This window comes from Thalassophryne amazonica, chromosome 13 (genome assembly GCF_902500255.1).
Source record: "Thalassophryne amazonica chromosome 13, fThaAma1.1, whole genome shotgun sequence".
NCBI lineage: Eukaryota > Metazoa > Chordata > Actinopteri > Batrachoidiformes > Batrachoididae > Thalassophryne > Thalassophryne amazonica.
Genome location: NC_047115.1, coordinates 31,427,419 through 31,499,507, shown reverse-complemented (window position 1 = coordinate 31,499,507; position 72,089 = coordinate 31,427,419). Strand labels below are relative to the sequence as shown.

The 72,089-nt window shown below is 40.1% G+C and overlaps 1 protein-coding gene across 3 annotated transcripts; it reads left to right on the top strand.

The window, feature by feature from the left end:
* The first annotated feature begins 12,193 nt into the window (after positions 1 to 12,193).
* On the top strand, positions 12,194 to 56,297 carry ptena (phosphatase and tensin homolog A). 3 transcript variants are annotated; one of them, XM_034184566.1, is made up of 11 exons: positions 26,068 to 26,095; positions 27,376 to 27,380; positions 46,595 to 46,684; positions 46,897 to 46,941; positions 47,034 to 47,077; positions 47,468 to 47,706; positions 47,863 to 48,004; positions 52,373 to 52,441; positions 52,920 to 53,086; positions 53,288 to 53,614; positions 55,315 to 56,297. In XM_034184566.1, the coding sequence occupies exons 3-11, from the start codon at positions 46,623 to 46,625 to the stop codon at positions 55,498 to 55,500; spliced, it is 1,281 nt and encodes a 426-aa protein (XP_034040457.1). In that variant the 5' UTR covers positions 26,068 to 26,095; positions 27,376 to 27,380; positions 46,595 to 46,622; the 3' UTR covers positions 55,501 to 56,297. The 3 variants fall into 3 exon arrangements, with proteins under 3 accessions (XP_034040456.1, XP_034040455.1, XP_034040457.1); XM_034184564.1 differs by lacking the exons at positions 26,068 to 26,095; positions 27,376 to 27,380 and adding an exon at positions 12,195 to 12,952 and having other exon boundaries at positions 46,600 to 46,684; XM_034184565.1 differs by lacking the exons at positions 26,068 to 26,095; positions 27,376 to 27,380; positions 52,373 to 52,441 and adding an exon at positions 12,194 to 12,952 and having other exon boundaries at positions 46,600 to 46,684.
* The last annotated feature ends 15,792 nt before the right edge of the window (positions 56,298 to 72,089 follow it).

The window sequence follows — 72,089 nt, the reverse complement described above, 5'->3', positions numbered from 1 at the left end:
GCCCCTGAGCACTTCATAATTGTGATGCTGGAAATTATAAGCAGTCAGAGAAGACATATAGCTAATGTGAAAAAATGAAGCATAGCATCAATTCTACCAGAAGACTTACTATCCAGCATGTCTCACAATCAGCTAAATGTCTTCAGCCATGCACATAATCCCAAATTAATCATCACCACAAATCAATAAGACACAGGCACGTGCTTCACTTCTTACTGTTTTTCAGTTTTCTGCCCGATGCTCCTTCCACTGCCCCACCACCACCAGCTGGTCCTTGTCTGATGTGGGAGATGGGGTCCGCACCCTGCCTCTTCTTCGCAGCAGGATTTGAGATCCTTTTGGCTCATCCCAGTACCATGACCAGGAATGAGGCCAAACCAAATTTTCTACTTTGTATTCAATTCGAGAATAAATTATTGTGTTTAACTTGTTGAGTCTTCTGGTAGAAATGGTGTGGTCGACAGTATAGATTTCTAAATATAAATTTGGAAAATCTATTGCCATATTTACAATTATGTAAGAAGGTTATATAAATGTTTCAAGCCCTGCAACTGTTGTTTTTACCTCTTTTTATGGGTGTGGGGTGGGCCATGTCTTAACAGAGCAGACCCCTCCAGTACCCACTGTAATTCCCTCCATGTCTTAAACTACTCAGGGGCTGTTTGAACCAGTTAAACAAAAATTAAAACCTTCCTGAAAATGACCGGAAATGCCTGTTTCGACCTTTGGCACTGATAAAATGCCTCCATGATCTCAGTAATCGCTAAGGCTAGGGAGCAGATTTTGCTTTTAAATTGTTCAAACACTCCAAATTTGTATTTGTTCCAGTTTACAAACTTTGCAGTTTCTATAAACACCCGCTTCAACTTTTGACCTTGATGAAAGCGTCTCTTGATGCATTTCAGCAAAGCGTGGGGAAAACTGTTCCGCTGAAGACACAAAATTAATATAAAATGTTAAGAATCAGAGAAATGAGTGTGCACGCTGGGAAAAATTTGACGCCAAAATCAACACACACACACACAAAGTGATCAAACTTTGCAGGTCATGCACTGCGGGTAAAATATTCCTGGTTGTGAATTGTGTGTGCCAGGAGGAGAACCAGAACACATTTGTGTTGCAAATGAATGTTTTCTGTCTCTGTTATCTCCGTTCCCATCTTATCTATCTGGCACTGGTTATGTAACATAATTTACAATCTCACTTCTGTCTGTACAAAGTGCATTCTAAACAAATAAAGGTTTTTAGGTCCAGGCCAAGGTTTGTGTTTTTTTAAACACTGGGTTCCAAAGCCAAAAAGTACAATGCTGTCACCTGCTGGCAAAAATGGAACAATTCACACTGGTAGTTGAAGATTGTTGGTATTGTAATTACACATATATTAAATGCTTCTCTAATCTTTCCAGAATGACAATTGCACTAATTATTATGACACCCCCCCCCCCAATTAAAAAGCTTTAACAAAAAACTTGTTCTTCTTCTTGTGCCATGGCAACATCAGTTAGATTTATTATTCTCGAATTGATTATCTGCAAATGAAAGACAGCAGTACATATATGCATTCTTATTTTTACCCAAGGCCATATTTTGACCTTGAGTATTTCGAAGACTTTGCATCGGTCCGCCCATCCATCTGTCCATCTGTCCATCTGTCTGTACTCAGCATAAGTCCAGTCCTATTACTGCCAGGGTCTTCAAATTCTCAGGGAACATTCTTGGGACAGAGACTTTGGACAAGTTCAAAGATGGCTAACCTTGACAGATTCTAAGTGGTCAAAAGGGCACATTCTTTCTACACACTCTTTCATTGATTACATACTCATACAGCGAAAGCATTTTAGCATTGCGTTATATCAGAACATCTATATTATAATAGCCAGGTGGCCTCTGTGTGTGTGTGTGGGTGCATGTGTGTGTGTGTGTGTGTGTGTGTGTGTGTGTGTGTGTGTGTGTGTGTGTGTGTGTGTGTGTGTGTGTGTGTGTGTGTGTGTGTGTGTGGGTTCGATCATGCAAAAACAGCTGACATTTGCTGTTTGGTATGCTTATGTATTTTGGGTCAAGGATGAACAATGGACGTTGTGCTGCAATGCACCATGGGAGTTTGGGGTTTAAATGTTGATATTGTGGTTCATGTTATTTTGACAGTGTTGTTAGTGTTACTGAGTTATTGGGTTTTTATAGTTCAATTGGTTTAGTAAGTTTAGTTAAGTGTCAGGTTACTGTTACCGTGAGTGAGTTAAATGTCACGTTGCGGTTACCATGAGTGAGAAGTGTACTGTGCATGCGCATGTTTGTGTGTACAACTTCGGTTATGGACAAACTGGGGAGAGCTGACATTTGCTGTTTGGTATGCTTATGTGTTTTGGGTCAAGGATAAACACTGCCAAAATGGAATGTTGATGTCAGGAGGTGTTATTTAATCTGCTTTTATTTCTTTGCTTTGATCTGTTTTTGTCTGGTTGCTTTCCCGTTTGTTTATTTTCTTGTTGGACTTTTTCCTGCTTGGGTTTTTCTGTCTCTCTTGGTGGTGGGCATTTCTCTCTCTCTCTCCCTGGTCACGCCCTCTTTCTGGTGCTATCCACGCTCACCTGCTCTCAATTTGCAGCTCATTACTTGGGTGTATATATATACTGCTCATTTTGCTCTGTTTCTTCGCCAGATTGATGCGCCCTGTGCCTTCTTTCCAGCTCTCAGTTTTGTATTCCATAGTCCTGCCTGCCTCATCATGTTCTCAACATCCTGCCCATTTGTTCCGACCTTGCTCAGGCCCGATGATTGTTGTACTGCTGCTGTGTTTTTGGACTGCCTTCCCTTTTACCGACCATTGCTATCCTCACCACTAACGTCTTTCAACAACCAGAGCTGTTTGTGTGAGCCTTACATTTGTGACCTAACCAAGCTGCCAGTCAGTTGATAGCATTAATATTTTTGGAGGAACTGTGGATATTAATCAACAATACTGAACAATAGACATTGATAATTACATTCTGGACTCACACGCCGTTCCAGCAAGGGGGAGTGTGTGTGTGTGTGTGTGTGTGTGTGTGTGTGTGTGTGTGTGTGTGTGTGTGCGCGCAGGCGTGCGTGCAAGCGTGCGTGTGTGTGTTTGTGGGCGGGGGGGGGGCAGTAATTCATCTATATATTAAAAATGTGCATGCGTGGTGATTTTATTTTGTAACTTCAATGTAAGGACATAATATAATTGTAAATACATTAAAACAACATGGATGACACAAGAAAGTGATAACACTTATTTCCATTGTGGTCCATTTAAAAATCAACTGAAAAAATAGAAGTAATAATAAAATAATAATAATAATAATAATAATAATAATAATCATGTGTATATGACAGCAACAACCTAAACAATTTATAAATACATTAACACAGTAAATTAACATTAAAAAATTACATAATAACAGGAAATAAATGGGTTGAGTTCTTCTAAAAAATGTTGAGGTCTAAGGTCCTGTAAACATTCTGGACTCACATGCCATTCCAACTCATTATAGAAACTTTACATAATTTATTACCACCGTTGAAAAATGTCAGCTACATATTTTATAAACACTACCCAATCTCGAGCCTGTGGATCCCCACGAGCAACGCACTATTTTGCTTTACTTGTGGATTTCTTCTACCAGTTGGGCAATGCATAAGAAGATCTCGAGATTATCATATTACAATCAGGTGATGGCTCTGTGAAGTGATTAATTTAGCCAGTCATTAAGTAGTAAGGGCTTACATTTCTATGAGACAAGTGTTCTTGCATGAGGAGAACTTGTCTCTCTTGCAAGAAGGGAGATTTCTAATTAGCCTTACATGGGATCAGATCATTTAATCTGTGATGTTCTCTGTAACCTCATTTAAATCTGCTGAACTGCACCCTCAGTCCTTTGTAAAACCTCCAACTGCCACACACCCAACAAAGAAATGGCTTGTGGTTCAAACATCTTCAGAATATAGGGCCAGAATGTCCACATTTTAAAGTCTTCACTACAAATGTCAAAATGTGATGCTAAGGATACATTTGCAGTCTGAGGTGGGGTGATAATGTGCACAGTTATTTACTTCAAACTGGAAATGTGGCCTGAGATGTATGTACAGTATACATACATACATACATACATATGCTACAATAATTATAATCTTTTACTAGTTTTCTCATTTTGGTCAGGACTTAAAATAAAATATAACACTGCATATGCAAAACGGGGGAAGAATAGATGGAACAATATTATTTTAAAGTACAAACACATTGTGCGAGAGTATTATTACCATTATTGTTATTACTACTACTTTCCATACCACTTTGCCCATACAATAACCACTATGGGTGCTCTTGTCCAATACAGTTCTGACAGACGCGGTGCTACAGTTGGGTGAAAAAGAGGAAGAAAAAGAAGAGTGGAGAACATGTCCCAAGGCAGTGAAAGTGTGGAAGTGAGAGTTGAGAATTTGAATGCTGGCAGTATAACTGGTAAAGCGAGAGAGTTAGCTGATATGATAAAGATAAGAAAGGTAGACATAGTGTTTGTATAAGAGACCAACTGGAAGGGAAGTTAAGGCCACGAGCATCAGAGTTTGGTCCAAACTGTTGTGTTATGGCATGGATGAGCAACCTGATCTCACGCCAGTTTGTGATGGCATCATGAAAAGTGATTTTTACCTGAGGCCAAAATATGGCCATCGGGTATTTGCGAAGGCCTCGCATCCGTCTGTCCATCCATCCGTCTGTCTGTGCTCAGCATAGGTCCAGTCCTATTACTGCCAGGGTCTTCAAATTCACAGGGAACATTCTTGGTACAGAGACCTTGGACAAGTTCATAGATGGCTAACCTTGAACTATTTTAAGAGGTCAAAAGGTCACATTCCATTTCTGATTTTTATGCTCATACGGCCGAGGTTATTTCAGCATTGCGTTATATTATTTATTAGGGATACCATCACAAAATATGTTACATTTTCATGACGCTATCACAAAATTATTTTGTGATGGTATCAAGAAAGTTGGGCTGATGTGGGTAAAGGTTATGGTTTAAGTTATGGTTATAAGGTTAGAGTTACGGTTATGTTTAGGTGAAAGGTTAAAAATAATGAAGTGAACTTGGTTGTGTCAAGAAAATGTGATGCATTTTGTGACACTATCATAAAAAAGCATGAGACTAGGCCAGGATGGGAAAGAAAGTGTTTTGGAATCATTCTAAAGGAAGATTATATTAAGGATGTGTTGGAGATTAAGCGTCTGACAGAGTGATGAGTGTAAAGCTGGAAATTGAAGGGGTGATGATGAATGTCATCAGTGCATATGTCCCAAAGATTGTGAGATAAAGGAGAAAGACTTCAGGAGTGAGTTAGATGAGATAGTTGAGAGTATACTCAAGCATGAAAGAACAGTGACTGGGCGTGGACTTCAAGGGAACAGAGGTGATGTGGAAGTAATAGTAGATATGGTATCAAGAAGAGGAATATGGAGGGGCCGATGACAGTAGATTTTGAAAAAAGGATGGAAATGGCTGTTGTGAATACACATACAGTTATATGCAAACGTTCAGGCACCCCTAATGATTTCAATGAGTTTCCTTTATAAATCATTGGTTGTTTCAATCAGCAATTTCAGTTAAATATATCATATAGCAGACAAACATGGTGATGTTTGAGAAGTGAAATGAAGTTTATAAGATTCACAGAAAGTGTGCAATAATTCTTTAAACAAAATTAGGCAGGTGCATAAATTTTGGCACCCCAACAGAAAAAATACATCAGTATTTAGCAGATCTTCCTTTTGAAGAAATAACAGCCTCTAAATGTTTCCTATAGCTTCCAATGAGAGTCTGGATTCTGGTTGAAGGTATTTTGGACCATTCTTCTTTACAAAACATCTCCAGTTCAGTCTGGTTTGTTGGTTTCCAAGCATGGACAGCCCACTTAAAATCACACCACAGATTTTCAATAATATTTAGGTCTGGGGACTGAGATGGTCATTCCAGAACATTGTACTTGTTCCTCTGCATGAATGCCTCAGTAGATTTGGAGCAGTGTTTAGGGCCATTGTCTTGTTGAAAGATCCAGCCCCGACGCAACTTCAACTTTGTCACTGATTTATGAACATTGTTCTCAAGAATCTGCTGATATTGACTGGAATCCATGTGACCCTTGACTTTAACAAGATTCCCAGGACCTGCACTGGTCACACAGCCCCAAAGATTGATGGAACCGCCTCTAAATTTTACTGTAGGTAGCAAGTGTTTTTCTTGGAATGCTGTGTTCTTTTTCAGCCATGCATACCACCAAATAACTCAATTTTAGTTTCATCAGTCCACAGCACCTTATTCCAAAATGAAGCTGGTTTGTCCAAATGTGCTTTAGCATACCTCAAGCGACTCTGTTTGTGGCATGTATGCAGAAAAGGCTTCCTCTACATTACAACATCACTTTGTAAAAAGTGCGCTGTATAGCTGAACAATGCACAGAGACACTATCTGCAGCAAGATCATGCTGTAGGTCTTTGGAGCAGGACTGTGGGTTGACTATGACTGTTCTCAAAATCCTTCGCTTTAGCTTATCTGAGATTTTTCTTGGCCTGCCACTTTGGGCCTTAACTAGTACTGTGCCTGCGGTCTTCCATTTCCTCACTATGTTCCTCACAGTGGAAACTGACAGCTGAAATCTCTGAGATAACTTTTTGTATCCTTCCTCTAAACCATGATGTTGAGCAGTCTTTGTTTTCAGGTCATTTGAGAGTTGTTTAGAGGCTCCCACGTTGTCACTCATTAGAATAAATGCAAAGAGGGGAAACATTTGCAAATGGCCACCTTAAATACCCTTTCTCATGATTGGATTCACTTGTGTAAGGAAGTCAAGGGTCAATGAGCTTACCAAACCAATTTTGTGTTCCAACAATTAGTGCTAAATATATTCAAATCAATAAAATGACAAGGGTGCCCAAATTTATGCACCTGCCTAATTTTGTTTAAATAATTATTGCACACTTTCTGTAAATACTAGAAACTTCATTTCATTTCTAAAATATCAGTGTGTTCATCTGCAATATGATATATTTAACTGAAATTTCTGATCCAGACAACCAATGATTTATAAAGGAAAATCGTGAAAATGATCAGGGGTGCCCAAACTTTTGCATACAACTGTATTTATGAAAAAAAGGAGCACAGGATGACACAAGAGTGGGGGAATTTGCATACAAGCGGACTACATTCTGTGCAGCAGATGCAACCTACAGGAAATTGGAGACTGTAAGGTGCTAGCAGGGGAGAGTGTAGCATTGGGTAGTGGTTTATCAGATGACTGGTGGTAAACAAAGCTGAACCAAGGATCAGATGATGGAAGATGAAGAAGGAAGACTGTCACATGAAATTCAGGGAGGAAGTGAGACAGGCACTCGATGGAGGTGAAGTGATTTTGGACAACTGGAAGACTACTGCAGATGTGATGAAGAAGACAACTAGGAAAACACTGGGTGTGACATTTGGACAGGGGGAGGAAGACAATGAGTCTCTGTGGTAGAATGAAGATGTTAAGAAAAGACTAAGGAGAAAGAAAGATGTAGGCAAAAAGTAATCAGTGAGATGTTGGAAGTAGACAGGAGTACAAGGGGATGTGGCAAACGCTAAGGAAAGTACATATAGCAGTATAATATATAACATAGTAGCAAGCCATACATGAAGTGAAAAATAAAAGGAAGGCAAGACAGAGGGACTGAGTTGGAAAGGATGTGCAGCAAGTTAGGATGATAAAACATGCAGATGGAAATGTGCTGATAAGCAAGGACAGTTTGTTAAGAAGGTGGGGGGAATATTTTGAGGAGCTGATAAATGAAGAAAAAAGAAAAGGTTGAATGATGTACATGCATAATGTTTCAGAGAGATGGCAGTAGAGCTTTTAACCAGATTTTTTACTAAAATTTTGTAAAGTGAGAGGATGCCTGAGTGTAAAAGGTTTTAGAACAAGCGTGATGTGTAGAGCTGTAGTAATTATACAGGCAGAAAGTTGATCAACCATAGCATGACGTTATGGGGAAAAGAAGTGAAAGCTAGGCTTAGAACAGAGTTGAAGTTCTGTGAGCATGATGATTTCATGCCAAGAAAGTGCACAACATATGCAATGTTTGCACTGAGAGTGCTAGAGAAGTATTGAGAAGGCCAGAAGGTGCTGGAGTGTGTGTTTGTGGATTTGGAGAAAATTTGTGACAGGGTGCCAAGAAAAGAGTTGTGGTATGGTATGAAGAAGTCTGGAGTGGCAAAGAAATATGTGAGGGTGGTGCAGGATATGTACAACAACAGTGTGACAGTGGTGAGATGCATAGTTGGAATGATGGATGCATTCGAGGTAAGATTACTTTAATGATCAGCTCTGACCCATTTCTTGTTTGCAATGGAATGGACAGGTTGATGGACAAAATTAGGTAGGACTCTCCATGGACTTTGATGTTTGCAGATGACATTGTGATCTGTAGTAAAAGAAGAGAGTAGGTTGAGACTAGTCTGAAGGTGTGGAGATGTGCTCTGGAGAGAAGGGGAATGAAAGTCAGTAGGAGCAAGACAGAGTACGTATGTGAATGAGAGGGAGTATGGTGGAATGAAATTGGGGTCAACTATCCAACTGGAGAATGTGGAAGAAAGGTGAAGAGGAGAGTGCAGGCAGGCAGGCAGGGTGGAGTGGCTGGAGAAAGGTGGTAGGAGTGATTAGTGACAAGTGAGTAGCTGGTAGAGTGAAAGGGAAAGTTTACAAGACTACAGTGAGACCAGCCATGTTGTACGATTTTTTTCCTTCTGCATGCCTACGATGGACAGGATTAGGAATGAATATATCAGACAGCACAGAAAGGACAGTTGGGAGACTAATATCTCATTTCCACCATGCGGTCCAGGTCTGTATGGTATGGTGTGGTAAGGTTCTGCACAAATAAGTATGGCTACCTCCGCCAGCAGTACTATTTGTTTGGTAGGTGAAGCATGGTAGATGTCAAACTCCACGTCATTGAGATGGGCAGAGTGACGTCATAATGTTGTTCCTCCGCAATGATCGCTGGAAAAGTTTGCACCTCCTCATTTGACCAAGCTTGGCTGCTTTTGGCAGACATTCTTCATTGTGGAGATATTTAAAATGCTGCAGGATTCTGTATAGCACGTAAGTCATAGCACAGTGATGACATATTCCTATGCTATGAGCCAATCAATAAACAGCAGTGGGTGAGCCATTGCCTTTTGTTACCATTCCATTATTTTTGGTAACCACAAGCAAAGGGTGCCAAAAAGTGGTAGGGTAATGTTATGTTATTTTGGTACCTGTCCCTAAATCTGAGTGTGGAAAAGCACAAAATAGCTTTCCGTACCTACCCTGCCGTACCGACCTGGACCACCTGGTGGAAATTAGGCAAAAGTCAGTTAGAGAGGTAAAATTTAGATGGTTGTGGAGAGGAGGGAACCAGGGTTTATAGGGAGAAGGATGCTGAGTATGGAGCCATCAGTCAGGAGGAGAAGATGGAGACCAAGGAGGTGTGTGGTTATGGTGAGGGAGGACATGCAGGTGGTTGGTGTGACGTGTGACCGAGGAAGATGCAGAGGACAGGGTGATGAGCTGCTGTGGTGACCCCTAACAGGAGTAGCCAAAAGAATAATAATAATAACAAGAATGTTATTACAGTGGTCCGCCCCTAAAAATTGGTCTGCCCTGCCTACACTGCGCATACGTCATTTCAGAGTTTAACTGCTTGTCTAGAGTCTCTTCACCCAAAGCGATCAAATGGATTAATGGGATTATTAACCATCAGATGACAAGGTAAAACCTCTTAAATCATTCTAAAGTCCGTTTTATGCAGAAATGAGGCCATTGTATAAGCAGAAACAAGGCGATAATCTGTGACGCTTTGAAATGGCCGACGCAGCTTGTGTAGCTGCCGCGCTCTGATCACTTCTTCCGTCTTTTATGATGAAATAATGCTGAATTTATGTGGAGATGATTGTTGTACAAAAGCTTCAGATATCTGTAAGAGATGATGACTGGAGTGCAGTTTTAAGCAGAAACGAGGTGATAATCTGTGAACCGAGGCTAATGATACATGCGCAGTGGAGGCAGGGCGGACCGATTTTTAGGGGGGAAGGACCGTTTGGTCGGTGACACTGGTACTAGTGTTGTGTACCTAATGAAGTGGCGTGTAAGTGTGAGTGTACATACATATGCATTCATATATACATATGCTACGATCAACAGTTTTTTTTTTTATTTAGCCTTTATTTAACCAAGTTACTCCCATTGAGATTACAAATCTCTTTTGCAAGGGAGACCTGGCCAAGAGGGCAGCAGCATAATTACAACAAACAAAATGTACAACATCTCAGCATTAAAACAATGTCACATAAAACATTTACATACAGACAAAGTAGACTGCAGTGATTTCACTAGAGCTTTAAACTCATTTAGTGTCACAAGAGCTTGAAGGTGAAGTTCAGACTGTAATTTGTTCCAGGTATTAGGTGCTGAAAACCTAAAACCTTTCTTGCCCTGTTCAGTTCTTACTTTTGGGACAGCAAATTGTAGAACACCCATTGAATGAAAATTATAGCTTTCATGCTTTCTTATTAAAAGACTAGACAAATATGACGGGATACTGCCCCAAATGGCTTTGTAATGAGTGAGGCAGATAAAGGAGGTGGATAAAGAAGCCCAGTTAACTTTAGCATAGAGAATGCAATGGTGAGTAATTAGTGGGTGAGTGCATCTTAGCGCCCCATGGTACACACTATCAAGCCTTGAAAGACAGTGATCAGAAGCATTCATGTACAACACATCTCCATAATCAACAACAGGCAAGAAGGTTGTTTCCACCAATCTTCTTTTTACACTAAAAGAAAAACAGCACTTATTTCTATAATAAAATACTAATAAAAGTTTCAGGTTTTTTTTGGCATGAAACAAAATATGGTCCTTAAAAGACAATTGATCATCAATTAAAAATCCTAAATATTTACAATGTGACACCAACTCAATTTGTTCACCTTTTCTTGTTAAAATTCTTTCAGACAGAGCAGATCTCATGTTTATTGAGGTAGCAAAGAACAGGGATTTTGTTTTATCTGCATTTAGTGCAAGTTGCAGACGGCACAGTTGTTCCTGCACTATGTCAAATGGGCGCTGTAAATACTGAAAGGCTTTAGCAGGAGTAGGTCTTGTACAGCATATGACACTGTCATCAGCATAAAAATGAAAAGCTGAATTTGGAATATTTTGTCCTAGATTGTTTAGCTAAAGGGTGAATAGTAGGGGGCCTAATACAGATCCTTGAGGCACACTCTTTTTCACATGTAATACTTCTGATGATAGATTCTCAACTTGAACAGCCTGGGTTCTGCATGTAAGATAGTTTGCAAACCATCCAACTGCTTGCTAGGAAAAACCAATAGCTGAAAGACGACTGATTAAAATATTATGGCCGACAGTGTCAAAGGCTTTAAAAAAAAAATCATTAAACGAAGACATACAGCGTTGTTTCTTGTCAAGAGCATCAGTTATATCATATATTACCTTCATGGCAGCAGTTGTAGTACAGTCATTTTTGAGGAAACCTGACTGAAATTGTGACAGAATTGAATTGGGAGCCAAAAATTCTTTAACCTGATCACCGACTAGTGATTCAAGCACAGTAACATTATTATTATGATTCTTGTCTTTTATTATACCGTTATTATCATTAGTATTACATTGTTACAGTACTAATTCGACGTTCAAGCAATGCTATGTGCACAATAGAGATTTAAGATTTTGTATAAGCGCAAGTGTTTCATAGAATTTATCAATTTCGCACGCACTGGATTTGCAGCGTGCACTGGAGGGTGCTTTTGCACCAGCCTGTGAGATGACAGTTTAAAACCGCTGAAAGTGACATTACGTTAGAAACTTCCCTAATTACTGGCACACGTGATCACTTTAAGAGAAGGAGCGTCACGCGCAGCGCCTCACTTTATCCTTCCGCCAAAACCAAGTGATAAACGTTTCGTTTCACTTTATAACGTCAGAACGGTCACAGACTCACTGAGCATTTCATCAGCGTTTAAGGTGAATTTCTGACACAAAGTAATATGCCGCTGCTGCTGTTTGCTTTGTTTCAGCCGGGAGACTATATGGTGAAAGCGGAGTGATATTTATTGTAAAATCCCAGCCTGCTCTAGCTTCTTTTTTTTCCTTGGGTACAGGCCGTGATGGGAGCCTGAGAGTTCAGCTGGAGAGAGAGGAGCGAGAAAAGAAGATGATTCCCTGGGACGGAGCTGTCAAACCAAATTGGGGCGCATTTAGAGCCATTGTATAGTCAATATACAGTTAAGGTGGAGCCTGTCACTTTTTTCCCTAGATGTGCTTTTAGCAAACAGTCGATGACAATGTTGATTCGTTAGCAGCCTTTTGGATCGAAAAAGGAGGTAGCGTTAGCTGTTGTTGCTAGCTAGCTAGCTGGCTGGCTGGCTAGCTCGCTAGTTAGCTTACGTTTGAGTGACTGGATGCTGGTTTTAGGAACCGGTGACATCGCTGTCAATCACGGCAACCGCGATTGCGCAAGTCGCAGGATCGTGTCTGGCCTCTGAGGACATCTGCATGCATTTTATTCGGGACCTTTTGCAGGACGACTCGAAGGATCGGGGGACAGTCTGGCCTGCACGGGGGAGCGGAGCGGGGCCCGTCTTTATGATCCAGAGGAAACCTTTCTAATCCTAGCCCTGCAGGCTAGCTCCTCTCTGCAAGGACCTGCAAAAATCCAGGCAGCGGCAAGCAAAGCGGACACACGATCGGACAGCCAGTACTGTAAAAAGAAAAATTAGCTTTCATCATTTACATCCTAGCAGACTTCTGTAACCCGCTACAATGACTTCGTATATAAAAGAATTTGTCAGCAGGAACAAAAGGAGATATCAGGAGGATGGCTTCGACTTGGATTTAACATGTATCCTTTCCTGTGTTATTATCCCCAACGCACATCGACGACTAAGGTTCAGTATTTGCATTCATTTGCACAAGTGGAAATTAAAAGGGGAAAAAAGATTAACATGAGGCAGTTAGCTTCCCAGCTGCTGGGCTAACTGGGTAGATGGGCAGACAGCGCAGGTTTGCTGTCATCTAGCATGTTTGAAAGATGGAGGGGGGATCTGTCAAACGAGCACGCTTAAATGTCATTGTGATGCTGTAGCTGTAAATCGACGTTCAGAGTGACATCGATGTTCGAATATGACCTGGTATTTATGTTACATACCAGGGAAGCTAGTCTGGGGTTTGACATTTGAACAGGTCTTAGGAGATAATCAAAACTATGTTTTTTCCTACTGATACACTATAATTCAAGAAGGTCTAAAACGGTAATGTAGGCAATGGCTAAAAGTTACAATACGAAGGATTTTTGAGTTCTATGGCATGACAGATTCATGACTTGGCCTAATTTTGCCAGTTTGTCAGTGCCTGACAGCTTTTGCTGACAACTATGTGATTTTTAGTTTATTTGGAATCTACAAGGTTAGACTGAGGAACAATGACTTGACACTGTAACTGAATGTGATATTAAATCCCTCTATTCAGAAGATCACTTTGTATTTCTGTTACCATTATGTCATTACCATGCACTGTCTCCAGAAAATGTCAATTTCTCTCGGGCGTATAGTGATTTGGCAAAGATTTTTATCTGAATTAAGAGCGAGTAATCTAAGGGGCAAGGTGACTATTGTGCAGTTTGTCATTCCATTACTGACCAACTTGAGCAGTACTGCACTTCTCACTTGAATTGTAGACTGAGGATGAACCTAACAAAGTGTTTTGGGCTGATTCTCCCAGGATTTGACAGACTTCTTTCTTGTCTTTTTAGTTAGATATGGGTGGGAGCTGAAAATGCTACCAAGTTTTGCTCTGAATGGAATAGCTTTAACACTGAAATTGACATTTGTCCATCACTAGTTGTGATGAATTTGTTTGTGAGGGCAGGTTGATGTCTTCCTCATGCACATCTGAAAATTGCCATCAAAATGCTGTTAAATTTTTATTTTGCTGTCGAGCATTCTAACGTGTATCTTTAGTGTCAAACATGTCTTATTGGGTCTATGTGCACATATCTGCAAAACGAAATTCTCATTGTGATGTCACAAAAGAAGTGACTAATGTGAAGAGAACAATTTAATTTAACAATGCAGAATTCATAGATACCCAATTTTCAATGGGATAGAAGGGAAGAGCAGCAGATGTTCATAATTGAGAAGCTAGAAACAGTAAGTGATTTGAATTTTTGCTTGCTATATTATCTGTCATCAAAATAGTTGTTTAGTGTGTTGCTCGAATAACAATTTTGGCTGTAGTAACAGTGGCGTGGTGCAGTTCCCTCTCAATAAGAAAGGGTGTTGTTTGAGGCCACCTGTGCTATACTCTCCTTGTGTATTTGAAATTGTTTAAGTAAGGGGATGTGTTGTAAAACTTGTGTTAAATCACCCTGCAAATCTGTACTGAATCCACTGTAGTGATACAGAGCAAAACGGGAAAATCCAAAAGAAATTACTGACATACTAATTGTATCAATGAAAATTCTCCTAAAGCAAATGCGTCTGTCCAGTCGAGTACATATTGATAGCTTAATCTGTAAAAAATGTGGAGATATGGTCATATTTTTACACATTTAAGTGTCATTTCTGCAGAGTTCTTAATTACTAAGCCAGTGGCATCCATTTAGGGCTGCAGATATTGAATATTTTTGAATCGAGTATTCGATCGCATATACTGTTTAAAAATGCAAAAGTACTTTTTAACAATATCAATAGTGCCAGGGCTCTCCCTAAGCAATGGCACTTCGCCATCATGCAGATTTTCAAACATAGGGTGTACCCGCTCTGTTTTCCTGGGTATTTATTTATTTATTTTTGACGTTACAAGTTTCTGTGCTTTCCCGGGCCGTAAGAGTAGATGGTTGGCAAAATCCTCAGTCAGCGGACAGGTTGTGTCAACGTGAACACACCCTGTGAAAAACTGAGCTCTGGAATGCAGCTTCTACACAAAAGCCGCATTGATAAATCTGCTGTGCACGCTGTTGATAAAAATTGTGAGCGAATATGAATAAAGGCATTTTTTTTTGAATAGTTAAAACTTGGAATGGGGCCGATCCGATCCAATATCGGTATCTTGAGTCCGATACCAATGTAATTCGCGGGTCGGACAATTCCGATCCAACCTGAGGACATCTCAGATCAGGAGCGTGTCTGTCTGTGTGTGTGTTTTCTGCTGAAAAGTCTCCAAAAGAGATTCCCTGCTGGCTGCTGTGCTTGCTGGCTGCAAAATGCGAAAGAGATTTTCCAAACGGAAATCCTTCTCAGATACTCCTGCATCGTCGTCGTACTGCCGTGGAAGGCAAGTTCTGCCTTGCAGATCTTGCATTGCACGTTTTTCTCTTTTAATTTGGTTAAGATGTTCCCAACTTTTGAGTTTCATTGTCAGCTAGCCATGATATCGTTTGGGCATAACTTTTCCAGTGACATCACAGATTAGCACTACTGCACATGTGTGTCAAGGACAGAAAGGCAGCGGAAGGTACAGCGGCAGCTTTGAGAGGAAAAACAAAGCTTAAAATATAAGCGACAATGTCTGTTATTACATTAGACACAGACGATTTGATAGTCGACATAATCGTGACTAGTTGACTAATCATGGCAGCCCTAGTAGAGATGTACATTTATCAGATGCGAGACAGAAATCTCAGATGTGACTTAAGTGTGACTGCAGATGCTAAAGTGTCATTATCACAAAACAATTGGATGTTTCTCATTTGGTTTTGATGTGATCTAAAGCTTGTGGCAGAACTCTGGTGTGCCTCTTGATGTGTAGGCATCATCTTTGGTTTGAAATTGACTCCTTATTTCACGTGGGCCCTTTCCTTTATCATTTTTGGCATTGTGTCAAAAAACACTACAGGCTCTCTGCAGTTATGTAACACAGTATCACAGTTCTGGGAATTGCCCTTAAAAATAGAGTTGCCAGTGATCTTGTATCAACACTGCAGTCTGATTGCTCTCCCTGTCTCACCCTCTCACCCACCACTTCTTTGCTTTTTCTTTATTACTTCCATGCTAATCTCCCTCTCCTCTCTCCCTTGTGCCTCCCCCTTTCTTTTGCTTTCCTCCTTTCCTGTTCTACCTTCCCCCTCCTTGCACGGTCCTCGCTCTCCTTTTCTCCCCCTTCCTCACTTTTAAGTTTTGGATTTGTCACATAGGGTTGGACTTGGGTTCGTTTTAAAGAAAAAGTCCCCCCCCCCCCCCCCCCCCCGGAGCTTCTGTCGGGTGTGCTGTGCGAGTTTCCTCCCAGCTGCAGACCAAACCCTGGGCTGAAGCTCTCTCCTGGGAGCTCTTGAGTCTGACTGGGATCACTTTGCCAGTTGTCTAAGGGCTGCAGTAGCCTATTAAAAGTTATAGAAAATCTGTAGTTGGTCCCTAATTAAATCTGTTACATTATTGGAAGGTGGTATGGTATAGTATTTTCAGATGGGCTCTTGTGTTGTGAGGTTTTGGGAAGTTGCTCAGCAATCTATAAAGAATACTGTTCATTTCCCTCTGTGCTCTTTGAATTTTGGTGGATTATGATCCCTATTAGGGATGTAATTGAATATAAAACAAACGGTTTAGTACTTGTGCTTTTAATGTTGTGGTCAGGCATTTTTTTTAAATTATTATTAATTCATTTAATAAATTATTTAATTTGGAGAGGGGGGGCTTTGTAATGGTACTCAGTTACTTTCATCATGTTTAAAACCCAGAGTTCTCAACACGGTATGACTGCATAACCATTGCTAACAAAACATCTATAGCATTTGTTATGGCTTTTGACCCATTTGAATTGGGCACCACAGTCTCGTTTGAGGGCAGGCGCTAAAGTGGTAAAATATGATGTAATTTCTCTACTTCCGGGGGAAAAAACATGACATTTTCTCTGAGTTTATGAACAAATTTCACACAAACAAAGTGAAAATGCAAAGAAAAAGTGACTGTGGTGGGTAAGTGGACATGTATTGCGGTTTGTTTATGACCGGGAGCACAAACATGTCAAGGCGGTTTTGCAGGTGAGAGAACATAGCTACTGTGGTTAGCTGTGTAGGCTAACATTTACCGACTGTCTCCCACTCGCCTTGTCTTCCCTTCTCCACTGGGAACCGAAAAAAAAAAATGCAGCTGAAAACAAAATAGTACACCATTTTTCCACGTGAAGTTATGCTGTGTATATATTGCACAATGGGACCGGCTGTTCCCGTAAGTGGTCAAATCCCGAGATATCACACAGGGTTCAAACAAGACTGCAATGCCCCATCGTTGGAAAGAGACTGATTAAATGTCATGAGGAGCTAAGTTTGCATGACAGTCACCTATTTGTTATACTACTGCCGTTCACGTTTGAGTGACAGCGTTTGAAATGAATGAGCAAGTTTGATGTACAAACAGCTGAATACTTGACTGTAGGTGAACAATGCCAGCTTACCTTTCATCCGATCCACCTATCTCTAGCCATCTTTGCCATTCATAATTATTAAATGATTCCAAAACAGTAGTACAGTAATGCTAGTGGAAAATCCAGGCATGTCAACCTGCCCCAAAAAAGCTAAAGTATATGGCTCCTGAGAAATAAGGTTTCAACCAATCACAGCACCATATTCTGTCCTCACAGCTTTAAGCCATGTAGAGCTTCATAGAGACGGTGAGCAGTAGCTGCTTCCTATGGGTCTATACCAGGATCATGGTATGGAAGTACAAGTATAAGATATTTGATACACATACTGATAATCCCGTCCCCATGTTTTCTGTATATGCGTGCTGGATGTAGCAAGCTGTTAGTCCGCTGGTTGTGCAGCAGCTCAGAGTTGTAAAAGAACCAAGATGAAGGAATGGCCCCCCACGACCCTTGGAGGAAACCATATCTATGAAAATGATTAAGTAGTAATCCTGTCAAACATGTAGGTTGCGATATCAGTTTGGGATTGGGTAAAGGCAAAGAAAAGGTGAAAATGTGCAAAAGAAAATACTAATACAAGGCACATTAAGCAGTATAACAAAAGTATTAAAAAGCTTGGTATACGCTAACACCATACACTATAATTTATGACTACATTTAAATAAAATTTGCATAAGCTGTACTAAGCACATAAAAGTATCTGTTGTGATGCATATTGAGTGTTGGACGTCCAGTGTATTGAGTTTTGAGAAACAATATAGATGCTTACTGCTAGCTGATGTGGACTGACTGCTCCTGTCCTTAGAATGTTATTATATATATGAGATATGACTTGCTGTGCAGTTAGCTGTAGTAATGGACCACTTGAGAAATCTGTGCTCCAGTATTTTCTTTGTGTCCAGTTTTCATGTTGTTTAATTTGTTAGCACTCTTGGCAGGTATCTGTAGCTTGGTGATGTTAGCTTCGCTGTTACGCCATGGTGTCAAGAAATTGCTCATAATTTTAATACATACACATAAGCCACACGTTATGAAAACTACCACGCAGTCCATAAAAATATATTACTAAAACACCCGAACTGAGCTTAGCCCATTTGTTTCAGCTTGTTTGGTAACTGAGATGGCACGAAGAAGGGCAACATCTGTCATTTGTTTGCCTAAGCTTCAGAATGCAACAAACACCTGAACTCTTTTAGTGTTAATCAAGTAAAACTTAAACTGAAACTCCTGGAAGTGGGATGGAGGGTGTAAAAAGTGTGAAATATTTTTCAGAAAACCCTGTTTAAGTTATTTTGTTGCCATTTGTGTGTTTATTCATGGAATGTTTTACTTCTATAATTGTAAAAATTGTAAAAAAGGTATTCACCTCCGTTGGACTTGTACATATTGTAATTTGTAATACCATTTCAGAAAAAAAATAGAATTAATGGTTCTCCATATTAAAATGTCTAAAAATGTATCCTCTTTAAATAAACCAAAAATATGATGCAAATAAAAAATATCAAAGCCAAAATGATTGGTTGCTTAAGTCAGTGAGTATGTATTGGGCTGTCATTGACAGTACATCAATCATTAAGAAATACAAACATTACTAGCATCTTGTCTGTGTGGATGCACGGGTCTAGATTGGGTAGTGTTTATAAAATAGGTAGCTGACATTTTTTCAAGGGTGGTAATAAATTATGCAAAGTTTCTGTGATGACTTGGAAAGGAGTGTGAGTCCAGAATGTTTTTAGAACCCAAAACCTCAACAGTTTATAGAAGAACTCAACCCTTTTGTTTCCTGTTAATTGCATAATTTTTAATGTTAATTTACTGTCTTAATGTATTTGTAATTTGTTTAGGTTCTTGTTATCATATACAGTGGCTTGCAGAAGTATTCAGTCCCTTGGCATTTCACACATTTTAATTTGTTTATGCCAATTCAAATACAAATAGTAAATCAAGCTTCTCAATATAAAAAAAAAATCTAAAATTTTCTTCGTCATACTCAAAGCAAATCTCTGCATCTTAATAAAAAATAGAAAAGCCAGGATGATTGTTGCATAAGTAATAGGCCCCTTTGGTATAATACCTGTAAATAATAGACAAGTCAGGGGATGGATACATGAAAATTGAAAGTCACTGAATGTCTTAAAATGTATTTACATAAATTATGAAGAAATACAAACAGTATGGCACTCTATGGTAAATCTGTATGGAGCAGACCGTTCTCAAAAATTGAGTGACTGTACAAGAAGAACAGTGAGGAAAGCCACCAAGACACTCAGACCAACCCAGAAGAAGTTATAGACTTCTCTGGCTGTGATTGGAGAATAGTGCAAGTTTTGCATTTTGTATCCCCAGTTAAACAACTTCATGATGAAGTGGTATGGAGGATTTTTCTTTCACCAAAACATCAAATCTAGGCTTGCATCTCAGATGTACATTCTGCCAAATTGTAGCTTAACTTTCAGGTCTTTCTTTTTAAAAGAATATCCTCCTCTATACCACCTGTAGAGATCTGTTTTCAATTAGAGTTTAAAGTGTCCCTGCTACACTATGACGTTTTTACATATTCTTGAAGAATAAAAAAAGCTTTTTCACTTGTTGTCTTTGTTTTTTTTTTTTACCATAAAATTACACTGAACAAGGATTTAGACGTTTTGTTACTCATCTGAGAATTTGAATTTACCGCCTCTGAGTTGACCTACTTTTTCACGACGGATGTGACGTCATTCGAGTAGATGTGTGGCAGCGCCGCTCTGTTTACCAATACGGCAGACACGGACAGCGAAGGCATAGTACGCGATTATAGCGAAGATTTAAGTGACATATCGATTGTTTTTGAAGATGATGACGTTTCTGATGAAGATATTAACAGTGTAAATAATGAGCGGCTCCAAACCATGTATGTTCCAACCGAACGCGACAGAGGATGAAGCTGCACCTTCATCTGCACCTGTGAGCTGACAGCAGCAGCGTTGTGGAGGACGACACAGAATGGTTTGTTCACTCACCACTTTCTTATAAATGATCATTTATTCTTGGCATGGTGTGTTTGTGTGTGAAAAAAATTAGAGTAGCACAGCGTGCTTAAATTCAGGAGTTTGTTCTAAAATCACTGAAAATAAAGTTTCTGTACATTCTGTATATATTTAATCATTTATAAGTCAGTTTCTTATGATTGCTAATTCCTCACTTTTTCAAAAAAAACACAAAAATGTTTTTTTTTTTTTTCTCTTTCCAGGTGTTCATGTGAACACAGTCAGCCAATGCCACTTGTGATCAAGTCTCAGTGTTGCAGGGAAATTTCTGCAGTCTTGGTGGAGATGCAACATGGTGGTGAAAATCCTCAATGTGTCACACAGCTGGCTAGTTTCTCGATTGTGTGTTAAGATGCAGATGTCCTCAGAGTGGCACACTATGCCTACATGATGCTCCACAGTACGAGTCAGCACATGAAATAGTAGAAAGTTTCATTTACATGGTTTATAGAAAAAAGTAAAAAATATTCAAATACAAAAAGAATGAACTGTTGTTTTGAACATAAATCCATGCAATTTTTTGTTGCAGAACGTATCTTATCGCATATTGGCAATTTGTGCGGTTGTGCTGGGGACACTTGGGAAGGCACAGAAGGTTGCCACTACCATCTTGTGTTGTATTCAAAATAAGGAGTACTTTTCCATCACCATCATCTGACTACACTGGCTTTCAGTTTCCTCCTCTGGAGTGAGGGGTCGGGTTCATCGGTGGTACCTGGTCCGCTTGGCAGCATCAGCCTCAGCTTTGTCCGTTCACATTGGGTGCTCATTGGAGGAGGATCATTGGTGGGTTTGGTGTTTTGCAGATCTGAAGAACCTCTTTTGCTAAGTCACTCACATAGACTGAATAAAATGTTTTTTTAACAAATTGTAAAGCACTTCTCATTTGAATGAAACAATGTGAAACTTACGTGAAATTGTATTTTTTATTCATTTTATCATGCTATATAAAAATATACAAAACAATTTTTTTTTTTTTTTCCCATTTTCCACATATCACATGTTGGATATGTGGCTAACTTTCTCACTGTGAATCCTCCTCCTTTTCCACTAAGGAAAGTATATTCTGAACCTTGGTCTCTCTTGCTTTGTCTGCTTTTGTTGTCTCCCTGCATTTTCATTCAAATGAAGGGTTGCCACCAAAGTCCTAAAAGAGAAGTTAAAACAACATTAATAAAAACATTGCTTATATACATTAAAAAATGCTGTTTGAAAGTTAGGGTGTTATTGAGATAACATAGACAACTTACCTGCAAAGCTGACCCTGATATGAGAAGGAGACTCGATCACGAGTGGCATCGGCTCACTGTGTTCACATGAACACCTGAAGAAAAAAAAAAAACATTGACATTTTTGTGTTTTCCAAATATATGATTGCAGATGTTCTGTATGTGTATTTTAGACAGGTAAGTCTCCATTTTGCATAAACATTTTTCTACAATATTATGCCTGATAAAATTTGACAACAGATATAGAAGTAAAATTTTCTTTTATTTAGAAATCTTTTCCCCCCATCCCATTTGGGTCTACAGCTTTTCAGATAAAGATTTGCAATCATTTGCTTTGAATAAAAAGTGAAGAATTAGCAATCACAAGAAACTGACTTATAAATGATTAAATATATACAGAATGTACAGAAACTTTATTTTCAGTGATTTTAGAGCAAACTCCTGAATTTAAGCACGTTGTGCTACTCAATTTTTTTCATACACAAACACACCGTGCCAGGAATAAATGATCATTTACAAGAAAGTGGTGAGTGAACAAACCATTCTGTGTCGTCTTCCACAACGCTGCTGACAGCTGCAGCTTCATCCTCTTTCTGTCGCATTCGGTTGGAACATACATGGTTTGGAGCCGCTCATTATTTACACCGTTAATATCTTCATCAGAAACGTCCTCATCTTCTTCAACAACAATCGATATGTCACTTAAATCTTCGCTATAATCGCGCACTATGCCTTCGCTGTCCGTGTCTGCCGTATTGGTAAACAGAGCGGCGCTGCCACACATCTACTCGAATGACGTCACATCCGTTGCAGCGAAAAAGTAGGTCAACTCAGGCGGTAAATTCAAATTCTCAGAGTTGTAACAAAATGTCTAAATCCTTGTTCAGTGTAATTTTATGGTAAAAAAAAAACCAAAGACGTGGAAAAAGCTGCTTTTTTTATTCTTCAAGAATATGTAAAAACGTCATGGCGTGACAGGGACACTTTAAGGAACATCATTTTCCAAATTTTTGTACTGAGAAACCTGATTTACTTTTTGTATTTGAAATGGCATTAATAAATTTAAATGCATTAAATACCAAGGGGCCAAATACTTATGCAAGCCACTGTACACAATTATTATTGTCAGTATTATTTTGTTATTACTGTTTTGCCATTTGATTTCTAAATAGACCACAATGGAAATAAGTATTTACATTTTTTTCTGCATCTATATATTTTTTTAATGTATTTGCAGTTATATTATGTACTTATATTGAACTTACTAAATAAAATGCACACACGCTTTTAATCTTACACACACGCATTACTATTATGATTTACCACCCCCTGCTGGAATGGTGTGTGAGTCCAGAGTGTAATTATTAGCATCCATTGTTCAGTGTTTGCTAATATCCATAGTTTCTCCAAAAATGTTAGTCCTATCAATGTTCTGTTTTGCATTCCTCTTTGATTCAAAATACATAAACATACCAATTGTCAAATGTCAGCTCTCCCCAGTTTGTCCATAAAGTTACTTGACTGTTTTTTATCGTTTGCTTAGTTTTTGTACTGTTAGCGTTTAGTTTAACTTTGTTCGGCCAGCTGAATGTTTTCATACAGTGCAGAAGCCGGTTTGTGAGCGCTGCCGCTGCTGCGTTCATGTATCATCGGAAATTACAAGACAAACTCAGCCTGTTTGCTTGTATATATTTATTTTTTTTCTGGGGGGGGGGTCAGCTTTGCTGGGCTCAGGCACATTATATAGGCCAAAATTAATCTTTTGTGTGGATACTATTAATTATTTTACAAAAAATATATTTAAAACCACGCTCCTGCCACAAGCAACTGCTGAATTTGAAACAATAAAAAAGTTGCGTAATTTCCGACGATATGAATGCAGCAACGGCTGCCTTCTGCATGCGCTTATTTTTTATTAAATATAACAATATGAGTGTAGGAATGACAATCCAGCCCTTCTGTACATGTGGGAACAGGTAGATGATTCAGATGATTATATAAGAGCTGTTCTGGAAGGCAGAATTCACGTTGTGGATCTGCTGCACCTGGTGGAAATAACCGCACATGTGGAGTCTGTGTGACGTTCACATGCACTGATCAGTTTACTGCTCTGATATATTCAATCATCTTTAGACTTATATTTATTCCCACGTTTGACAGTTTTGTTATAAATCAATATATATGGCCTAGTAATGTGATACAGCAGCCACCACGGCACACCAGCGTTTTTTTTTTTTTTTTTTTTTTTTTAAATGGGAGCAAGACGGAGCGTGCAGTGTCGTCAGACAGTGAGGATTCTGATGATTGAGTGATCCCTCTTTTGTTCTGAACGAGGAACCAGAGCAGGTGGATCCACTGACGTGCGCACTGATCTCCACAGTGGGTAGGATCACGCGCTTCTGTTTTCAGCTGAGCTCCGTCCCAGTGCAGAGTCCTGGAACGCACAGATGCAGATACAACCTGCTCCAGCAGTGGCTCCAGGTGTGTTTCGTTTAAAGCGTCGCGATCAGTGTTAGCTTCGGTTTCATTTTGTTCATCTTTCGTCCCTTTTGCACTCTTGATTTGCAGGCTGTTCGGTGATAAAGCTTGTTCGTCCACCTTTTCTCAATGATTTGTGACTTCTTTTTTTTTTTTTTTTTTTTTTTTTTTTTTTTTTTTTTTTTTACATTTTTCCCTTTGTTCAGGAATCATCCTATGCCGTGTGACCGGGCCTTTAAGAATCATTCTGTGCTCACCTCCACCATGATGATGTGTAACTGGTGAGACAAAATAGAAAAATTGCATTCTTCCGAGTTTCTTCATTTTCACGCAGAGAAGAAATGAATTCCTTCATAGCATGGGTGTGTTGATGGCTTTCCTCACTAGTCTCCCTCCAGCATGGTCAATCAACTTTTGAGAACTGCCTGCTTGTCTTGACACTGATTTACTATACCATATGTTTGTATTTATTAATGACTGAAGGAAATTAAGTCTGTGACATATTCAGTCACTTGGAGATGTTCATGTATCCATCCTTGTCTCAAGAAAACTTGTTGTGAAAGTGATGAGGTACTTGTTATCCTAAAGCAGGGCTGCCCAGATTTGTTTCCAGAGGGCAAAAATTCACAACTCTGTCAACAAAGATCAAATTTCTTTCATATTTGAGAGCGTTATGTAGGATGGTATCCTGTATCGACTAACAGTTTGATCCAGATTACAGATTTTGTGGCCATTTAAATATAACATTGAAAACCCATTTAATTATATTTTACATTATATCTTAATCGAATATGCCCCAGTCACTCTCATATTTGAAAGTGAGGTGCAGACTGGCACTCACTATCGCCTGACAAAGTTTGATCCAAATCTGATCCGGATTGTGGATTTTGGGGACATTTGAATTTAATATTGAAAAGCCCATTTGGTGTACATTTTGCATTATATCTCAGTCAAAAGCGCCTCAATCACTCTTGTCTGTCTGTCTGTCTGTCTCTGTGTCTCTGTCTACCTACCTTCCTACCTGCAGTAGTGTTCAGAATAATAGTAGTGCTATGTGACTAAAAAGATTAATCCAGGTTTTGAGTATATTTCTTATTGTTACATGGGAAACAAGGTAGATTCAGAACACCCCCTTTTCTACTTTTTTTTTTTTTTTTTTTTTTTACGAATAGCTCAATTTCATAGCCTTAAGAGTGTGCATATCATGAATGCTTGGTCTTGTTGGATTTGTGAGAATCTACTGAATCTACTGGTACCTTGTTTCCCATGTAACAAAAAGAAATATACTCAAAACCTGGATCAATCTTTATAGTCACATAGCACTACTATTATTCTGAACACTACTGTACTTGTAAAGGTTGAGTCAGGCCAGCTGATTTTTATGTTGAGTTGTAAGACTCAACATAAAGACTTGTTTTAAGGTTTTCCTTCTCAGAGACATTATTTATTCTTTGATATCAAGTCTGCTCGCATTCAATTAGAAATGAAAGATTTTCTATTTTAGGCACTGTCGCAGCAAGTGTAACGAAAGGTTGCCCTTTACTTATTGGTTAAAGTTTGAAGTCCCACATCTTGTTGACAAGCACACTTCAGTTACATGTAGGCGTTAGATCTGAGTTTTGAAGGCATGCATACCAACGAAATTGTCCTTTTATTCATTGCAACATGACACTATGTAGTCTTAAGATGGTATGTATGTCACCATTTAATTGGTTGTGACATTTTCCATCACCATCTTTCACTGAATTATGGATCACTGTTTGCTCATGGAAAGCATCTTGACAGGGTGGAGCAGTCCAAAGTGAAATTGTGAGTGCGTGTGTGGTTGATGGCCTTGTTTTCCCTATATCCTTCCATCAGTCAGAGAGAATCCAGATAAGTGGCTTCAACTTGGTTTGGAATGGACAGTGATGAAACTTTTTCCAGGCAGGCTGTGTCTTCCATCTCTTATTCTGATCATTTTGATTGAGCTTGAACGTGAGATAAGCCGAATATCTGCGATCTTCTCTATATAACTGCAAGCTCTAAAAATACATGCAGGTCAGAGAGCAAAGAGTCCACCCCGTGCACCCACATGTGGGCCTGACTCGAGCAGGAGCAATGTTCTATCGTCCTATGCCTGCTTTTCACGGTCAAGGCCATCTGTTGTAACACATGAACACAGATCAGTGCCCCTCCTCTGTGTGCTCATCTGTCACGATAACAAATTTTGATGGACGATCTATTACCTCAGATTATATAACGATAAACGATAATATTGTGATATGTCATTTTCAGTGATGAAAGTTTTCCGGAAATTATCGGAAATCTGGGTTTTTACTCGCGTGGTGAGCGTTTCCAGGTATTTTTGACAACATACATCAGAATCCATTCATTCAGTTCCACGCTCAAACAGTTGGTGGCAGTAATGCACCGTATAGGTTTGCAAGCCGCCAATAATCTCCAAAGTAGAAGAAGGATTATTTTGTTTTAGCCTTGGAAGGTTATAAATCATATTTTTGTGGACTGTGCGGTGGTTCTGTCGGTTCACTTTGTTGTGGACATTAAAAGTTATGACCTGCATTTTTCCTCCAGTAATCATGCATTAAGTGGAGCTAATGGGTGAGCTGCTAAAGTTGCTAACGCTGTTAGCATACAGACATGACTTTAACTCTGTCTGCGAGTCACAAGATTGAGCAACAAACAAAAATTTGCCGTGAGTGAATGAAAATAATATGTGACATTAGTGCTTTGCTGAAGTTTGTCAGCTAAATTAGCTTTTAGCTGCTGGATGTTAAATCAGTCACTGTCGAGCTGAGTGTTCAAACTATTTTTATTTTTACCAAATGAAGCTACACAGTTTTTATTGTTACTGCCTTAACTACAAGAAAAGTCTCAAGTTTAAATAGCTTAGATTTTTATTTAATTTTTTTAACTATCAAGTAATCAAAGAAAACAGTACAGTGCTGTTTCATATCTTTATATTTTAAGAAATATATTTCTTGTCCTGCATCCGAAACATTAAACATTTGCTGAATGAATGAATGAATGAATCTACCATTACTACATGTACTCATTACTTTTCATGCTATTTGTCTAGACATAGTTTTCTAATGTAAGAAAAGTTTTGTTTTTTTTACTTCAAAATGTACAGTAATCAGAAATTAATCTTGAAGTAAAAACGCATTTGTAAGGACTTTAAGGTGGCCAAGAATTTGAAAACCACTCCAAAGCTACTGCCAAAAGTAGGGAGTAAAGGTTGAACAAGTTGATGCATTAATGTGCCCTAAATACTCCTATTGTTCCATTTGTATTGATACTGAGAATCATTATTGTTTTTGAGTTCTTTGAATTGTCATGTCTTTTATGGTGTAGTTTTCTGAACCACCATGTATGTTTTTTGTGTGTGTGTGTGTGTGTGTGTGTGTGTGTGTGTGTGTGTGTGTGTGTGTGTGTGTGTGTGTGTGTGTGTGTGTGTGTGTGTGTGTGTGTGTGTGTGTGTGTGTGTGTGTGTGTGTGTGTGGATTAAAGACCAGCATGTATAGTGAGGCAAATATGAGGTCTGTTAGAAAAGTATCGGACCTTTTTATTTTTTGCAAAAACCTGATGGATTTGAATCACGTGTGCTTGCATGAGCAAACCTTGAATCTTCGTGTACATGCATGAACTTTTTCACGCCTGTTGATTGCATCATTTCCTGGTAAGCAGCCTTTGTGTGGGACGTGTGCAGTGCACTCGGCGGATTTTCATTTCAAGGAAAAAGACTGAACGACTAGAGCAGCGCCTCATCAAATTTAGCCAGATGATTCAGACGGCTTTCGGTGACGATCCTGTGGGCATCACACAGATTAAGGAGCAGTACAACCGGTTTAGACATCCTCACAACGGTGGAGAGCGAGCCACGCTCCGGTTGGCCATCAGCATGCTGAAATGACCAGATCATTTCAAAGTGAATGCTGTGGTGATGCGGGACCGTTGTGTGACTGTCCGAGAAATTGCGGAAGAGGTGGACATCGGCACTTTTTCGGTACATTCCACTGTAGAAGATTTCCACTGTAGAAGACAGAAGATTTGGCCATGAAAAGAGTGGCTGTGAAATTCATGCTGCTTCTGACGGCGGAGCAAAAGCGCCTCCGTGTTGGAAGTCTCACAGGACATGCTGTGACATGCCCACCTCTTCCACAATTTCTCGGCTAGTCACACGACTGAAAAGTCACCGAAAACCGTCTGAATCATCTGAATGGTTTCCACCTGGCTGTCGCCCAGTTTCTGGCAAAATTTGATGCGACACTGCTCCAGTCGTTCTGTCTTTTTCCTTGAAATGAAAATCCGCCAACCGTGCTGCACACGTCCCACACAAAGGCTGCTTACCAGGAAATGATGCAATCGACAGGCGTGAAAAAGTTCACGCATGCACACGAAGGTTCAAGGTTTGCTCATGCAAGCACACGTGATTCAAATCCATAAGGTTTTTGCAAAAATAAAAAGGTCCGATACTTTTCTAACAGACCTCGTAAGTATTTGATCCACTGTTGATTTTGCAAGTTTTCCCACCTACAAAGAATGGAGAGGTCTGTAATTTTTATCGTAGGTACACTTCAACTATGAGAGACACAATCTAAAATAAATAGAAAATCACATTGCATGATTTTTAAATAATTCATTGCATTTTATTGCATGAAATAAGTATTTGATACAATAGAAAAACAGACCTTAATATTTGATAGAGAAACCTTTGCTTGCAATTAGAGGTCAGACGTTTCCTGTACTTCTTACTCCTCCATACAGATCTTCTCCAGATCTTTCAGGTTTGGTGTTTCAGCTCCCTCCAAAGAGTTTCTATTGAGTTCATGACTGGAAACTGGCCAGACCACTCCAGGACCTTGAAATGCTTCTTACGGAGTCACTCCTTAGTTGCCCTGGCTGTGTGTTTCGGGTCATTGTCATGTTGGAAGACCCATCTTCAAGACCCATCTTCAATGCTCTCACTGAAGGAAGGAGGTTGTTTGCCAAAATATTGCGGTACATGACCCCATCTATCTTCCATGCAATATGGTGCAGTCATCCTATCCCATTTGCAGAAAAGCACCCCCAAAAATTATGCTTCCACCCCTATGCTTGACGGATGGGACAGTGTTCTTGGCATTGTTCTCATCCTCCAAACACGGCGAGTGGAGTTGATACCAATAAGCTCTATTTTGGTCTCATCTGACCACATGACCTTCTCCCATGCCTCTTCTGGATCATCCAAATGGTCACTGGCGAACTTCAAACAGGCCTGGACATGTGCTGGTCTGTTTGAAGTGACCTTGCGTGCCCTGCAGGATTTTAAACCATGACGGCGTTGTGTGTTACTAATGTAATCTTTGCAACTGTGGTTCCAGCTCTATTCAGGACATTGACCAGGTCCTCCCGTGTAGTTCTGGGCTTTCTCAGAATCATCCTTACCCCATGAGGCGAGATCTTGCATGGAGCCCCAGACCGAAGAAGATTGTTTCTAATAATTACGTCAGCAGTTGTTGCCTTCTCACCAAGCTGCTTGTCTGTTGTCCTTTAGCACATCCAAGCCTTGTGCAGGTCTACAGTTTTGTCTCTGGTGTCCTTAGACCAGTGGTGTCCAAAGTATTCCAGAAAGGGCCAAGAGGGTGCAGGTTTTCTTTGCAGCCACTGACTCCAGCAGGTGATTTCACTGATGAACTCATCACATCTGCTCAAAGTGATGTTAATCAGGGAAATCACCTGCTGGAGTCAGTGGCTGCAAAGAAAACCTGCACCCTCTTGGCCCTTTTTGGACTACTTTGGACATCACTGCCTTAAGCCTGGTTCACACGACAGGATTTTAAAATTATCTTTAGGTTTCCAAAACCTGAGAGACCACACACGTGAAGATAAAAAATCATGGATCTGACAGGTTTGGTCGTACAGTTTGTGGTGTTCAGCCACACGTTAAGGACAACACCACCACACATGAACAGATTTCATGCACGAACATTCACAGCTCAGACAGGAAATCTCGCAAAATCTCTCGAGATTAAACGTGACTTCAGAGTAAACAAACGGAGTACTTTGTGGACTATTTAAAACAGAGGGAAAAAACAATACAAAAAGAAAAGGTGTTCTTTAAAGGAGTGGAGACAGGGCGACCACTGGACTTTCTGGTAAGTCAGAACAGCTGTTTTGATTTTATTTTCTGCTCCGTGTGTCCGTCACCTCGCTTTCTGATTGGCTGCACGTCACATTCAGCAGGCTGTGTGCTCGTTTTGCTCGGAGGACACAACACGCTGCGATATCGGGCCAAAAAAATCCAACATGTTGAATATCCCCGATTTGCGATCGGAGTGCTCCTGACGCCCTTCCGAGCAGAACAGTGCGCTCTTAACACACTGCAGGAATATCTGATAAGATGATCTTTAGCGTCATCACGATTGTCGGGGCGTCCTTAAGATTGTGGGAAAGGAAAGATCGGGTCCGATATTGGCCTAATTATCCTGCCGTGTGAACCCGGCCTTAGACAGCTCTTTGGTCTTGGCCAATAGGTTGGAGTGTGATTGATTGTGTGGACAGGTGTCTTTTATACAGGTAACAAGTTCAAACTGGTGCAGTTAATACAGCTGAAGAGTGCAGAATAGAAGGGCTTCTTAAAGAAAAACTAACAGGTCTGTGAGAGCCAGAATTATTGCTGGTTGTAGGTAATCAAATACTTATTTTATGCAATAAAATGCAACTTAATTATTTCAGAATCATACAGTGTGATTTTGATCTTTATTTTATTATTATTATTATTTTTTTAGATTTTGTCTCTCACAGTTGAAGCGTACCTACGATACAAAATTACAGACCTCTCCATTCTTTGTAGGTGGGGAAACTTGCAAAACCGACAGTGGATCAAATACTTATTTGTCTCACTGTATATGCATGCCATAAATGGTCCTGGCACTACACTTTGAAGTTCTATGCTTTTTGTTCCATCAAAATTATGTTAATAACTGGCATGTTGGGGAAAACATCTATTTATGTCTTTGTGAATGAATTTGGAATTGTCCACATTAGCATTGCAATATATTTAACAATCACACCTATGAAATATAGACTGGAATAGGAAAGTAAAACCAGAATTGAATAATGGATAGAACGTGGCTGATGATGATGCCTAAACGTTTTGTCGGTACTGTGAATTAGTGATGGCAAACTTGATACATTGTTCCCAATTGTTTCAAAACCTTTGCAACATCCATGTATCAGAACATTGTTTTGGCGTCTGTAACGCATCATGTGCTGAGCTGCATGGGACCTCATTACGTCACCTGCTCCGAAAACAAAGCAAAGTTTGAAACATTCCAGTTGATTTACCTTTCTGGTGTTGAAACACAGTTTAGTGGAAGTGCATGAATGGATCTGTCTGTGCACAAGTATGTATATTGTTTGTTGTTGAACTATGCATAGATGCTTCCAAGTTTAAACGGCATTAAAAGTGTTCATGGCCAAAACGTGGATGTATGCATTTCTCGGTAGCTAACCACACTACTTGCTAATAGGAGCTAAGTCTAAAGTCAGTATTGATCATAAATGAGGCCGTTTTAAGCAGAAATGAGGTGATAATGGGTGACACTTTGTAATGACCGACATGCAGTGAACGCAGCAGGAGCAGCTTGTCATGGCTGCTGCGCTCTGATCGCTTCCTCCGTCTTTTATTATGAAACAATGCTGAATTTATGTGGAAATGATTGTTGTATAAAAGCTTCAGATTTGTTTCGCTGAGACAGATGACGACTGGAGAGCAGTTGTAAGCAGAAACGAGGCGATAAACTGAAATACTGCAAACGCTCCGAAATGACGCATGCACAGTGAAGGCAGGACGGACCGATTCTTAGGGGGGACTCTTCAGTCTGCGACACTGGTAGTGTTTGGTGTTTGATTTCTAAACATGTTTAGGGTCAGATGCAGTTACCTGTATCTGTGCCAGTATGGACAGTATTTAGCATATCTGAGATTGGCCAGATGCCAAGGTTAATGTGTGCTGATCTTGGAACTTGTGCATGTATCTGTGTGTGTTTGTTTTGGATGTTGGAGTTTCTTGCTTATTTGGAAGATGTCAGCAGGATTTTACTAACGCTTTGTTGTTCTTTGACTTGCTTGAGATAAAATCTGTTTCCTGCACCTGGAGTATTTGTAATGGACATTTCGGTAAAGTGTGTTGATAATGTTAATACATTTTTCCACAGATGTCAGTGTTTACCCTAGAATTTTTTTTTTCTTTAGGCCTGGTGGTACTCGTCACAATTCAAATTGGGAGGTGTACTGAGTCTAGGAAAATGCAAGACGCTGAAATGCAGAAAAACCCCATATCATTTAAATAAACAATTGCAAAGATATTTCATTGAACAAAAATAAGCTGTGTAATCAAATAACTTTGTAAAAGTTCCACATTATGAACACAGTGGCCATGATTTCCACATTATGAACACAGTGGCCATGATTCATTCATTGCTGTGTTTAATCTGATTTAAAGAGATCGGTCAGTAAAAACAGTGTTATTTCATCATTATTTCCTGCAACTAATAAATAAATATTAATAAAAGTCTGCTAAATACTGAGATCAACAAATTGAAACTTGACATGGGTAGTCTGGTACCACAGACCATATCTGGGATTCTTCAACCACTGGTTCCCAGCCACATTTGACAGGGTTTGACTTTATTTTGAAGACTTGCACTCAAGCTTGCTTCTTCCCTGTGCTCCCTCCACTGTCTGCCTTTTTCATCTGACATGGTCATTGCTTGCTTCTCATCTTTTGAGGTTGATTCTTTTTTGTTGTTGTTTTGAGAAAATTGTCCATATCTCCTGCGCATTTCGGCTTTTTCACTTTTTAAGGTGGTGCTGTGCTAATGTGCATCCAGTTTGGATAAACACCTGCAGTTTAAATTTAAAAAGATTTAGATCACATCAGGAAAACATTTATGAACAGTGTCACATAATACAGGTCAGAATTCTGCAGATGTACCTATGTGATTTTTGATTTCCAAATTAATGGATATTAAAATCTGAGCGTAACTGAAATTAACTGAGCTCAAGGTCTGTACGGGAAAATGTCAGACAGAGGTGTTCACAGTACGGGCCGTGCATGAATAATAATTTGTTTATTATATGGCTGTTTTGTTTATACGAGGGCTGTCAATAAAGTATAGGTCCTTTTTATTTTTTTCAAAAACTATATGGATTTCATTCATATGTTTTTACGTCAGACATGCTTGAACCCTCGTGCGCATGCGTGAGTTTTTCCACGCCTGTCGGTGACATCATCCGCCTGTGAACACTCCTTGTGGGAGGAGTCGTCCAACCCCTCATCGGAATTCCTTTGTCTGAGAAGTTGCTGAGAGACTGGCGCTTTGTTTGATCAAAATTTTTTCTAAACCTGTGAGACACATCGAAGTGGACACGGTTCGAAAAATTAAGCTGGTTTTCAGTGAAAATTTTAACGGCTGATGAGAGATTTTGAGGTGATACTGTCGCTTTAAGGACTTCCCACTGTGCGAGACGTCGCGCAGCGCTCTCAGGCGCCGTCGTCAGCCTGTTTCAAGCTGAAAACCTCCACATTTCAGGCTCTGTTGATCCAGGACGTCGTGAGAGAACAGAGAAGTTTCAGAAGAAGTCGGTTTCAGCATTTTATCCGGATATTCCACTGTTAAAGGAGATTTTTTTTTAATGAAAGACGTGCGGACGGGTCCGTGCGGACGGGTCCGTGCGGACGGGTCCGCGCGTCGGGACGCAGCCGGCGCCGGCACAGGAAAAACACCTCCGTGTTGATAACCATTTGTAAAATCCAGGCGGCTTTTGATGGCTTTCAATGAAGTGAGTATATGAGAAATTGTTTAACAGCTGGACATGTTCCAACTTGTCCTTAAGGCTTCCAACGGAGGTGTTTTTCCTGTGGCGGAGCGTCGCGGCGGCTGCGAGCCGACGCTGCAATCCGTTCGCACGTCTTTCATTAAAAAAAATCTCCTTTAACAGTGGAATATCCGGATAAAATGCTGAAACCGACTTCTTCTGAAACTTCTCTGTTCTCTCACGACGTCCTGGATCAACAGAGCCTGAAATGTGGAGGTTTTCAGCTTGAAACAGGCTGACGACAGCGCCTGAGAGCGCTGCGCGACGTCTCGCACAGTGGGAAGTCCTTAAAGCGACAGTATCACCTCAAAATCTCTCATCAGCCGTTAAAATTTTCACTGAAAACCAGCTTAATTTTTCGAACCGTGTCCACTTCGATGTGTCTCACAGGTTTAGAAAAAACTTTGATCAAACAAAGCGCCAGTCTCTCAGCAACTTCTCAGACAAAGGAATTCCCACAAGGGGCTGGACGACTCCTCCCACAAGGAGTGCTCACAGGCGAATGACGTCACCGACAGGCGTGGAAAAACTCACGCATGCACACGAGGGTTCAAGCATGTCTGACGTAAAAACATATGAATGAAATCCATATAGTTTTTGAAAAAAATAAAAAGGACCGTTACTTTATTGACAGCCCACGTATATATATATATATATATATATATATATATATATATATATATATATATATATATATATATATATATATATATACACACACAAACTTGCGGTAATGCCCAAATATGAAATCTGCTGATTGTTTTGGGCTCACAGTCAGAAGAATCCATGAAGAACTTGCTAATAGATGGTCAAGGTAAGCTTTCAATCTGTGTTTTTTTCTGACTTGTTTTTTCTAATCATGTTTTTAGCTTTCTGGTTTGTAACAAAAGTGATACGCTGTTTGTACTGAATGTCATGATAACGGTCTGACATGGGAAAGTATCGTACCGGAAATCAGCCAGTCAGAGCGCACGTAGCATTGTAGCCATATAATAATTGGTGTTCTTTTTCATTTCATCTGCTTTATTTTTCATTTGTGGTGTCAAAAACAAAAAAAAAATTCTCACCAGGCAGGGTGTTCTTTAGCCTGGTGGCCTGTCAGGCTTATGATACTACAAGGGTGGGGTGACACTGAATGTATTAAAGCAGGTGTTCAAGGTTGGTGCCTAAAAAAGGCCCATAAACAAGAAGATATATAAACCCACACACTGTGCATCCCGGAAAGTCAAATCAAATCAATTTTATTTATATAGCACCAAATCACAACAAACAGTTGCCCCAAGGCGCTTTATATTGTAAGGCAAAAGCCATACAATAATTACAGAAAAACCCCAACGGTCAAAACGACCCCCTGTGAGCAAGCACTTGGCGACAGTGGGAAGGGAAAAACTCCCTTTTAACAGGAAGAAACCTCCAGCAGAACCAGGCTCAGGGAGGGGCAGTCTTCTGCTGGGACTGGTTGGGGCTGAGGGGAGAGAATCAGGACAAAGACATGCTGGGGAAGAGAGCAGAGATCAATCACTAATGATTAAATGCAGAGTGGTGCATACAGAGCAAAAAGAGAAAGAAACACTCAGTGCATCATGGGAACCCCCCAGCAGTCTACGTCTATAGCAGCATAACTAAGGGATGGTTCAGGGTCACCTGATCCAGCCCTAACTATAAGCTTTAGCAAAAAGGAACGTTTTAAGCCTAATCTTAAAAGTAGAGTGGATGTCTGTCTCCCTGATCCGAATTGGGAGCTGGTTCCACAGGAGAGGAGCCTGAAAGCTGAAGGCTCTGCCTCCCATTCTACTCTTAAAAACCCTAGGAACTACAAGTAAGCCTGCAGTCTGAGAGCGATGATATGGTACTATGAGGTCACTAAGATAAGATGGGACCTGATTATTCAAAACCTTATAAGTAAGAAGAAGAATTTTAAATTGTGTTCTAGAATTAACAGGAAGCCAATGAAGAGAGGCCAATATGGGTGAAATATGCTCTCTCCTTCTAGTCCCTGTCAGTACTCTAGCTGCAGCATTTTGAATTAACTGAAGGCTTTTCAGGGAACTTTTAGGACAACCTGATAATAATGAATTACAGTAGTCCAGCCTAGAGGAAATAAATGCATAAATTAGTTTTTCAGCATCACTCTGAGACAAGACCTTTCTAATTTTAGAGATATTGCGCAAATGCAAAAAAGCAGTCCTACATATTTGCTTAATATGTGCATTGAAGGACATATCCTGATCAAAAATGACTCCAAGATTTCTCACAGTTTTACTAGAGGTCAGGTAATGCCATCCAGAGTAAGGATCTGGTTAGACACCATGTTTCTAAGATTAGCTGTTTTACAACTACCCTTTCAAGAATTTTTGAGAGAAAAGGAAGGTTGGAGATTGGCCTATAATTAGCTAAGATAGCTGGGTCAAGTGATGGCTTTTTAAGTAATGGTTTAATTACTGCCACCTTAAAAGCCTGTGGTACATAGCCAACTAATAAAGATAGATTGATCATATTTAAGATCGAAGCATTAATTAATGGTAGGGCTTCCTTGAGCAGCCTGGTAAGTATTCACAACGCTACATTTGTTCCACATTTTACAGCCTTATTCCAAAATGGAGTAAAAAAATTTTTCCCCCTCAAAATTCTTCTCACAACACTCCATAATGACATGAAAAAAAGTTTGTTTTTTTTTCACAATTTTATCAGAATTTCATAAGTATTCAAGCCCTTTGCTTAGGGCATGGTTGATGCACCTTTGGCAGCAATTACAGCCTCACGTCTTCTTGAATGTGATGCCACAGGCTTGGTGCACCTATCTTTGGGCAGTTTTGCCCATTCTGCTTTACAGGACCTCTCAAGCTCCATCAGGTTGAATAGCCATTTTCAGATCTCTCCAGAGATGTTCAATCAAATTCAGATCTGGGCTCTGGCTGGGCCACTCAACGACATTCACAGAGTTGTCCTGAAGCCACTCCTTTGATATCTTGGCTGTGTGCTTAGGGTCATTGTCCTGCTGAAAGATGAACCGTCAGTCCGATCTTGGTCAAGAGCGCTCTGGAGCAGGTTTTCATCCAGGATGTCTCTGTACATTGCTGCATTCATCTTTACCTCAATCCTGATGAGTCTCTCAGTTCCTGCCGCTGAAAAACATCCATCCTCACAGTGTGATGCTGCCACCACCATGCTTCACTGTAGGGATGGTGCCTGGTTTCCTCCAAACATGATCCCTGGCATTCACACCAAAGAGTTTTTGTCTCATCAGACCAGAGAATTTTGTTTCTCATGGTCCGAGAGTCCTTTAGGTGCCTTTGGGCAAACTCCAGGTAGGCTGCCATGTGCCTTTAACTGAGGACTGGCTTCCGTCTGGCCACTCTACCATACAGGCCTGATTGGTGGATTGCTGCAGAGATGGTTGTCCTTCTGGAAGGTTCTCTCTACAGAAGAATGCTGGAGCTCTGACAGAGTGAACATCAGGTCACCTCCCTGACTAAGGCCCTTCTCTCCCGATGGCTCAGTTTAAAAGGGCGGCCAGCTCTAGGAATAGTTCTGGTGGATCTGGATTTCTCCCACTTACGGATGATGGAAGCCACTCTGTTCATTTGGACCTTCAAATTAGCAGAATGTTTCTGTACTCTTCCCCAGATTTGTGCCTTGAGACAGTCCTGTCTCAGAGGTTTATAGACAATTCCTTTGACTTCATGCTTTGTTTTGTGCTCTGACATGCACTGTCAACTGTGGGACCTTTATATGTAGACATGTGTAAAGCCCAACCGATAAGGATTTTTTGAGGCCGATGCCGATAATGATATTTGGATGAAAAAAAATGCAGATAATAGATAAATCGGCTGATTTGCCGATAGCCGATAAATCATCCAATATTTTTTTTAATGAATAAAATGTTTTTTTTGGACCCTTAACAAAAAAGGTATGAGCTAAAAGCTGAAGCGTTGTCCTCATATTGATTAACTTTATAACAGAGTTTAATTTTCAAGTTCAAAAAATGAAATCAACATCCTTATAAATTTACTTGTATGCTTTTGTCAGCCTATCAGTGCAGTGTGACGGCGAACTACGGGGGCCGGTGATGAACACATTTAAACAGGTGTGTAAGCAGCTCTCAGTTGAATGGAGTCAGACCTCCATTTACTGGACAAACGGTGCAAGTACATTTTACATTGCAGACACAAACATTTCAGTAACTGTTCTGTTTATGAGAAATTATCGGCGTTCTATCGGCAAAATTTTGGCCGATAGTGAGTACTTTGAAAAGGGCTTATATCGGCTGATAATATCGGCCGGGCTCTAGACATGTGTCTTTCTAAATCATGTCCAATCAACTGAATTTACAGGTGGACTCCAGTTAAGCTGTAGAAACATCTCAAGGATAATCAGTGGAAGAGGGGTTGGCTCTCACTGCGGTATTGTATCACTTCCTGTTCCGGAGCACAGCGGTGTTTTGCTGTATCTGTTAGCTGTTTAATCTGCGCAGTTAGATTGATCTAGATAACTAGATAACGATTTGTTTCACAGTGTAATCTTCACGTGCCTTAACTAAAGCACTCCCTCTGCTGAATCACCTCTAAATTATTTACACATTATTCACTTTGTGTGTTTTTAGGAATCCGCTAGCTTAGCGCAGCTACTAGCTCTTAGCCAATTTAGCATGGCGGCTTCTCCTGTCTCTTCTGCACTTTTCTGCTCTGGGTGTGAAATGTTTAGTTATTCCTCGGCCTCCTTTAGCAGTAATGGTACTTGTAATAAGTGTAGCTTATTCGTAGCTTTGGAGGCCAGGCTGGGTGAATTGGAGACTCGGCTCCGCACCGTGGAAAATTCTACAGCTAGCCAGGCCCCTGTAGTCGGTGCGGACCAAGGTAGCTTAGCCGCCGTTAGTTCCCTTCCAGCAGATCCCGAGCAGAAGAGAAAGCAGGCCGACTGGGTGACTGTGAGGAGGAAGCGTAGCCCTAAACAGAAGCCCCGTGTACACCGCCAACCCGTTCACATTTCTAACCATTTTTCCCCACTCGGCGACACACCCACCGAGGATCAAACTCTGGTTATTGGCGACTCTGTTTTGAGAAATGTGAAGTTAGCGACACCAGCAACCATAGTCAATTGTCTTCCGGGGGCCAGAGCAGGCGACATTGAAGGAAATTTGAAACTGCTGGCTAAGGCTAAGCGTAAATTTGGTAAGATTGTAATTCACGTTGGCAGTAATGACACCCGGTTACGCCAATCGGAGGTCACTAAAATTAACATTGAATCGGTGTGTAACTTTGCAAAAACAATGTCGGACTCTGTAGTTTTCTTTGGGCCCCTCCCCAATCAGACCGGGAATGACATGTTTAGCCGCATGTTCTCCTTGAATTGCTGGCTGTCTGAGTGGTGTCCAAAAAAATGAGGTGGGCTTCATAGATAATTGTCAAAGCTTCTGGGGAAAACCTGGTGTTGTTAGGAGAGACAGCATCCATCCCACTTTGGATGGAGCAGCTCTCATTTCTAGAAATCTGGCCAATTTTCTTAAATCCTCCAAACTGTGACTATCCAGGGTTGGGACCAGGAAGCAGAGTTGTAGTCTTACACACCTCTCTGCAGCTTCTCTCCCCCTGCCATCCCCTCATTACCCCATCCCCGTAGAGACGGTGCCTGCTCCGAGACCACCAATAACCAGCAAAAATCTATTTAAGCATAAAAATTCAAAAAGAAAAAATAATATAGCACCTTCAACTGCACCACAGACTAAAACAGTTAAATGTGGTCTATTAAACATTAGGTCTCTCTCTTCTAAGTCCCTGTTAGTAAATGATATAATAATTGATCAACATATTGATTTATTCTGCCTTACAGAAACCTGGTTACAGCAGGATAATTATGTTAGTTTAAATGAGTCAACACCCCCGAGTCACACTAACTGCCAGAATGCTCATAGCACGGGCCGAGGCGGAGGATTAGCAGCAATCTTCCAGTCCAGCTTATTAATTAATCAAAAACCTAGACAGAGCTTTAATTCATTTGAAAGCTTGACTCTTAGTCTTGTCCATCCAAATTGGAAGTCCCAAAATCCAGTTTTATTTGTTAATATCTATCGTCCACCTGGTCGTTACTGTGAGTTTCTCTGTGAATTTTCAGACCTTTTCTCTGACTTAGTGCTTAGCTCAGATAAGATAATTATAGTGGGCGATTTTAACATCCACACAGATGCTGAGAATGACAGCCTCAACACTGCATTTAATCTATTATTAGACTCAATTGGCTTTGCTCAAAATGTAAATGAGTCCACCCACCACTTTAATCATATCTTAGATCTTGTTCTGACTTATGGTATGGAAATTGAAGACTTAACAGTATTCCCTGAAAACTCCCTTCTGTCTGATCATTTCTTAATAACATTTACATTTACTCTGATGGACTACCCAGCAGTGGGGAATAAATTTCATTACACTAGAAGTCTTTCAGAAAGTGCTGTAACTAGGTTTAAGGATATGATTCCTTCTTTATGTTCTCTAATGCCATATACCAACACAGTGCAGAGTAGCTACCTAAACTCTGTAAGTGAGATAGAGTATCTCGTCAATAGTTTTACATCCTCATTGAAGACAACTTTGGATGCTGTAGCTCCTCTGAAAAAGAGAGCTTTAAATCAGAAGTGCCTGACTCCATGGTATAACTCACAAACTCGCAGCTTAAAGCAGATAACCCGTAAGCTGGAGAGGAAATGGTGTCTCACTAATTTAGAAGATCTTCACTTAGCCTGGAAAAAGAGTCTGTTGCTCTATAAAAAAGCCCTCTGTAAAGCTAGGACATCTTACTACTCATCACTAATTGAAGAAAATAAGAACAACCCCAGGTTTCTTTTCAGCACTGTAGCCAGGCTGACAAAGAGTCAGAGCTCTATTGAGCCGAGTATTCCTTTAACTTTAACTAGTAATGACTTCATGACTTTCTTTGCTAATAAAATTTTAACTATTAGAGAAAAAATTACTCATAACCATCCCAAAGACATATCGTTATCTTTGGCTGCTTTCAGTGATGCCGGTATTTGGTTAGACTCTTTCTCTCCGATTGTTCTGTCTGAGTTATTTTCATTAGTTACTTCCTCCAAACCATCAACATGTCTATTAGACCCCATTCCTACCAGGCTGCTCAAGGAAGCCCTACCATTAATTAATGCTTCGATCTTACATATGATCAATCTATCTTTATTAGTTGGCTATGTACCACAGGCTTTTAAGGTGGCAGTAATTAAACCATTACTTAAAAAGCCATCACTTGACCCAGCTATCTTAGCTAATTATAGGCCAATCTCCAACCTTCCTTTTCTCTCAAAAATTCTTGAAAGGGTAGTTGTAAAACAGCTAACTGATCATCTGCAGAGGAATGGTCTATTTGAAGAGTTTCAGTCAGGGTTTAGAATTCATCATAGTACAGAAACAGCATTAGTGAAGGTTACAAATGATCTTCTTATGGCCTCAGACAGTGGACTCATCTATGTGCTTGTTCTGTTAGACCTCAGTGCTGCTTTTGATACTGTTGACCATAAAATTTTATTAGAGATTAGAGCATGCCATAGGTATTAAAGGCACTGCGCTGCGGTGGTTTGAATCATATTTATCTAATAGATTACAGTTTGTTCATGTAAATGGGGAATCTTCTTCACAGACTAAGGTTAATTATGGAGTTCCACAAGGTTCTGTGCTAGGACCAATTTTATTCACTTTATACATGTTTCCCTTAGGCAGTATTATTAGACGGCATTGCTTAAATTTTCATTGTTACGCAGATGATACCCAGCTTTATCTATCCATGAAGCCAGAGGACACACACCAATTAGCTAAACTGCAGGATTGTCTTACAGACATAAAGACATGGATGACCTCTAATTTCCTGCTTTTAAACTCAGATAAAACTGAAGTTATTGTACTTGGCCCCACAAATCTTAGAAACATGGTGTCTGACCAGATCCTTACTCTGGATGGCATTACCCTGACCTCTAGTAATACTGTGAGAAATCTTGGAGTCATTTTTGATCAGGATATGTCATTCATTGCGCATATTAAACTAATATGTAGGACTGCTTTTTTGCATTTGCGCAATATCTCTAAAATTAGAAAGGTCTTGTCTCAGAGTGATGCTGAAAAACTAATTCATGCATTTATTTCCTCTAGGCTGGACTATTGTAATTCATTATTATCAGGTTGTCCTAAAAGTTCCCTGAAAAGCCTTCAGTTAATTCAAAATGCTGCAGCTAGAGTACTGACAGGGACTAGAAGGAGAGAGCATATCTCACCCATATTGGCCTCTCTTCATTGGCTTCCTGTTATTTCTAGAATAGAATTCAAAATTCTTCTTCTTACTTATAAGGTTTTGAATAATCAGGTCCCATCTTATCTTAGGGACCTCATAGTACCATATCACCCCAATAGAGCGCTTCGCTCTCAGACTGTAGGCTTACTTGTAGTTCCTAGGGTTTGTAAGAGTAGAATGGGAGGCAGGGCCTTCAGCTTTCAGGCTCCTCTCCTGTGGAACCAGCTCCCAATTCAGATCAGGGAGACAGACACCCTCTCTACTTTTAAGATTAGGCTTAAAACTTTCCTTTTTGCTAAAGCTTATAGTTAGGGCTGGATCAGGTGACCCTGAACCATCCCTTAGTTATGCTGCTATAGACTTAGACTACTGGGGTTTTTCCGTAATTATTGTATGACCTTGCCTTACAATATTAAGCGCCTTGGGGCAACTGTTTGTTGTGATTTGGCACTATATAAATAAAATTGATTTGATTTGGAAACAGGATGCACCTGAGCTCAATTTTGAGCTTCATGGCAAAGGCTGTGAATACTTATGTAGGTATGATTTCTTAGGTTGGTTTATTTATTTATTTATTTTTTAATCTCAAAAATCTCAAAACCTTTTCCACATTGTCGTTATGATATGGTATTGTGCGTAGAAGTTTCAGGGGGTAAAATGAATTTCATACATTCTGGAATAAGGCTGTAACATAAGAAAATGTGGAAAAAGCGAAGCACTGTGAATACTTTCCAGATGGGGGTGTGTGTGTGGGTGTGTGTGTGTGTGTGTGTGTCTTTTACACACAGTGGTATGTAAAAGTTTGGGCACCCCTGATAATTTCCATGATTTTCTTTTATAAATCATTGGTTGTTTGGATCAGTAATTTCAATTAAATATATTAATTAGCAGATGCACACACTGATATTTGAGAAGTGAAATGAAGTTTCTAGGATTTATAGAAAGTGTGCAATAATTCTTTAAACAAAATGAGGCAGGTGCATAAATTTGGACACCCCAACAGAAAAAAAAATGCATCAATATTTAGTAGATCCTCCTTTTGCAGAAATAACAGCCTCTAAACGCTTCCTATAGCTTCCAATGAGAGTCTAGATTCTGGTTGAAGGTGTTTCGGACAATTCTTTACAAAACACCTCAGGTTTGTTGGTTTCTGAGCATGGACAGCCCACTTAAAATCACAGCACAGATTATCAAAAATATTCAGGTCTGGGGACTGAGATGGTCATTCCAGAACATTGTACTTGTTCCTCTGCATGAATGCCTAAGTAGATTTTGAGCAGTTTTTAGGGTCGTTGTCTTGTTGAACGATCCAGCCCCGGCGCAACTTCAACTTTGTCACTGATTCTTGAACATTGTTCTCAAGAATCTGCTAATATTGACTGGAATCCATGTGACCCTCAACTTTAACAAGATTCCCAGGACCTGCACTGGCCACACAGCCCCACAGCATGATGGAACCATCTCCAAATTTTACTGTAGGTAGCAAGTGTTTTTCTTGGAATGCTGTGTTCTTTTTCAGCCATGCATACCGCCCCTTGTTATGTCCAAATAACTCAATTTTATTTTCATCAGTCCACAGCACCTTATTCCAAAATTAAGCTGGTTTGTCCAAATGTGCTTTAGCATACCTCAAGTGACTCTGTTTGTGGCGTGTACGCAGAAAAGGCTTCCTCTGCATTACTCTCTCATCCGCCATCTCCTTGTGCAAAGTGCGCTGTATTATAGTGGAACGATGCACAGAGACACTATCTGCAGCAAGATCATGTTGTAGGTCTTTGAAGCAGGTCTGTGGGTTGACTATAACTGTTCTCACCATCCTTCGCTTCAGCTTATCTGAGATTTTTCTTGGCCTGCCACTTCGGGCCTTAACTAGTACTGTGCCTGTGGTCTTCCATTTCCTCACTGTGTTCCTCACAGTGGAAACTGACAGCTGAATTCTCTGAGCTAGCTTTTTGTATCCTTCCCCTAAACCATGATGTTGAACAGTCTTTGTTTTCAGGTCATTTGAGAGTTGTTTAGAGGCTCCTGTGTTGCCACACATTAGAAGAGATGCAAAGAGGAGAAACATTTACAAATAGCCACCTTAAATACCCTTTCTCATGATTGGATTCACCTGTGTAAGGAGGTCAAGGGGTCTTTGAGCTTACCAAACCAATTTTGTGTTCCAGTAACTAGTGCTAAATGTATTCAAATTAATACAATGACAGGGGTGCCCAACTTTATGCACTTAACTATTTTTGTTTAAATAATTATTGCACACTTTCTGTAAATACTAGAAACTTCATTTCACTTCTCAAATATTAGTGTGTTCGTCTGCTATATGATATATCCATCCATCCATCCACTTTCTTCCGCTTTATCCCAAGTCGGGTCGCGGGGGCAGCAGCTCAAACAAAGCCGCCCAGACCTCCCGATCCACACACACCTCTCCCAGCTCCTCCGGGGGAACCCCCGAGACGTTCCCATGCCAGCCGAGAGACGTAGTCCCTCCAGCATGTCCTGGGTCTTGCTCGGGGCCTCCTCCCAATGGGACGTGCCCGGAACACCTCTCCAGCGATGGGGCAGGGGGCATCCGAAAAAGATGCCCGAGCCACCTCAGCTGGCTCCTTTTGATGTGGAGGAGCAGCAGCTCGATTCCAAGCTCCTCCCAAGTGACCGAGCTCCTCACCCTATCTCTAAGGGAGCGCCCAGCCACCCTGTGGAGGAAACTCATCTCGGCTGCTTGTACTCGTGATCTCGTTCTTTCGGTCATGAGCCAACTCTCATGACCATAGGTGAGGGTCGGAACGTAGATCGATCGGTAAATCGAGAGCTTTGCCCCCCTGCTTAGTTCTCTATTCACCACGACGGTCCGATACAGCGACCGCATCACTGCAGACGCTGCACTGATCCGTCTGTCGATCTCACGCTCCATCCGTCCCTCGCTCATGAACAAGACCCCGAGATACTTAAACTACTCCACTTGCGGCAAGGACACTCCACCGACCTGAAGAGGGCAAGGCACCTTTTTCCGGTGGAGAACCATGGCCTCGGATTTGGAGGTGCTGATGTTCGTCCCGGACACTTCACACTCGGCTGCAAACCGCCCTAGTGGACGCTATATGATATATTTAACTGAAATTTCTGATCCAGACAACCAATGATTTATAAAGGAAAATCATGAAAATTATCAGGGGTGCCCAAACCTTTGCATACAAGTATATGTGTGTATACAGTCACACACAAAATATTTATTGGCTAATAGATTTGTTTAGATTTTTTTTCTTTATTTTTTCATTTAACTGTTGCTATCAAAAGGCAAAAAAAAAAAAAAAAGCTTTTCGCCACACCCTCTTGTCCTTCAGAGAGGGCACGTCTCTTCACAGACTGTGGGTGTGTTATAAAGACATTTTTGGCTCTGTCTGTGGCTTTCAGAGGTGAAAGAACTAATGCTTGCTACACCCTGTTGTCCTTGAGAGACAACATATCTCTCATGGTGGCTGTGTCTGTGCATTATTCATTGATTGACTGGATAGCTCAAGTACTGGTTCAGATATGGTCTTGTGTCACAGAAGCACAAAACCAGGTTTCAGTTAAATGTTGTTTATAGCAGAGGATTTATGCTTGCACAGTCATCAGTCACAGATATCAAACCCATATGTAACTTTTGATTTGAAAACAACTTTCATATATATATATATATATATATATATATATATATATGAACTGCAGTTGAGGTACCCAATTAGCTTGTTAATGGTAACTACACACCATGATGTCTCACATGTCACTATATTGTCTTTTACAATGAACTGCTGCTGTATTGATATTAATGTTTTGTTTTATAGTGCGTGCAGAAAAGTCAGTTATTATTGAAGTTTTTTTTTTGTTTGTTTGTTTTTTTGCTTACTGTCTGCAGTGGACCAGAAAATGGCAGAACCATATGTAGCACCTCTAAACTCGATCCCGTCGTTGGAAAGTGTACTTTCTGAAATGTGGCAACTACCAGTCCCCACCCAGTGTTTGACCCCAGCAGGCTGCAAGGTCTATACAATACTCATGGGAGCCATTCAATGAATGAACCTCAAACTTAAAACAAAGGGGGGGAGTGTAACATCTTACTTCTGTTTTGTATTCATTTAATTAATTTATTTATTTATTGAGGTATGTTGTCTATTGAGTGCTCTTAGAATTTGTTCTTTTTGATAAGGAACACCACCACACACACACATCGAAGTTCTGCATTTTCTTGACTTCTGCATGAACAGATATCTACCCAAACATTATAGCTATGGGCTTTCCTGCAGAAAGACTTGAAGGCGTGTACAGAAACAATATAGACGATGTTGTAAGGTGAGTTATGTTCCCTCAGTGTTTGCCATTTTACTTGAACTGCATGCCTTTTTTTGTGGTATACAGTAGCTGTGCGGGAGTACCCCCAGTTTTGTTGTACCGCCCCCAGTGCAATGACAATAAAGACTGTTCTATAGAAAATAGGATTTTCATTTTTCTTTTTTGATCTATGTATGATGAAGCCTGTCTACTTATGTTCTATCCTACAACAGGTTCCTTGATTCGAAGCATAAAAACCATTACAAAATTTACAACCTGTAAGTGAAATTAATAAATAAAGCACTCTGGTTTTATGAATTAACTTTTCTCAGTGTGGTCACTAACTTGATTTTTGTTCATCCTCTTGTAGCTGTGCAGAAAGACACTACGATGCTGCCAAATTTAACTGCAGAGGTACGTTGTGACACTTTATGTAGCGTAAGTGGAGGGGAAACCCTGGCTCCAGTGAGTACAAGTCCTTCTATCTATAGCTTCCACCTGTACACCTAAAACAGGTGATTTCACTGATTATCTCATCTACCTGCCTAAACAGTTGAATTAATTAGAATTAGCTGGTTTAGTGGGTGGATGGAACAAATATGTGGTCAGACATTTACTCAGTGAAGCCTGGGTTTTCCATCTTGATTACGTAGAATAAACTGCCTGGACTGAAGGTTGATGCTCTCAGAGATTTACATTTTTCTGGTACTCCTTGTTCTGATCTCTCGTCCTTTGTTCCTCTGTGTAATTCCCCCACCTTTTTGTTACGTCTCTGTGTGGCTTGATGGCTGTGTCGTGCATCAGTTGCACAATACCCATTTGAAGACCATAACCCACCTCAGGTGGAGCTAATCAAGCCGTTTTGTGAAGACCTGGACCAGTGGCTCAGTGAGGATGACAATCACGTAGCGGCAATCCACTGTAAGGCCGGCAAAGGTCGCACTGGAGTGATGATCTGCGCGTATCTCCTTCATCGCGGCAAATTTATGGAGGCCCAAGAAGCACTTGACTTTTATGGTGACGTCAGGACAAGGGATAAGAAGGTGAGATCTGAGACGAACCAGATTTTTTATTTTTTCTTCATTCTCCGCAGATTCTCAGTCTAAATGCTTTGACACAAACTGGATTTGTACTCGGTTGTTGTTGTTTGTGACGGCTTTCATTAGGTTAATGATTGTCAAACACTGTAACTGTTGCAGGGAGTAACAATCCCGAGCCAGCGCCGCTACGTCTACTACTACAGCCACCTACTGAAGAACCAGCTAGACTACAAGCCAGTGGCGCTGCTGTTCCACAAAATGGTGTTTGAAACTCTCCCTATGTTCAGCGGGGGCACCTGCAGTGAGTCATTTTTAACTCTATACTAGGGTGTAGGAATGCTTGCTGCTGTTGAAATGGAACGAGCGCTCTGAATGCACTGTACACTCCGGGGCTCACCCACGCTACAGCTTTGTGCAGTGGGATGGGTTATCCTTTGTGCTCCTGTTGAGTCGTCCTCTGCCTGAGTTATGAAGTAGTATTAAGTGTAAGTGAACTGCAGTATTTTAGGACCTTTGACTAACAAGAACAGCGTCTTATTGATTGGAGTCTTTTTCTTGCGCTAACCTTTTATTTACCTGACGGGGATACCGTGTTAAATCAGACCAATTCTGTGTGTCATACGTTTTGTTTTGTTTTTTGTTTTTTAAACAACATGAAAATAGGACTTCTTACCTGGGCACTCTTATTGAAGAAAAGCAGATGCATGCAGAAATTAATTGGCTGTTTAAAATGTTAATTACTGAGAATTATACACAGTCATTTCAAAGCCTTGCACAGGGGTATTTGAGCTATCCATTTCATTTATTAAGTTGCACAGAAGCAGTGCTTTTATACGAGTCGGGCTCAGCCTGTGATCTCCACCCCGACTAATCTCACTCTACTCCCAGTATTTAGAGGATTTATAATATTTGTGACTAAAGTACAGTAGAGTGATACAAATACTGGGGGGGGGGGGGGGGGGGGGGGGGTTATATAAAACTGCAGATTTCAGGTGCAAAGAGGTGGAGTTTTCATGAACTGTCATGTTGCATCTTCACACATTTTCTCAAATGAACAGAATGACTTTAAAAAAGGGGGGAAGTTTTACACACCCTAAAGTTTTGATTCAGTTTACCGTTTTGTTTTTTGTTTTTTTTCTCTCTCTGTTTTATTTGGTCAACAGAAAAACAAATTATAAATGTGCAAAAGTTGCTATTCAAACAAAAATCATCATCTTTTTTCCAAGTTGCTTACCTCATTTATCATTTTAGGACCTGTGGATGTTTGTGACCAATGGGCAAACTTAAACACTTATTGTTCTGTAGCTCATGATAAATCAGTCATTGTAGATATCTCTGGATAAAGAGTTGGCCTCAAGTTTTAACATCGTCAGGTTGAACAAAAACACAGGATTTCATTTCATGTTGCACATTTTTCAAAATGATTATTTCTGTAACATATTAAACCAGTTTCATGTATTAAATTTTTCATGTTACCAAGTATGTAAACTAGAACTGCAGATAGTTTTGGAGTTGGTGGAACATGTGTGTCTTCTCATTTGATGCATGTATTTTGAAATCGCACCTGTTGCCATGACTGAACAAATGCTGATTGGTTATTGATCGATCAGTAAAATCCTCTGCTAGACTTCACTGTTGAATTACAGAGAAGAACTTTAAAATTGCATCTTAGCCCTGTGGCAAGCTTGTGCGTTTGTTGGATTGAAACTGGGATCCAGGCACAGGAGATTACCAATTTCATGCTATACCGTGGTTTGAAAATGCCACATTTCCAAAACCATGAATGTTTCCTGTTTGGCAGTATGAGCTTTATGAAATTCTGGCCTCATTCCACGTGGTCCAGTCCATGAGATTTCCATCTCTAAGACCTGTGCATCATATCTGAAGGAGTGTGGAAATATTTTCATTATCCAAAAATGAATAGATCATGTACAAATTTTTGAAGAGTGAATAAAAGCCATCACACCAGTCATCGCAGCTCTTAGAGAAACTTTATTTTAAATTCAAAATAAAATTATGGAGCCACTGTATTTCTGAAATGTATGCAGTAGTCTCACTAACAAGGTGGATAAAATTGCATATTGGCAAGGCTTCTGTTTTTATTCTGTTGCTTGCTTTGGTCAAAGAACACCTTTGAGTTTTCTTCTCATCCGCTCACGCTACCTGTCTGTTTCCTTGGAAAAGACACTTAATCTATTGCCTTTGTCCACCCAACTGTAAATGGGGTCCAGTCTCGGCTGAGGGAAGTAAGCTGCGTCAGAGTGGTGTCCCATCGAGGGCAAGTCACAGATTCTCATTTGTTTGACGCTACAGAATTCAGAGATAAGCACCAACGGGCCTCAGTGTCTATAAAGAAGAAAGGCCTTTATTGCAGTTGTGCATACATGAATACATACAATGAAATTTGTCCTCTGCATTTAACCTATCCTAAATACAGCTACACACAAGCCAGTCACAACAAACTGGAGCTTATCCCAGCAGTAATTGAGCGAGAGGCAGGCTACACCCTGGACAGGATTGCATGTCTATCACAGGGCTACATTTCACTTACTTGCGTTAATTGGTGACTATTGGATGAGATATTAGATAAGGGATGGATAATGAAAGCATTCTTGGAATAGCAGGGTGTCCAGTAACCAAATTATCTGCAGGTTTGATCCCCAGATGTTGTTTTACACTGAAATATTATGAGCATGACACTAGAAATGTCCTTGAATCTGAAAGTAGTTGATCTGACCTACTCACAACACCCCATAATGACAACATGAAAAAAGTTTTTTTTGTTTTGTTTTAGATTTTTGCAAATTTATTTAAAAAAAAAATCACATGGCCATAAGTATTCAGAGCTCAGGTGCATCCTGTTTCCACTGATCATTCTTGAGATGTTTCTACAGCTTAACTGGAGTCCACCTTGGGTAAATTCAGTTGAATGGACATGATTTGGGAAGGGACACACCTGTCTGCATATACTGTCCCACAGTTGACAGTGCATGTCAGAGCACAAACCAAGCATGAAGTCAAACGAATTGTCTATAGACCTCTAAGACAGGACTGTCTCAAGGCACAAATCTGGGGAAGGGTACAGAAACATGCTGCCCGTCTAAACTGAGTGATCGGGGGAGAAGGGCCTTAGTCAGGGAGGTGACCAAGAACCTCCCTGGTCACGCTGTCAGAGCTCCAACATTCCTCTGTGGAGAGAGAACCTTTCAGATGGACAACCAAATCTGCACCAAACGACCAATCAGGCCTGTATGGTAGAGTGGCCAGACAGAAGCCACTCCTTAGTAAAAGGCACATGGCAGCCCACCTGGAGTTTGCCCAAAGGCACCTAAAGGCCTCTGGGACCATGAGAAACAAAATTCTCTGGTCTGATGAGACAAAGATTGAACTCTTTGGTGTGAATGCCAGGTGTCATGTTTGGAGGAAACCAGGCACCATCCCTACAGTGGTGGTGGCAGCATCATGCTGAGGGGGTGTTTTTCAGTGGCAGGAACTGGGAGACTAGTCAGGATTGAGGGAAAGATGAATGCAACAATGTCCAGAGACATCCTGGATGAAACCCTGCTCCAGAGGACAATGACCCTGAGCACACAGCCAAGCTATCAAAGGAGTGGCTTCATTATGGGGTGTTGTGAGTAGAATTTTGAGGAAAAAAATAATTTACTCCATTTTGGAATAAGGCTGTAACATAACAAAATGTGGGGAAAAGTGAAGTGCTGTGAATACTTTCCGGATGCACCGTGTATCTTTGGAATACAGTGATCGTAAAGTTAAGATGCTTTGAGGAAATGAGAGCCTGGTTAGCTCTTAATGTTAGTGCCTTCTTATGGGGGCCATATTTTAGCAAGCATATGATCATTCTTAGCATAACAAGCAACTGTTGGACATATTAGATATGGATTATACTGCATGAGCAGTTTTAATAGTTTACCCCTTTCTCTTCATCTTCCAGAATGTTCAAAACAAAGCCACCATTTATCTCTTGGGGTTTCAGTGAAAATCATTAGTGCATTTTCTCCACGGTATAGCAGTTCCACTGAAGAAATTATTTTTTTATGACTTAGTTTAGGGATTATTTCATCTTTCATAATTTTATTTTCTGCTCAGATGCACCAGTCATAGGATATTGTGATCATCTATTTCAGAATTTGTATAACTGTTGGTTACAAAACAATAAAAACACTCTTTTGCAGCCTTTTCACTATTAACACCTAACTGTGCTGGTCCTTCTTTTTCCTTCTAATACTCCCTTTACACAACAACAAAAAGAAAAAGGCCCTATTCTGAATTTGACATCTTCATACAGCTGCACACACACGTCACCTTTTCGTAAACTCATCAGAAATATTATGAAGGGTTCGATTTGACAACTTCGGCTGTGATGAATTGCATTGCACTTGTTTTTTTTATTGGGTTTATTGAGGACAATTGCGTTCCGCTGTTTGAGCTTATCAGCAATCTCAAGTTCCCCCTTTTTTCTTTGTTCCTCTTCATCTCACAGCACAAGGTTCATGTTTAAGTCACTCACCTCCACCTTAAAGCCACATATGATAAAAGCTGCGTCACTCTCGATGGATATCTGTACATATTTGTGTTTGTGCCTGTTGTGCTGTCACGTCCCTGACAGTCGAGACAGGCCCTGTTTGTGACCGTCTTCTTTCTCTCTAAGGGGACAGTACCGTTAAAAACAGGAGTGAGCCGATCCCTCAGGGCTTCAAGAAAGGGAATTGGCATTGGGGTAAATGAGCCTTTCATCCATTATTATTTCACTCATTTGCTTTTATGTGGCCCCAGAGATCCAGGCAGGAGCAGTCTGAGATAGACATGTTGCCTAGCAGGGTAAGACTGGCTTACAGGCACATGCCGCATTCCCTCTCCCCAACCCTGATTAGGGTTAAAATTCTTCGAGAAGCAACATATTGAGCTGGTCCAAATCTTAACTTGTCTTATCAGAATAGGGTCTTTATGTCTCTGGTTCTGGGTCTCTTTGGGTTTTATATTTTATGATCTTTTGCCTCCCCTTTTCTTTTAATTTTAATCCAGTATATTGTCACTTTTTTCCACCTTTTTTGCATGGGTACTCATCAATAACAAATTTATTCTGTCTTGATCTGACTCTCTCCCCTTTCTGTCCCCCGCTCCCCGCTTTTTTTTCTTTCTTTTTTTATAAAACATTTCCAACAAACCTGCCCTGTGGGATGTTGACACTTCCACAGATCCCCAGTTTGTGGTGTACCAGCTGAAGGTGAAGATCCACACATCAAATCCGGTACACACACGGCGCGAGGACAAGCACATGTTTTTCGAATTCCCCCAGCCGCTGCCAGTTTGTGGAGACATCAAAGTGGAGTTCTTTCATAAACAGAACAAGATGATGAAGAAGGTTGGTTGGCTGGAGATGTTGATTAAAAAAAGTTCATTATCATCGTCAGTGGTTTTCTTGAAATGACACTACTTAAGTTGCTTTGTCTGTCACGCGTTGCTCATTAAAGGCTTTGACAGAATCTAGAATCCTCATCTTCCAAAACTTGACTTTTGTTGTTGTTGTTGAATTTTCTCACTTCCTGTCACATCTGCCCTCCAGGACAAAATGTTTCACTTCTGGGTGAACACTTTCTTCATCCCTGGACCAGAAGAGGGTGGAGAGAAGTTGGAAAATGGGACGGTGATTAACGACACAGACAACCGATCCAATCAGCAGGCGGGTTTAGGGCAAGGCCAGCTGCAGAGCGCACTGAGCATGCCGCAGAGCGTGCAGCAAAATGCGCAGCAGAGTGTGCTGCAGAGTGCGCCGCAGAATGCCGAGCGCAGGGACACCGACAAGGAGTACCTCATCCTGACTCTGACTAAGAATGACTTAGACAAGGCCAACAAAGACAAAGCTAACCGTTATTTCTCACCAAACTTCAAGGTAAGTATGGGCAGACACCAGCTGGAGTCAGGGGTCACACTCATTTAAATTCATGTCAGTAAAATCGTTTGAAATCATTGAGTTTACACAGAGAACCCAAAATATTACCTCGTGTTTTACATAGATATTTTCTGGAATGCGTCACTTTGTTTGAGAAGTAAACTCACAGAAAAGCAAATTGGATTTGCTCATTTTGTAACACAATCCAATTTTAAAATATTCGGCTCCTCCAAAAATGGACGAGTGTCAATAGTGTAAATATGTTCTATTTTAAGCAATGATCTTATTTGGGTATAGGGGTTAGGTACATGGGCTCAGATGGGAGTTGGTGATGATGGAGTCCAATACAGTTCGTTAATGTAGACATTCATTTTCCACAATAAATTAGAATACCATTTTCCAGAGTATGTGAGGTTTTGTTTTTGGTTTTACTACTTTGAGAGGTCCTGCGACTTACAGTCCAGTGCGACTTGTATAGAGAAAAATCACAATTCTGTACATTTTTTGAGTGTGAAAACAAACACAAAATTACACAGCCTTTTTTGTTTTAAATTGATGAGTGCGGGGTTGAGGGTTGGGGGGGACTTTCAAACTGAATCGGGTCACACTTTAGGCATTTGTTCTAAGAGCGTTTGTGATGGTGTCAAAACTTTGGTCTTTTCCTCACGTCTTTTGCAATTGTCAGACTGTAGAGATAAAATGCAATTCACACTCATGCTTATTTCAAGCTGCTATGAATAAACATCTTGACCAAACAGCAAACTGTGAGGAGTAAAAAACAAGTTAGTGAGAACTGATAAAATGTACGCCTGTTTGCACAGCAGACAAACTGCTAAATGCAGAAACGGCTAAATGCCGCAGTGAGCTGGGTTTGCACTGGACTTACCTTTCTGTTGGACCCCTGTCATTCACTTCAGGAAATGGAAATGTTACACATACAAATGAAGTCTACAGCCGAAACAAGAGTTTTCCCAACATCAGAATCTGTTCATGGGCTCACATCATCTGATCCACGTGTGACAGTCCATTGTTATTTATTAAATGACAGTTCGGAATATTCCCAAACAGCAGACTCCACACTGTACAGAGGCTCATATAAAATCCAGTAAAACCATGGACCTTCTTGAGGTGTTTTCTGCTGTGCTGTAACATGTTGGTGCTCACTCTGCTCTCTTTGCTTACCACTGGGGGCAGCACCACATATAGTCACAGAATTTGCATCATAGAAGAAGCCAGCCATTAATTGTTAGCAGAGCATAACTTTCCCATTCTGAGCCAGTATGGCGGTATTAATAAATTCTGAACCAAATGTAACGTTCAGATAGGTACATTTATCTGTTACCCTGCCTACCACAATTGTGTGTGGACTCTCTCTCTCTTTTTTTAAACTTGCAAAGTTGGCATTTCTGTGACCAGTGTCACCAGAGCCTTCCACTGATTTTTGAATGAGAGTTTGAACACAAGGCAGTTAGAAGCAGAACAATGGAACTGATTTAGAACATTAAAATCTAAAACTTCCTGCCTCACCTGTTTGCATAAAACATTTGCATCTCAAATGATTTAGTGTGAGGAGTCCTTCAGTGTGACTTGATTAGTGGGTGAATTAACTGATTACATCATTGTGATATTGAGTAATGAACCTGTTTGTTTGTTTCCTCTTTGCAAAGACTGAAGTCATTTTTCTTAATTTGCCATTTCAGGTGAAGTTGTATTTTACAAAAACCGTGGAGGAGCCTTCGAATTCCGACGCAAACACATCGACATCCGTCACCCCGGATGTTAGCGACAATGAGCCAGATCATTACCGATATTCTGACACCACTGACTCTGATCCGGAAAATGAACCTTTTGATGAAGATCAGCACACACAAATCACAAAAGTGTGAACTCTTTTTAACAGGAAAAAAGAAAATATACATCTGAAAAAAGGAGAAAACTTGAATATAAACTGAAAAGAAGAAACTTTGACCTTTTCCTCCCCAAGACGGCAATAGAATATCATCATGTCAAATGCCAATTTTAGGGAAAAAAGAAGAAAAAAAAAAAGAGTATCCTGACCAATATATTTTATTGTTTTTCTTTTTCTTTCTTTCTTTTTTCTCCTTCTTTGGCACAGCCGTGTACCATGTGCAAGGTTTTGACATTGTTGCCCCATGGGAGAAGGTGCTGTAGCTATAAAAATGTTTATATATATATACATACCTATTTATGTATATAAATATATACATGCATATATAACTTTTTGTGTCAAAGACAATGGAAAGAGTACAACAATCAGGAGACGGGAGTTGAAGTATGGGAGAAGTTAGAATGATATACTAGGATTATGCTGCTCCTTCTCCTGTCTAAACCAAGGCCAGTGCTGCAGTCACTTTGTTTCACTTTCTCCTCCTTCTCAACTTTTACTCTCCCTCCCTCCCCTCCTTCCTCTCCTCCTTTACTGTGAATGCTTCTTGTGCTCTTTGCAGGCTGTCTCACGTGAATTTTTGGCCTTTGTGCAGTGCAAACTGCATGCTGGCAGTAGGACGGGGGGTGGGCGGGGTTTTGAAAAGGCTGTGATGATGTCTAAAGCATTGTCATTCCTGTTCCCACTGTGTATATGTTAAATTATGCAGAACAAGGCATCCAATGTAATTGTCAATGTTTTTTTATCCTAAGATAATAAAATATAATACACAAAACAGCTGCCGGACACTTGTTGTAGTAATGTCAACGCTGCAGGTTAAATGGTGTGGGGGATTTACATGTAGAGCTGTCATAATAAATGTGTGCAACACTGTCTTTTCATAAAGAAACTAAGGTCGATGTGTCATACTCTGGGGTTCAGATGTTTATGTAATGGTTTCACTTTGCTGTTAGCGCTTAATGAAAATAATCCAGAGTGAACCGTCTGCATTACACACTTTTTTTAATTAATTTGTGAGCTCAGTGCATCTCCAGTTATTGCTTCTGAATGTTTCTGTAAATTAGTGCCGTTATTCTTCCGATGCTTTGGCCCTAAGACTGCTTCATCTGAAGGGTGCACGTGCACAAACCCGGGTTTGTTGATATTGCTCGAGTGCTGCTCTTGATGTGAAAAAAATGTAAAATAGTCTGTCGCTGCGCATGCTGAAGCAATGTTAACACTGACTTCCTGTTTTAAAGGTCAGCGTTGCAAGTAGCAGGTGGGACCTGAGGTAGTGAAGTAATAGGACTGTTAAAAAAGTTCAACTTAACGGCACCTTCAAATAAGACTCAACCAGTAACTGCATCTGCGTGATGGCAGTAGTGCATGTGTTTTTAATCATAAAGCTGTCATGTAGTAGATTTTAAAGTTTGAGGAGCATCTGGGAAACCGGGTGGAGCTAGGATGTTTCCACTGCAAGATAGATGGTGACCCCCAATACATGCTTTTTTTTTTTTTTTAAAGCTGCCAAGGAGGTCATGTTTTCACCGGCTTTCCTTTGTCTTTTAGCAGGATAACTCAAACTGTAATGAACTGATTTCTATGACATTTGGTGAGCAGATGGATAATAATTTGGGAAATAAGCGACAATGGATTTCAAAAATTTCAGAGGTAACCTGGAAGATGTTCTGGAATTAAGATCCAGAGGAATGGTTGGCACATAGAAACATCTAACTCAAGTAATTGAGAGCATGTTAAAGAAATATGTGGATAATGTCCTACCTAGAAAATTAAGGATTTGTCTTTTTAGGTCCAGCATGTCCCCCATAGGGTTTTTTTGTTTTGTTTTTTGGGGGTTTTTTTTTTTGGTTTTTTTAGTTGTAAAACTTGTTGAAGATATCAGTTAATGTCAGTTTTTACACTGAGTATGAAGGGGTGGTGTTGGAAAATCTAAAAATAACCAAGATGTAGTCTTTCACAAATTAACTCCTTTTGCACAGACGGGGACAGGGGTTGATCTTCCATTGTCAAGTCTTACAGTGAATGGGAGACAAAGTTTTACGTATCCTGCGTGTTGGCAAAGTGGTGAGCACCGTATTATTTTCACTGGTGTGTGTGTGTGTATGAGAACAAGATGACACAAAAACAGCTGGCTGCATTTCCTTCAAACTTGGTGGGAATATTACTTGGATAGATAACTAACTACAGGTGGTTAGATTTTGGACTAATTTGGTCATAAGGAAATTGGCTGAGTAATACCTCAACAAAGAAGCCTAGATGGATGATCTGAAGCAATTTTCAACTAATTGGCAAAATGGTTGTTTGATTGAAATGAATGAATTCACACAGAAGTCATACATGGTGAAAAGTACCATGGTATACATATATTTACTTGTAAATTTATATGGCGGTGTGTAGAGTTTACAGGGTAGGCATCGACCTCCTGATGCCTTTCATTTTGGTTGGTTCCACAAAACTGAACTGTTTTTATATTTGGCCTTGGCAGAGGTATACATTCCACAGAGTGCTCTTGTGGTTTCCTCTGCCAACAAAGTTGTGTGTTCGCTGTAGGGTTTGATGGATCACTCAAAATGTTTTGAGATAATGTGTATGAAAGTTGATAAGTCTTGTGAGAAAGAACGTTGTGTTGGTGTCCACTCGGATCCGGCTGTGGACTTCTCATTGTTACTACTTTTTTTAAACCTCCCAAAGTGATTTTTGATATTTCAACTAATATCCCACCTTTCCAGTGAACTGTTATACTTCCAGATGAGGGCGATCACTTTTAAATGTGCAGTAACATCAGTCACGTAATTCTTCGGCAGCAGCAAGGATATTTAGTTCTGATAACTTTCTTCGCCTCTTACTTTGAAGGTAAATAACCTCTGAACCCTGATAACGTGAGAAGATGAAAGCGCCCTGACCTTGCACTAGGCCGGGCGCTTGCTGCTGGATAATGAAGTTGTTGCGATGAAATATGCAGAGGAAGGAAAGGCCGAACAGTCCGGGAGGGAGGAGTCTGACGAACCCTGCTCCGTTTGCAGACTGCTGAGACTCCCCAAAGGAGTGTAACTGGATTAAGGACCGTGTCGCTGTGATGGGGGGTGGCCATGCCCCGGCTCAAGCAGAGGAGCCCAGAGTGCTGTGGTGATCAAGTATGAAATAAATATGAATTTTTATTTATTTATTTTTATCAAGTGTTCCACCCCCCAGAGGCAGGCAGTCACATAATCCCCTTCTGCTCTATTAAGACCTGATCCCTGGTTCTTTCTTGCTGATAGAGACATCAAAGACAGCCAGTGCAGGGATGAAGGAGACAGCAGTTGCAAGGGCCCGATTGTAATTGGCTGAGCTGAAGGAGGGTGAGAAGCAGAGACTCCGTTAGATTAATAATGGATGTGGTGTGCTGGGTTGAGAGAAACCAGAGAGATGCTTTAGCCCTCCACAGGCAGGAGAGGCCGACTTCACTGGAGGCCAGCTTAAGCTTGAGAACCTTGCTTTTGATTCTGCTCATCTCACAAATGCAGACACATCTGAAATATTTATATAATCAATAAAAAGCTTAATTTGTATGTTCTGAGCGTCACCGCTGCTTTTGGTTGTTTTCAGTACTTTTCATCAGCACTGGAGCTGCACAGAGACAAAACTGCAAAAGGAGGATTCGTTGGAGTTCATGTGGGTCATCCAAAACGAGAAGTGTGCAGCTTTTTGTTTTTTTGTAAGGTACTGCAAGCAAAGAAGCAATATCTGTGTTGCATTTGCAGTCCATGTGTCTCTCACACCAAATCTGGAGATTTAAGAGCAGTGTTGTGATCAGATGAGGGGGTGTGGGTGGTGGTGGTGCTGCTGCTGCATTGGGGAAGGGAGGGTCACTCTGGCCTACAAAGAGAGTCTAAGCTTGAGCTGGTAACCCCATTTCCCTTCCATCTGTTGGTAGCAGTTGCAGAGTGCGGATGCACTCACCGGGACCTGGCAACCCACCACCTCCTCCCTTCCTCGAGCCTTCGTTCTCTAGCTGACTGCACAGGTGTGTTGCGTTTGGATTAGGCCAAGAATAAAACAGGAAGTGAAATTAAACAAAAGCTTAAACACACACACAGAAACCCACATGACTGCACCATGAGTGACGGCCTGTGGAAACTGCACGATGCACGTGTGCACGCACCCACGCGTGTGGACCATTTCTCACCTTTGCACCCAGTCATGCTCCTGTGCATGCACGGTTCTACTCTGTCACACAGACTTGCATGAGCCCAGTCAGAACCACAGGCATATCATTTGTCTGTGCCCACATTTTGACATATGGTACTTTTAATGTGCAAAGTGGCGGCTTGCTCCTTTTCTTCATGGTGGTCCACGCCGAAAAGCAGCAGAAGCGCTCCATCTTATTCTGTAATGTCAACAAACACATTAACATACGTGACTGGTAAAAGTTAAAAACAGGCCCTCTGCTCACACTTTCAGGATTTGTTTTACTGCAGTAAGCTGTACAGTGTGTGCAGAAATACTTAAATTCTTGCCAATCTTTTAAAAATAACAGTGGCACCAGAGCTGCCTATTATCACACATTTACACTGTTTACTGCTTTTGCGTATGACTGCTTATTTTATGGTGGCATTATTATAATCTCATTAAGAAATGGGGGGGAGCTCAGTGCAACACCCACAACTTACATGTTTCATACTGGTTCATGCAAATTCCTTCTTTTTTGTGCAATTTCTTCTTACCATAATACATAAGTTGTGTGCAGCCTTGGTGTCTGCTGGTAAATGCACTTTTTAAAATGTAAAATGCAGATGCTCAAAACACTTAGTGATACATCACACTCAACCAGTGACAGCGTTTTGCCATACAAGTTCAGCTGCACACTAGGAGCAACTTAAGCACCATGTCCAAGGATCTTGGTGGTTTTTCCTGTCTGACAATGTTTTGAACCTCTACAGCATCAGTTCTGCCTAAAATTGTACCACTTTATCCTTGACTAACACTTCCCCTGTGTTTAATTGATGCTGGTTATTAAAGTATTATAACCTTGGGTTTGACTTTTTAAGGTCCCCTGAGAGCAGCTGTCCTGTGACCAATAGAAAAGTAATGTATGACTTCATATTAGCATTTAATTATAATCATAGGTGAAACTTTAAGCAGTTGCTCAGAAGAGTCCTTCAAATATCCCTTTGACCTTTTGACCCTTGTGTTATTTTCTTCTTAAATAATTTTGTTCTCAGCTGACCTTCAGTCATTCCACCAACTTTGATCCACATTGGATCAAAACTCTAAAAGTTACTTTGTTCACATACGGACAGATACACAGGGTTTAAAATGATACCCCACGCGCGATGCCACTGCATGTGGGTACAACTAGAAAAGGCTTTGTTTTAGCACATACGCTACCAAGGCCTTAATGAGCGTGTCCTCATGAATATGATTAATTTCACCAACTGATGGAGTTGTGTGGAGCTTATGGGATCAACCCTAAGTGTCTGTCTAAGCTGTTTTACAAGATTTGTCAATTAAAAAAATCAGACATTAACTTCAAGAAAATTCTAAGAAGAGATGGTACCTCAGTCAGCAATGTGATGGAATTTGGGCAATAGTGCATAACTGTGACCACAATTATCCCACTGACCTACTAGGGTGATTCTTTGACTACGGGCACTATTGGCCTTGTAAATGTAATTTCCACCACACCATTGCCTTACAATATAAAGTGCCTTGGGGCAACTGTTTGTTGTGATTTGGCGCTATATACATGTGCTCTGATGTCACTGTTTATCTCCATAGAAACTACCCAAACAATCTTTCATACAAACTGTTTAAAGGGGCATTACAGTGTTGTGGTGGAAATTACGGCAATAGTGTGGGACAACTACATTTCGTTTAAAAAAATCACAACAGTTGTATGACACTGAATACCCCAATTATGTTTTGATTATTTTACTGATATTTTATTCAGAGATATTTGAAAACATTAGAAAAAACGTTTGTTTACTATTCATTTTTATCATTGAAGATCATAAGTCTGGGTGTAGGACAAGCACAAAACGGCAATATTTGCATATAATGATGCTGAAAAAAGGTGAAAAAGTCATCACAGACTACTAGGACAAATTTCTTAAAACACTTTCATTGTAAAGATAACTATAAAAGTGTGAAATTTCCCCTTTTTTCTTTTTTTCATAAAATATGATCAAGGGACATAAAAGTGCCCGTAGTCTAAGAATCACCCACTAATAAGTAAGCACTGTTTGTCAGTCGGTAACTGTAATTGTTAGGATGTCCCATCGAGTTCAGTGATTGGATTGTGGAGAACATCAACTTAGATGTCTTTGTCAGTGAGGAAAGGACTACCATCCTTCAGCTACTTCCTTGTTTTCACTCAGCGTCACCACAGCAGGTCCGAGGTGGATCTGCACTTTACATCTCCCCTTTACAATAATGCCTCACATTCACTCCGATGTCAGGGTGCTGCCATAAAAGGCGCTCACTACACACCGGAAGCAACTAGGGGATTAAGGACCTTGCCCAAGTGCCCTTAGTGATATACCAGTCAGGCTGGGATATGAACCAAGGATCCTCTGGTCTCAAGCACAAAGTTTAACCTTGTTTAGTGGGAACCTTGAAATGGGAACCTTCTGCACCGAAACCAAGTGCACTAACAAGCTGGTCACCACCCCTGCTAAAGTATTCTTTAAGTCAAGTTAAATATTTTCATATATAATTACTGAATTCTTTTAAGTTGTGTTTAAGTCACGTTTTGAAGTTTTGGTTACTTAATATACAATTAATTCAAGTCAATCAAAAATTCTGAGTTTACTCAAAAAGCAAGACCATATTACACAAACTTGAAATATTTAAGTAAGCAGAATGTTTTCTTAAAACTTTGAGTTTACACTACTAAATCTTTTTAATTCATTTGAACATTCGGGTTTACGACCAATATATATTGGTCGTAGGTTAAAAGCCACATGGATGACAAAGCTACCCACCTGGGATTAATTATCTAATAATGAATGACAGATTTCCTAGTTGAGCATTTACTGTGCTAACATTTCTGCAGAGTGGTGGCGTTAGTGGCCCGCGGGACCAGTGCATGCTCCCAGACCGAACCTGACCTGGTAGCCAAAATAATGGTGTTGGGCAGAGGTGAGACAAAGTCACCAGCAAGTCACTCTCAAGTCATGAATCAGCAAGTCTCAAGTCATAATGACCACCAATTGGTGCAAGCTGACTTGAGACTAGAGTTGAGATTTGTGACTCAGGACTTGAGACTTACCGATTCACGTCTTGATAGTGACTTTGTCCCGCCTCTAGTGTTGGGTGTTATTAGTACATTTTTACCTCAAAACATCCTTGTCTTGAAAATTTAGGGAGTCAGTACTAGTTGATATTAAATTTAATTGAACTCCATCAGTTACAAATGGATCACAACTATGAGTATAATGGCAAACTTGTCCATCATTATTATAATTTGTTTTTTTAATAACAACACGGTGTTGAGGCCTTATTGTCGAGTACATAAGAAGGATATGTGGCTGAGGTGTTATATATCATGATTTTTTTGTGTGAGGCATGGTTGTGTTATTTCATCGCAGCATGTTGTCGTCTGAAATACTACATATGCAACTGTCCTGGCCTGATCTGAATTATACCACAAACAATCCAATAAATAGAGGCGGGGGGGAGACAACTCCTTGCCAGAGTTAAAAATAACTTTAAAAAGCTTGTAGAGAATATTTACAATGTGGCTATGAAAATACCATCTAAGCATCATGACCTGTTGGTAAATGCTATTTTACCAGACTTACCATCTCTGTCAGTCATAAAATTTTGTTGCGTGTCGGGAAAATCCTCGGGTTTTTCTTTTTATTACAATGCACACAGGAACCAGAGTGAAGGAAGAAGTGGAAATGGGAAGAAGAAAATGGCCTTCACGTGTTGAAGAGTGATGATATATGAGGTGGATTTGGTGAAACTCTTAAGGGGATTTCTGGTCACGACTTGGATAACTCTTAATGAACGTACAGTAAATGTTTTCACATGTTTTACCGTGAAGGTCTGAGTCATGTTGTGAGTCACAGCAGTTCTGTTTGTGCGCTTCCATGACAGGAACTGGCATTGTGTTTGATTTGGCTCTCGGTGGCAGGAACCCAAGTAGTGAAACGTGCTTCGTTACATGAGTTTGTGTTGAGACAGACTCTCTGCAGGAGGAGGAATAGTTTGTGAATTTTTCAGACTTTCCTTTGACTGGTTCGCGTCTCTACCTGGCTTTTACCCTGAAATCTTTGAGCCGGTGTAATCCTTCCCTCGAGCCACCTCTTCGCTCGCTTCTCTCTCCATCTAGTGTCATCAGGAGGGTAATATGAGGCATGTGGCTGCCAATGACAGTCCCTAATCCTCCCGCTGATAACTGATAGTTAGCCGCACACTTCTCATCCCCATTTCATCCTTATAACCCAAAAAGAAGAAAAGCGAGCGGCCAATACTCTGTTCAGCCGACACTCCATCTCTCTCCAGCTGAGAATGATTATCCAAAATGACTGATGTGAGAACGGCCGATGGACAAGAGTGTGAAAGTTTGAAACGGTCTTACAAATTTTGTGAGTTTCTGAGATTTTTTTCCTCTCAATAGTATCAGATAAATGCATCTCTCTTGAATGCTTATGCAGTAATCAGAGCGAATACCTCTTGTGCCGTGGACTTGTTGTTTCCCCAGGATACAAAAGCCATAGAAACCCGTGGAGGACATCACAGAAATACAACCCCTGGCAAAAATTATGGAATCACCGGCCTCTGAGGATGTTCATTCAGTTGTTTAATTTTGTAGAAAAAAAGCAGATCACAGACATGACACAAAACTAAAGTCATTTCAAATGGCAACTTTCTGGCTTTAAGAAACACTATAAGAAATCAAGAAAAAAGATTGTGGCAGTCAGTAACGGTTACTTTTTTAGACCAAGCAGAGGGCAAAAAAATATGGAATCACTCAATTCTGAGGAAAAAATTATGTAATCACCCTGTAAATTTTCATCCCCAAAACTAACACCTGCATCATATCAGATCTGCTCGTTAGTCTGCATCTAAAAAGGAGTGAACACACCTTGGAGAGCTGTTGCACCAAGTGGACTGACATGAATCATGGCTCCAACACGAGAGATGTCAATTGAAACAAAGGAGAGGATTATCAAACTCTTAAAAGAGAGTAAATCATCACGCAATGTTGCAAAAGATGTTGGTTGTTCAGAGTCAGCTGTGTCTAAACTCTGGACCAAATACAAACAACATGGGAAGGTTGTTAAAGGCAAACATACTGGTAGACCAAGGAAGACAAAGCGTCAAGACAGAAAACTTAAAGCAATATGTCTCAAAAATCGAAAAATGTACAACAAAACAAATGAGGAACGAATGGGAGGAAACTGGAGTCAACGTCTGTGACCGAACTGTAAGAAACCGCCTAAAGGAAATGGGATTTACATACAGAAAAGCTAAACGAAAGGCATCATTAACACCTAAACAGAAAAAACAAGGTTACAATGGGCTAAGGAAAAGCAATTGTGGACTGTGGATGACTGGATGAAAGTCATATTCAGTGATGAATCTCGAATCTGCATTGGGCAAGGTGATGATGCTGGAACTTTTGTTTGGTGCCTTTCCAATGAGATTTATAAAGATGACTGCCTGAAGAGAACATGTAAATTTCCACAGTCATTGATGATATGGGGCTGCATGTCAGGTAAAGGCACTGGGGAGATGGCTGTCATTACATCATCAATAAATGCACAAGTTTATGTTGATATTTTGGACAATTGAAAGGATGTTTGGGGATGATGAAATCATTTTTCAAGATGATAATGCATCTTGCCATAGAGCAAAAACTGCAAAAACATTCCTTGCAAAAAGACACATAGGGTCAATGTCATGGCATAGGGTCAATGTCAATGAGCAGATCTGATTTGATTTGATTGGAGCCATGATTCATGTCAGTCCACTTGGTGCAACAGCTCTCCAAGGTGTGTTCACTCCTTTTTAGATGCAGACTAACGAGCAGATCTGATTTGATGCAGGTGTTAATTTGGTGGATGAAAATTTACAGGGTGATTCCATAATTTTTTCCTCAGAATTGAGTGATTCCATATTTTTTTCCTCTGCTTGGTCTAAAAAAGTAACCGTTACTGACTGCCACAATCTTTTTCCCTTGATTTCTTATAGTGTTTCTTAAAGCCAGAAAGTTGCCATTTGAAATGACTTTAGTTTTGTGTCATGTCTGTGATCTGCTTTTTTCTACAAAATTAAACAACTGAATGAACATCCTCTGAGGCCGGTGATTCCATAATTTTTGCCAGAGGTTGTATGTAATTTAAAAATGATTCTTGATCTGCAAGTTTGAAATTCTAATCGACAAAGAAACAAAGGCATCGCCACAGTGGTGAAGGCAACAAAGGATCTACTGGTTTATTGAGTACTGTATTCCCACAGCATCATCACACAAGCCCAAGGTGGCTCCATGATCAGAAAGGAGACCATGATTAGGAAGGTGTGGAAGGCAGTTCCGGAGCTACACTGGGTGCACATACCCTGTGTTATGTCCTTCAATGGACACAAACTCGCAGTCACCAGCATGGGAGGCAGATGTTCTAACCACAGGGAGAAAGCTCCGGGGCCCCAGCATCTGTTGCTAGAATGTTTTTTTGGCATCAGGGAGTGAGGTTTATTTCACTGCACAGCACCTTCTGCTGGCCTCCGTTACATAATAATAATATAACTACAAGAAAAACTAAGTCTGATGTAGATCCTGAGGCTTATCCCTGGATTCCATACATAATAAGGTGAAGTCCAGGTTGAAAAGATGTTCTCAGTTAGTGGTAGAGCCTTGGTCTCGTGTACAAGTAATCTGATGTTCCAACCCCAGTGTGGCCACAAAGACTGTCATTCGGTCACCAACAGAATGTGGCAGTTGACCTGGTAGTTGCAAGCGAATGCTTAAATGCGCCTGTGAGCTCAGGATGAGGTAAAAAATGGTGGAGACGTGTAACAAAGGGAAGTCCAGATTGAAAAGATGTTCCTATACTGACTTGGCTCGTGGGGAGTTCCCCTTTGGCTGACCTGGTAGAGCCTTGTTCTCCTGTGCAAATAACCGTGTTCAAACCCCACCACGGTCACAAAGATATGTCATTACATAGAAAAGGATGTATGACTCCCGTTAATTTAGGGGTGATTCTTAGACTATGGGCATTTATTATGTCCTTTGATCATATTGTATGAAAAACAGAAAAAAGGGGACATTTCACACTTTTATAGTTATCTTTACAATGAAAGTGTGTTAAGAAATTTGTTCTAGTAGTCTATGATGACTTTTTCACCTTTTTTCAGCATCATTATATGCAAATATTGCCGTTTTGTGCTTGTCCCACACCCAGACTTTTGATTTTCAATGATAAAAATGAATGGCAAAGAAACATTTTTTCTAATGTTTTAAAATATCTCTGAATAAAATATCAGTAAAATAATCAAAACATAATTGGGGTATTCAATGTCATACAATGTGGTGGAAATTACATTTACAAGGCCAATAGTGCCCGTAGTTAAAGAATCTCCCTTAGATGCTATTGTAATGCAGGCTACTTCCCCATCCAAGGCCAGTATCTGTTTACAGCTGGTTGAACTGAGACGGTGCTGATGAAGCGTCTTGTCCAAGGACACAAACAGGTTGTGTGACCAAGAATCAAATCCATGTCTACATGATGGTAGAACCAACACTACCTACTCTATAACTTGAACAAAATATATGATTTCTTTTAAACAAATTTGAACTGGACATGAGGGTACCTGTGATGAGTTTCTCCATAACCCTCTAAGGGACCTCACATCTGCCTGTTTTACTGAATTGAACTTCATAAATGTGGGCTCTGAATGCGAGTATGTCTATCCCTGCACTATAAAACCGAATGAGTTAGTTGAACTCAAACCATTTCAGGAAACCAATTGCCTTAAACCATTTGAGTTTGTCAACTTAAATAAAATAATTTTCAAAAATTTAATTGTTAAAGTTTTAATAACTTAACAATTTATAGTTAATTAAACTTACTTAAATCTAGTATGTTTTCAATAAAAAAGTGACAAATTTCTGCCTAAAAATGTGCATTGTATTTTTGATTATATTTTTTGATACATTCTTTGGTGTACTTGGTGATAATAATCTGCTTTCTAAAAATAAATAATAAAGGACTACAACAGCATGAACAATGCTAAATGGCAGCCCATGAACAGAACTTGCAGTTTTTCATAATGGCATAAACTCAATTAAAATGAGTGAATGGAATGCACTGGAAATACACCAACAACACTTAAATACCCCAAAACTTTAAATGCACTTAAAAGAACTGAGTTGTTATGACAACAATTCATTTTTGAGTTAGTTTAATTAGCGGAAAAGAGTGACTATAACTTTTTTCAAAGTTTGAGTTACATTAACTTAATTATTGTATTGAAATGGAGTGTTTGGTTTAACAAAGTGTGTGTTGGGGAAAGGGGGTACGTACTGGTCCTTCGTGTAATATCATACTTTTTTGTAAAAATTAGCAGTTTTATGCAAACCAGTATACAAATGGAGGCTTTGATCCATTCGTTAAAATAAATATAGATTCACTCCCATCAGAGATGAGACAGTGAAACATTATGTGGTCAATATGTATGTCACGATGGTGTATGAATAGACTCGTACAAATGAGTGACACACATTTCGGGGCTGGTTGGATGCGTCATGGGAGTGGGTAAGCGTGGTCTGTCCCCTCATTTAAAGCTGGCTACTGAATGAGCTATCCAGATAGCCTGGGGGGTTTTAAAGGGTCTGTGATTTGACAGAATCCCGTGAGGGGGGTGAGACGGAGGGATTAGGATTAGCAACGGTTTCCACTCAAACAGTGGAGGAGATACGCTAAAGTTACACTGCGCTGATGGCAAATTAATAGATGAATAGAACACGCGTGTATCGTCTCAGATAATGTACGACAGCTCCTTGTTTCATAAATAGCGGGGAAGGTGTCCTCTCTATGAACCCTGCTACGATTCTATCATCACGCCCACAAGCAGGGAGGGAAAAGTGATGGCATATTGTGGCCGTGAGAAAGGTTTAAAACATCGCCACTTTAATCTGAGCGCATAAAGCCGGCAACAGATTATGCTTCGGCCTCTAAAGCAACTCTGCTGCAGGTCGGGGCTTAGATCACCCTCGCTAACGCCCTCAGACATGGAGGCTTTTAACCCAGAGTAAACAGTGATCGCAGCCAACCATCAAATGAGAACGTGGCCAAACTCACACAGGCTAACACACCTAGCAAGCACGCAGTGTGTGTCCACAAACAATAATGGATAAAAATGCGGGGAATTTGTTTCCATTTGCACCCACCTCAACCTTTTAAGACTAAAAAAAGTGCCAGTGGTTACACAACTAACACATGCTTCTGAATGCAAAACTAGGGAAAAAAAGAACATCTCTCCACAACAAAATCCATCTGTAAATTTCTGTGTTATTGCAAAAACAGATTACAGCCCTTCCATTAGGCAGTTAACAAAGATAATCATTGCTAGGCTAGGCTGAAAGCTAATGGCAACTAACAGGAATTTCTATGAAACTGTAAACATATTAAAACATAGAAACAAAACCTGTCCATAAATTTCTGTTTTAGTGTAAATGGGGAACTCAAAATAGAAACAAAACCTGGCCATAAATTTCTGTTTGAGTGTAAATGGGGAACTCAAAAATAGATTACAGTCCTTCCACTGGCAGTTAACGGAGATAATCATTGCTATGCTAGGCTGAAAGCTAATGTCAACTAACAGGAATTTCTGTGAAACTGTAAACATATTAAAACATAGAAATAAAACCTGTCCATAAATTTCTGTTTAAATGGGGAACTCAAAAATAGATTACAGTCCTTCCATTGGCAGTTAACGGAGATGATCATTGCTAGGCTAGGCTAAAAGCTAATGGCAACTAACAGGAATTTCTATGAAACTGTAAACATATTAAAACATAGAAACAAAACATGTCCATAAATTTCTGTTTTAGTGTAAATGGGGAACTCAAAAATAGATTACAGTCCTTCCATTGGCAGTTAACAGAGATAATCATTGCTAGGCTAGGCTGAAAACTAATGGCAACTAACAGGAATTTCTATGAAGCTGTAAATCTATATGTAAAAAAACATAGAAACCAAACCTGTCTGCAAATTTCTGTTTGAGTGTAAATGTGGAATTCAAAAACAGATTACAGGCGTGACTACAAACCCTTTGCTTTCCTCTGGCAGTTAACAGAGATAACCAATTCTAGGCTAGACCGAAAGCTAATGGCAACAGACATTAAATGTTCTGAAGCAAATATAATCAAAAACAGTTTTGCCTTCAACAGCAGACAAATGGCACTATTAAAAAGTTGAAGTGTAAATAGTGCAGTGCCTTTTCTGAGTAGTCTCAGTTTAAATTTGATAACTTTTAAGAGTCACGGTGAAGGTCGGGTATCTCATCTTTTGGGTCTGTGTCTTTTCATGATGTGTGAGATGTTACAGTTCATGACTTTGACTTTTAAGCTTCTAGAATGTATTGTGTTGCTGCTCAGCACAAGGACAGAGACAAATAATTTTTATTTTTATTTAGTGTGCCATACAGGACCCCAAGAGTACTGCTTTGTTAAGCACACAGTACACCAGACAGCAGCGTGTGAACATCATTCAGTCAGGTACTGTTTACAGTCACAGTGCCAAATGACACGTTTCCCCATTTTAACACCTCAGTCAGCTCCTCACAACTATCACAGGGCTGCATCTTCTGCACACTAAGATATATGTTTTTAGGACTATGCTTTGCTTGGCCTGTGACCTGTTCCAAAATTTAATGCGCTGTAGATACTAACCAAAGTTCTCACTAATTTTGGTTAAAATGCATCCACCCATTTTTTTCCATTATTTTGTTTACACAACGCACGTGAACCAATTACAATGCCCTGTTTGTGTAGAAGTGCACAGGGTAATAACACTGTAAATCAAAATTATTTGCAGTTCTCCTCAGAGTCAGTGGCCTACTTTGAAATCTGAAAATCTCCGGCAGTCCACCCAAACCTTTAATCACAATTTATTTTGATTGACAAATGAGAAAAACATGAAGTATTTCTGTACACATTTGTTTCAGCTAGGTCAGACACATGAAGAATCACATAATTTGAATCCCATAGCTTTCTTTTGTTACTTCTGGTTATATTTTCATAATAAATTATTTTTGATCATTTTAAATTTAATACCAAATTTAAAATGAAAGTTGGTTAATATTTCAGACCTTTGTGCTTATTTTTCAGGGGTTTAGAGCCCCCCCCCCCCCCCCAAAAAAAAACCCCAAGCCAAAGCTAAATTAATGTAATAAATGTTAGTGGCTAGTGGTTACTGGTAGCTTAATCAAAATAGTTTAGCAATTTATTGGTTTAGCTGTATCACAGCTCACTTTCCAGTTAGCGGATGAGCAGTTATCAAAGCTAACTTTAAATTAGCTGCGCTGAACACTAATGTAGTGGAACACTTCTTCCTACTTTCTTTGTTTCTCCAATTTTGAAGTCAGCTTAAAATTTGCTTGTTTGTAAGGGGACCTTCCCACTCGTTCTAGTATTAAGGACAGCATGTTGAAGTTGTTTTTACATTTATGATCTATATATTGCACTAAAGTAGGTTAAGTAATGTTACAAAAGTGTGACAATTAAAAACAAAACATTTAATTATGACAAATTACCATTATTTGTTGATTTTCAATTCAACGGATTTACAGACAACAGTACAATTAATAGTGATTAATGATGTATGTCAACAGTATCACATGTTTTAATTTTGTAAAATGAACAAACCCAGGGCTGGTTTGTTATCTATTTGGAAGTATTACACTTATTTGTGAACTTTAAAATCAGTTTGGGATTGGAATATATACCATCAAATAATATAAAGGTAGTGGCCTTGGTGGCCACGACTGCGTATCACGAGTAAACATAGTAGACATTAGCAAAAACAAAAGGAAGAAATACAAAATCATTGCTGTAGCATTAATTCACTGAGGTCAAAATTATCAGCGAACCACAAGGTATTTAGCATTCTGAAGCTCACACACCAATGTTGGAGTCCTCGTGATCTTACTGTGCAAACCACTCTGTTGTTACCTGTGTGAATTTGCCAGACACTCACACAGCACTTTTTTTTTGCTCAGCGGACTCATTCTGTTTAAACGGCAGTGTGGACCACACAATTAGCTCCCTGTGAGTTAATGACTAGTCTCCTCTATCACTCACGGAAAGCTTGAGGGGCCATGATGAAAGCGCCCAACACGCTGGCAGCTCAAATTTCCTGCCAATCCGTCCATACAGTGACTCACTGCTTTTGGTTCTCTTTCCAAAATAAATAGCTTTATGTCGTTCAAGTTTAAAATAGATCATATACATTATTTAAAGTAATCGACACTGGGCTCTGAATTAACCTTTGCTAAAATGCGAGAAAGGAGAAATGGAAAGAGGGAGAAAGTGAAATGTGGAGGCGAAAACTGATATTAAAAGAAGCGTGAAGGCAA

Bases quoted from the DNA above. Each gene is read 5' to 3' on its own strand.
- ptena (XM_034184564.1), top strand. From the start codon at position 12,874: ATGACTTCGTATATAAAAGAATTTGTCAGCAGGAACAAAAGGAGATAT. The intron at 46,685-46,896 runs GTGAGTTATGTT...ATCCTACAACAG, and splicing joins AATATAGACGATGTTGTAAG to GTTCCTTGATTCGAAGCATA. The intron at 53,615-55,314 runs GTAAGTATGGGC...TTGCCATTTCAG, and splicing joins ATTTCTCACCAAACTTCAAG to GTGAAGTTGTATTTTACAAA.